The sequence below is a fragment of the Thunnus albacares genome, chromosome 16, assembly GCF_914725855.1.
Source record: "Thunnus albacares chromosome 16, fThuAlb1.1, whole genome shotgun sequence".
In the NCBI taxonomy this organism is placed as follows: Eukaryota; Metazoa; Chordata; class Actinopteri; order Scombriformes; family Scombridae; genus Thunnus; species Thunnus albacares.
The window spans coordinates 26,368,593-26,440,391 of record NC_058121.1 but is presented as its reverse complement, the minus strand read 5'-3'; the positions used below and the strand labels follow the sequence as shown (position 1 = coordinate 26,440,391).

The window sequence follows — 71,799 nt, the reverse complement described above, 5'->3', positions numbered from 1 at the left end:
TATTCTATTCTATTCTATTCTATTCTATTCTGCCTTTTCTGTTTAATGAAGTTAAAATCCAGCTGCTGTGTTCTGAACAGGCTGCAGGTGAGAAAGATTTTGTTGTTGATCAGTGGCGTCTGACTGAGGCTTTTTCATAGTTTACTGCTCCATCATCTTTATTGTTATGCACCTGTGGAATAACAACACAACAGACTTGATAACTTAAGGAAATTAGAGATATTCTGACACTTTACAGATATAATCCCTGACTGTTATAGTGCCCAAACGCTCCAACAAAATCCCCAAATTTTCCTCCCAACTGACTGTTGATGTATAATAACTGAACACTGTGTCATGGAGTTTCTTCTTGAACTCTTTGGTCACTTTGGACGCTGCAGTTTGTGTTGTTGTTGTAATGAACTCTATAATATTTTCAGGATAACCTAATATGTGAATATTTGTTTATGATATTTACTTTAATATACTGTATATATACAGTATCAGTAAAAAGTTTGGACACAACTACTCATTCAATGGTTTTTCTTTGTTTCTATTATTTTCTAGATTGTAGAAAAATACTGAAAAACTATGAAATAACATTAATTATGTGGTAAGCAAATGTATAAACAAAGCAAAATTTGTTTTAAATTTTAGATAATTTGAAATAGCCACTTTTTGCTTTGATGCGGGTTCCCACATATGATTGGGTCATTGGGTCGTTGCTCTGATGAAAAACAAATGTTGGTCCCACTAAGCACAAACCAGATGGGATGGCGTGTCGCTGCAGAATGCTGTGGTAGCCATGTTGGTTAAGTGCACCTTGAATTCTGAATAAATCACCAACAGTGTCACCAGCAAAGCCCCCCCTAACACCATCACACCTCCTCCTCCGTGCTTCAGGGTGGGAACCACACATGGAGATACCATCCGTTCACTTTCTGTGTGTCTCACAATGACACGGAGGTTGGAACCAAGAATTCAGACCAACGTATAGATTTCCACCAGTCTAATTATTCTGTGTGTTTCTTGGCCCAATAGATTCTCTTCTTCTTATCGGTCTCCCTCAGTAGTGGTTTCTTTGCAGTAATTTGACCATAAAGACCTGATTCAGGCAGTCTGTGATTGTTAGATGTGTCTATTACTTCACCTCTGGGAAGCATTGATGTGGGCTCTAATCTGAGGTGCTGTTTATTTCTGAGGCTGGTAATAAACTTCTCTCCAGCAGAGGGAGCTCTCGGTCTTCCTATCCTGGGTCAGTCCTCACGAGAGCCAGTTTCATCACAGTGTTTGATGGGTTTTGTGACTGCACTTGAAGAAACTTTCATTCACTTTTCAGTTTCTTGAAATTTTTGAGATTGACTGACCTTCATATCTTAAAGTAATGGTGGACTGTTGTTTCTACTTACTTAGCTACATTACAGATTACTACAGTAGTGGAATAGGGCTGTTTCCTGTAAACCAACACGACCTCGGCACAACACAACTGATGGTTTCAAACACATTAAAAAGGCAAGAAATTCCAACTTTTGACAAGGCACACCTGTTAATTAAAAAGCATGCCAGGTGATTACCTCATGAGGCTGGTTCGGATATTGCCAATAGTGTGGAAAGCTGTCATCAAGGCAAACAGTGGCTACTTTGAGGAATCTAAAATATTTCTTTATATATAACTTATTGGATAAGAATTAGATTATTTTGTTTTACAAGTCACATGTTGCCATTCATCTGGGTTTTTGTTCCCTGAGCTTAAAGTTTAGTTTAAAACGTAAAAATCTGGGTTTGTCAGCACTTCTTGTTCATTAAAGTTCTGTGAATGTTCTCACCTTTAGTTCTGGTCCATATGTTGACTGACACAACAGTTATTAAGAGCGCTGCTAAACCCACAGACACGATGATGAACCTCAACCAAACTGCAAAGAGAACTAAAACAATAAAATTGTTGTCACGGACAGGAAGCACCTGAACACCGAAATTACAATCTCTGCAAATGACATTAAGAAATGACAGATAAAAAAAGTATGATTTAATCTTCAAACTTCAAATCCATCAAATAAGTAGCTAAAATATGAAAGAAATACAGTATATATAGCATGTGTGCTTTTTACAACCTAAAAATGTTGCATTTATCAGTGCTACATATAATTAGTGGAGTTCTGATGATAAGCTATTGGCTAATATATCCAAAAATACAAATCTACAAATGACATTTAGAAATATTTCTCTTCTATCTTTTTTTGTACTTTTAACATCAAAGACTGAGAGACAGAAAGAGAGAGAACAGCGAGCAACAACAAGGTTTGAGACTCTTTGAGACATGTGTGAACGTCTCAAAGACGTTTATACTGACGTTCATACTTTAGATTTCAAAAGAGAAAGAAAGAGACACAAGTTGTTCAGTCACTACCTTGCTGTTTTGTTGCAGTATCAATGGTTGTAGGTGTTGTTTGGTTCATCGTTGTCTTTGTGTCGTTTCCCATTGTTGCTGTTGTTTTTGTGTCCACATCTGGACATATGGAAAAAAAAGGGAATTCAACAGTCATTGTCTGCAGTATAACAGATAAAAGTATGACTTAATCTTCATACTTCAAATCTATCAAATAAACAAATGTATTTTGTTAATTCTCACGTCAGGATGAAGTCATTTTAAAGAGCTCATCATATTCCCTTCTGATTTCTCACCTGAAGACTGAGGGCTGAAGGTAAACAGCTGCACTTTTCCAGTGTTTTTATCTGTCACATTACACTTGAATAACTCAGAATACTTTGACGTCTCAGCAAGATGGGAAGTTGTAAACATCACAGCGGCAAAGCAAGAAGACTGTGACTCCTTCGTGTGCTGAGTGTTCACATCCCAATAATTACCCTCATACACCCACTTCACTGTCTGTCTACACTGTTCACATGTCGACACAGAGCAGCTTAACGTCATCTCATCAGTGTTCTTATGTTCAGTCACTGGTGAAGATGGAGATATTGTGAGAGAAAGACAACAAGAGTCAGATTAACTTCATCACTGTGATCATAATTATTGTAATGTTTCAGTATATTGTTCTAACAAGACAGTTTGAGCTGAAAACATTATGATGTAAATACTCACTGGTAACAACAGACAGATGAACCTGAGAGTATTGACCTTGTTGTTGTCCTGATTTGAACTGTCTGCAGGTGTAAAGACCAACATCCTCAACTGTGACCTTCTTTATAACCAGAGAACAGTTCGCTGTAACACTCAGTCTGTCTGATTTAGCTTTGACATTTTCATCAATCTGCCCAAGTTTAATCAGCTCTACTGCTGCTGTGCTACTTAAACAACTGAAGAGCCAGGTAGTACTGTCACATTTATCCTGATCAGTCATCACATTTTCACAAGACAAAGTGACTTCATCTTCATCTCTGACAGTGATGTAGAGGGAAGTTTGTCCAGTTACTGCTGTTGAGAGAAAAATGTGAAGATAGAACAGAGGTTTACAAATGTGCCTTAGCCTCTGAAAAGTCATCTAAACTCACAAACAGCATACTTGGCTGTCTGAACTAAATAAAGCTTAGTGAATAAAGTAGTTAGTTATGTATAATGTATGTACTTTACCTGTAAATGGAAGCACCAACATGAGAAATAAAGACATTTTAATCCATCTGAAATCAACCATCGTGCTCCTCTTTCTGTCCTTCTTTGAACTATCAGCTCCACACATGATGTAGAGAAGAATCCGTCGCCCCGACCGGACTGATGAACAAACTCCTCCTTCAGTCACACTGAAGGAGGAGCGAAGTCACACTGAAGTCCAAATTTGAAAGCAGTTGCCACAGAAACTATACTGAAGTAGCTATCTGTAGTGAGCCACGTCACCTGATGCTCTAACCTCACCTCAACTTTGATGACACGACCACCTGGCTGAGTGGAAGTGGTGATTGTGGTTAAAACTGCATCTAAAACCATCTCTCACACAACGATGATGTATGTGTCACTTTACTTATATGGTATCATACAAAACAGGTTGCAGAATGATCTCAGCTGCAGTTTGAAGTTATTTGGATCAAGGTGAGCTGTGACAAAGTGGAGGTGTTAATGCAGTTTGGGTTTATTTTTATCTTTGGCGGTAAGCTATGACCGCCCTCTTTACAATCTTTCTGCACTTCACTTGATCACCTGTTAGACTCAACATTTGTCTTTAGTCTCACAGTGCTTTTGTGACAATAATGTCTTTGAGCTCATGAAAAGAAGAAAAAGACTGAGGAGATTGAATGTGTGAAGATTGTTAATTAATATAAATGATCACCAGAAAGCAACTGGTCTTTTTTTAAGATAGCGTTGAGTAGAAAACAGACATGATTCACGCTGATGTTTGACGGCACACATGAGCAGACAGGTGAGGACAGAATTGGACTCTTGATGCTCATGGTGCATAGTATAGAAGTAGAGGGTGAATGTTTCTAACCACTCACCACCAAAACCACAACACACGTCCTTTCCACTGTTTTTCAAAGTATTTCATGTTTATAATCATGACCTCATCATCTAATGCTTTTAAAAACATGGAAACATTGTTTTCTCACATCCTGTGCACAGGTGTGGTGCAACATGGTGATGCGCAGCAGCTGGGAAAGAACACAGATAAGATGATGTTTTAGTTGTCTGAGTGTGCTTGTTGTGCTACATATCACAACACAACACATGTTATTTACAAGAGGTTGTGATATGCCAGCACATGCTCAGTGGCCTTACACACATTAAATCAAAAAGCTACAGTGTGTGATGAATGTATTTGCTTTAATCTATCTCTCTACAATAATGCACCAAACATGAATGTTTATTCTTAAAAAAGTCTGAAAGAAGTATGATACATAAATTGAATTTTATTTTAAATTGTAAAACTGTACAATAGATCATCAACCCTTCTGGATTTCTTACATTTTCCACTCATTCAGATGTTTAATACTTGACTCTCAAGGGTGACATCATTTATTTAGTCCAAGTAAGGGATGTCACATGATCACATCCTACTTCTGCTCAGTTTGCCTTTTAACGCTTTTGTACCACAACAAGGTAAACTGACCTGAGACATACATTATAACACTCTAAACAATATCAGATACATGCTTAAAGAGAAAAAAATGATCAGAAGAAATAAAACAACAGTGAAAACTAAGATTTGAACTTTGACTCAATGTTAGCACACCCATCGCTGAACTCATAAAGCACCTGATAGTGAGTTCATTAAGGATATCTTAACTTATTAGATCTCTCTCTGGATAAAAAGCTAATTACAGAAATACAACATAGAAGAGAGTAAACTATTAAAAATCATATCAAACAGTGAATCATTATAATACTGAAAAACACCTAAAATGCTTTTTTTTTTATGTCTTTCCCTTCATGTGTCAAGCACAGTCAGTTCTGCACACTGTAAAAAACTGAATATTAGGATAACACTGTTACTTGTTGGGTTTGTTGATGGTAGCGTAGAGGTCGCTGGGGTCAGTGGAGGCTCCAACAGAAGAGGAGGAATATTTCACAGTGCTGTAGGTCACTGCATCATCTTCATCATCACCATCACCACCAACCTGGGAAACAAAAGGGAAACAGCATCACACATAAATTACACATAATGACATGAAAAAGCATAACAACATAACTCGACAGGAGCTGAGAGATCTGAAAGTCATCATTTTGCTTTTATTTAATAACTGAAATATTATTTTCAATAACATTTTCCGTCATTCAGTAACAACCAAACACTCAGCTTACCCGGGCTTTACTGTTGGTCTTCCTGGTGAAGCTGATGGAGGCGTAGGGAACACCATCTTCAGGATCAGCCTACACAGTGAAGACAACATGATGGCTGCTCAGTAACATGTGGATTTATACTGACTCATTCTTCTAATCTTATGTTATTCTCTCTCTCAGAAGGAAATTAGGCTCAAAAGTCACTGTGTCACATTTTAAAGAACAAATATGTACAAAATCAAGTGTAATTTTATACTGGGTGTAGTGTGTAATCTCACCCTGTGCTGACTGGTTCCTGGAGTCACTGCAGGGTTTATGTTCAGTCCCTGGACAAATAACAGTCTAGTTACAGTTTTCTATTGACAGCAATAGATACTTAAAGGAGGCATAACATGCTTTTTTGTGATTTCCTGTCTTATATATACTGTTATTATGTTAGATGTCTATGTTAAACATAATCAAAGTTGACTTAAAGGTGAATGTATGTAAAAATGCTCCCTGACAGTCAAAAGTCAGGGCTTCAGCCTGTCATGAACGCTCCATTTGCAAAGTTACCTCTACTTCCTCATCAAACTGACATCAGATCGTTGGCACATGCCCACAAACAGCCGTCTGTTCCGTAAGACTTTTGAATATTTTGGATCAGATTTTGGCTCTAACATGTACAGATGTATTTGAGAAGTTTTAAGTAAAGAACAAGAAAAAGAGGTGAAATCTGACCACTACTGTTTGTTTATGTATTCTCTGGAGCCTGAGGATGCTTCTGGACCTAACCAATCAGAACAGAGTGGGCTCATCAGGAGGCGGGGCTTAAAGTGACAGGAGCTAAAATGGCCTGTTTCAGACAGAGGCTGAACTGAGGGGCTGCATAAAGGACCAGTACAAGATAAATCATGAAAAGATATTCCATTAGCGCCCCAGAATAAAATTATAGAACTGGAAATGTGCATGACATGTCCCCTTTAAAGCAGAATACCACAAACACTGGTTTTCTCTGAAAAGTCATAACTGTATAAACATTTAATAATTCAGTTTGTGAACTCACAATGTTTTCATCCATCTGTGTTTTCTTCCCTGAAAAGACAAAAGAATCGACTTTAGTTTCCACAGTGAAAATCCAGGTTTATCTAAATGTCTTGTTTATGAAAGTTTCATCTGTCAGTGTTCTCACGTTTAGTTTTCTTCCATCTGATGATCACCAAAACAATTATTAAGAGTGATGCTAAACCCACAGCCACAATGATGAACTTTGCCCAATCTGGAAAATCTGAAAATATTAAAAACATTTTGACTGCATAGTTCAGTTCTGATCAAAATCCTGATCAAAAGAGAGAAAGAGAGATACAAGTTGTTAAATCACTACCTGGTTTTGGTGTTGATGTAGTTGTTGGTAATTTTGTTGTTTTTGTTGATCTTATTGGTGCTGATTTTGTTGTTGCAGCTCTTTTAGTGTCCTCACCTGAACATATGAAAAAAGAAGAAGAGACAGTCAGAGAGATGAACTGGAAGACAAAAGAACGTTGTTTGGATCGACTTATTTGCTTTTTCCACTTATTCATGTTGGTGTTGATGTTGTGGATTTTGCATCCTCACCTGGACAAATGAAATCCCAAAATATCAACAAACTGTGACGAGAAAATACCCCATAATAACCATCTACACACAAAAATGATAAAGTAAATGAGGCAGTTTACTCACCTGAAGACTGAGGGCTGAAGGCAAACTGCTGCACTTTTCCAATGTTTTTATCTGTCACGTTACACTTGAATAACTCAGAGTACTTTGACATCTCAGTAAGATGGGAAGTTGTAAACGTCACAGCAGCAAAGCAAGAAGACTGTGATTCCTTCATGTGCTGCGTGTTCACATCCCAATAATTACCCTCATACACCCACTTCACTGTCTGTCTACACTCTCTATATGTCGACACAGAGCAGTTTAACGTCACCTTATCAGTGTCCTTATGTTCAGTCACTGGTGAAGATGGAGATATTGTGAGAGAAAGACAACAAGAGTCAGATTAACTTCATCACTGTGATCGTAATTATTGTAATGTTTCAGTATATTGTTCTAACGAGACAGTTTGAGCTGAAAACATTATGATGTAAATACTCACTGGTAACAACAGACAGATGAACCTGAGAGTATTGACCTTGTTGTTGTCCTGATTTGAACTGTCTGCAGGTGTAATAACCAACATCCTCAACTGTGATCTTCTTTATAACCAGAGAACAGTCTGCTGTAACACTCAGTCTGTCTGATTTAGCTTTGACATTTTCACCAATCTGCCCAAGTTTAATCAGCTCTACTGCTGCTGTGCTTCTTAAACCAATGAAGAGCCAGGTAGTACTGTCACATTTATCCTGATCAGTCATCACATTTTCACAAGACAAAGTGACTTCATCTCCATCTCTGACAGTGATGTAGAGGGAAGTTTGTCCAGTTACTGCTGTTGAGAGAAAAATGTGAAGATAGAACAGAGGTTTACAAATGTGCCTCAGTCTCTGAAAAGTCATCTAAACTCACAAACAGCATACTTGGCTGTCTGAACTAAATAAAGCTTAGTGAATAAAGTAGTTAGTTATGTATAATGTATGTACTTTACCTGTAAATGGAAGCACCAGCATGAGAAATAAAGACATTTTAATCCATCTGAAATCAACCATCGTGCTTCTCTTTCTGTCCTTCTTTGAACTATCAGCTCCACACATGATGTAGAGAAGAATCCGTCGCCCCGACCGGACTGATGAACAAACTCCTCCTTCAGTCACACTGAAGTCCAAATTTGAAAGCAGTTGCCACAGAAACTATACTGAAGTAGCTATCTGTAGTGAGCCACGTCACCTGATGCTCTAACCTCACCTCAACTTTGATGACACGACCACCTGGCCGAGTGGAAGTGGTGATTGTGGTTAAAACTGCATCTAAAACCATCTCTCACACAACGATGATGTATGTGTCACTTTACTTATATGGTATCATACAAAACAGGTTGCAGAATGATCTCAGCTGCAGTTTGAAGTTATTTGGATCAAGGTGAGCTGTGACAAAGTGGAGGTGTTAATGCAGTTTGGGTTTTTTTTTACGTTTGGTGGTAAGCTATGACCGCCCTCTTTACAATCTTTCTGCACTTCACTTGATCACCTGTTAGACTCAACATTTGTCTTTAGTCTCACAGTGCATTTGTGACAATAATGTCTTTGAGCTCATGAAAAGAAGAAAAAGACTGAGGAGATTGAATGTGTGAAGATTGTTAATTAATATAAATGATCACCAGAAAGCAACTGGTCTTTTTTTAAGATAGCGTTGAGTAGAAAACAGACATGATTCACGCTGATGTTTGACGGCACACATGAGCAGACAGGTGAGGACAGAATTGGACTCTTGATGCTCATGGTGCATAGTATAGAAGTAGAGGGTGAATGTTTCCAACCACTCACCACCAAAACCACAACACACTTCCTTTCCACTGTATTTCAAAGTACTTCATGTTTATAATCATGACCTCATCATCTAATGCTTTTAAAAACATGGAAACATTGTTTTCTCACATCCTGTGCACAGGTGTGGTGCAACATGGTGATGCTGCAGCAGCTGGGAAAGAACACAGATAAGATGATGTTTTAGTTGTCTGAGTGTGCTTGTTGTGCTACATATCACAACACAACACATGTTATTTACAAGAGGTTGTGATATGCCAGCACATGCTCAGTGGCCTTACACACATTAAATCAAAAAGCTACAGTGTGTGATGAATGTATTTGCTTTAATCTGTTTCTCTACAATAATGCACCAAAAATGAATGTTTATTCTTAAAAAAGTCTGAAAGAAATATGATACATAAATTGAATTTTATTTCAAATTGTAAAACTGTACAATAGATCATCAAGCCTTCTGGATTTCTTACATTTTCCACTCATTCAGATGTTTAATACTTGACTCTCAAGGGTGACATCATTTATTTAGTCCAAGTAAGGGATGTCACATGATCACATCCTACTTCTGCTCAGTTTGCCTTTCGACGCTTTTGTACCACAACAAGGTAAACTGACCTGAGACATACATTATAACACTCTAAACAATATCAGATACATGCTTAAAGAGAAAAAATGATCAGAAGAAATAAAACAACAGTGAAAACTAAGATTTGAACTTTGACTCAATGTTAGCACACCCATCGCTGAACTCATAAAGCACCTGATAGTGAGTTCATTAAGGATATCTTAACTTATTACATCTCTCTCTGGATAAAAAGCTAATTACAGAAATACAACATAGAAGAGAATAAACTATTAAAAATCATATCAAACAGTGAATCATTATAATACTGAAAAACACCTAAAATGTTTTTTTTAAAGTACAATAAGGTAAAAATGCAGATTTTTGTATCTTACCTGTAAACTGGAGCCCCAGTATCAGAAATAAAGACATTTTAATCCATCTGAGTTCAACCATTGTGCTTCTCTGCACTAGTACCACTCTACTTCCTATCATGAGTAGAGTCTCCTCCTCATTGTGGCTTCTGTCTTTTGTAGGCGGAGCATATTAGTGTCTCTTCCCTTTAGAATTTTGAATCTTTTATTGTTTTTATTATTTTGAATATTTTTGCATTTTACAAGCAATATTAGGCAAATTTACATGAGGCTTCAGCAGTCTGAGTTAATCATATGAGGTGGATATGTGCCACATTTACAGTCAATCAAATTCCCTCTTTGTGTTTCCTCGGACAGTGTTTCCCTGTTGAGCTGCGGTGGAAGTATAGTAACAAAAAGAGGGACTTTGGCACTAAAAAGACTGTAACATTGAAAGATATCTACTTGATTTGACTCATTTGGACGCTGAAGCTTCTTATTAGCTTCAGATAAACTTTTAAATCCATTTTTTGTACAGAAGGAGGACTGTGGATTTTGTCCCCCATCACTTACGTTGTAAGTGTGTTAGATATTGTGGGAGTTAAATGTGAATGTCTCCCCTCTCACCACCAAAACTACTTCCTTTCCACTGCTGTATTTTAAAGTTCATATTTATAATCATGACCTCATCATGCAACACTTTTAAAGTGTGAAAACATTGTTCTCTCACATCCTGTGCACAGGACCAGTATTTCCATTGTCATTTTTCTTCCCAATATTGATTAATATTGGTTATGTCCACCTCTCTACTCTTTTGACAGTAAAATAAATATTCATATATATTTTCTGGATCCCAGGTTGAGTCGAGTTTGTGGGAGTTACGATAATTAAACAACCATTTGCACAATTTGCTTTCTAACTTTGCTGCAAGAACCAGCCTAAAATTGAGGTTTGCATGACCAGACAGGCCACACTTTATCAAGGTACAAGACAAAGAAACGCTCATTTCAGTTACTCCAAGATAATGAGCAACCTGGAGGTACACAAACTGTACTGCACCAAATAACATCTGCTTGAGCTGCCATATAGTGGTTGTTACTGTAGACACTCTGTCCCTTTGCAGTACAGCGCTTCACATGGTACTTTTGTGCAATTATATATCATGGTTGGTGAAAAAGAGTCTTTCATACTCTAGTGATTTACACTCCGAGAAGGCTGGGAGGTATGCAATTCTGTTCAGTCAATCAACAGGAATCCAGAGGAGATTTTCTTCATATAATATCCTCTTTATTGATGTTTATTGCATAGGTAAAAGTAAAACAGACTAACTCAACCTGATTCCAAACAGGTATACAAAAGGCCCTATATACAGATGGGTGACAAATTAAAGGAAAAAACCAACATAAAGTATCTTAGTAAGGTGTTGGGCCACCATGTGCTGCCAGAACAGCTTCAATGTGCCTTGGCATTGATTCTACAAGTCTCTGAACTCTACTGGAGGGATGAACATCATTCTTCCGAAAGATATTCCCTAATGTGGTGTTTTGATGATGGTGGTGGAGAGCGTATGTATAAGTAATAAGTTCACACATACAGTAATAAATGTTAGAATTATCTTGCAGCTTTAGCTCATATTGTAATCAAACTATTGGAACATGGCAGTTAAGTTAATCAACACTTACTCTGTATCAGTAATAGCAATGATCAGCAATACAACAATTTTCCATGAAAACAATGTAAAAGGTTCCGTTAAGTACAACAACAGAAACATTCATGTATGAAATAATCAGCGAGTGAAGTAATAAAACTGCATCACTACTATTCTTCAGACTAAGATAAAAAAAAAATGCCGACAGCTCACTGCTAGCAAACATCTGCCTCTCCTTATAGCTCAAACAATCAGACTACAACAAGAAAACAACTACAAGGCACAAATATATTGTAACAACATGGAGAACGCACCAGCAGGATTTATTAGCGGCAGAGCTGATGTTTCATGTTCATCATCAAAATGTGACTTCAGGTGTGACCAGAAGTGATTTGAACCTTTAAAATCACAAATGTCAAAGCAGCCATGTTTTTATATTTTACTCCATCCTTCAAATTATGTCAAGGCCACAAAATTTTGCATCACCAATTTTGTTCACTATTGTAAGGCATTAGTATTTATATTATTGAAAAGTAACAACATTGTTTGCATGTTTTGAACTAGTTGGAGCATGTAGAGATCGATCAGAAGAGGCCCCAGAATGGACCCTTGAGGAACACCATGTAATTTTGTGTCTGCTAGGATTTGTAGTTGCCAACTGACAGAACGTATTCTCTATCTAAAAAAAGGGATTTATTTATATTCATGTCTGTACCAGAAGTCTTTTTAGAAACAATTTTTTGGTAACAGAAACAAAAAATTAATACAACTTCAATGTACAGTCTGAAGTGAGTTAGATTAAAGGATAGGTTCACAAATTTTCAAAGCTGTCTTTAAATAATAGTTCCTTAAAATCCTTAAATCTTGACAAATACTTTTTACATCTGTAGTTTAAAAAATCACCCATCTAAACCCAACAAAACACAAAATCATCTTCTTTGTCTAAAGGCTTTAACTTCTACATCTAACTTTGGTGGAAACGACCTCATACATGACCATGTGGCTCCAGAACGACACATAGAAGTGTTTTCTAATCCGGCGCCTCTATCAGCAGTAATCGGCAGGACAACATCATTTGTCTGTGCTTTCCAAAACTGTAACATGTCACTGTTAAAAAATAATGATGTTTTATGATGTGACAATGCTAAGGTTGGGGTCTGGCTAGGTTTAGGCACAAAAACCGCTGTGTTAGATTTAGGAAAAGGTAACTGTTTGGGCTAAAATTATCACTTTGTTAAGTTTAGAGAAACCTTAAGCAATAAACAATATCCTCAACATTACTGAACATAGAAACTCAGGACTCTCCCTGATGATGTAACAATCCTGTAGGTTTATATTTTGACCACCAGTCTCAATTATTTCAACTTTGTTTCTGAAAAATCATGTTTTGTCCGTGACTTTTGCAGAAAACTACAATCCCATGAGCCTATGAATAAGAAGCCAGTCAAAGCTGTGAACCAGAGTGATAATTAATTCAAAATGTTTTGTTGTTGAAGTTGCAAATAAAACACAGCTGAATTCACTCAAAGTGACCCAAAAGTTAAAACCTAACCAATGCTGCAGCCCGCCATTAACGCAACACATGGCTGAATTTTAAGCTGTTTCTTGCTGAAATGCACATTGGGAGCTGTAGTCAACTTCTACCCTAAAATCTTTATGTACACAGTCTTGTGCTTTCGACTTTCTATCAAAGAACCAGATATTTCTAATGCAGTTGTTCATCTTTTTCATGCAGATCCAAATCATAGAAGTGCTCAAAATGTAAAGTCACATAATGTTGTTTATGAGGAAAATGAATGGGATATTTATATCTGTAACCAGGGTTGCCCAAATCAACTCTTCCCACTTCACATCTCTATTCACCCCTACTGCTCCAAATATGGAAATTTTGTGACATATATACCATATATACATCACAACTATAACATTTCTCTGGGTCATAATTACTAAGGCCACTAGGTGGCATCTTTCCCTCAAATGTAACTAAATGTCGTTTTTGTGTGACTAACTTTACGACCTATTCCCTCATTTTTCTTGGGAGTCTGACAGAAGCAGAAGGTTCTCCAACATTTTCATAGTTTACTGAACCTTCATTTCCATCTTCATCGTTATGCACCTGTGAGAAACAACAGAAGACACTTGAGATTGTGAGATAAAACGGAACAAACAAACTAACTTTGTTGCTGCAGCAACACTGTTTATTCCCCTCTTAACAGAATCACAATAAATAGTGAACAACACAAACACAAACATGTGAATATTCAATTTTAAAACTCACAGCATTGTCATTCGTCTGTGTTTTGTTCCCTGCAAAGACAAAAAAAGAGTTGAGTTTAGCTTCCAGGGTAAAAATCCAAATCTATCAAAAGTTTTTCATAGAAATGTAAAGCTCTTACCTTTAATTTTCGTCCATATGTTGACTCCCACAACAATTAATATAAGTGATGTCAGACCCACAGACACGATGATTAACCTCCACAAACCTAGAAATTAGAATAAAAACATTAAACATTTCGGCTGCAGCTTTTTCTATTCAGAATCCTGTAGCTACAACAGGAGAGAGTAAACATGCTTTTCCCAATGAGAATACACAGCGAAGTGACAGTCTGACATTAATACTTTGGACTTCATGAGAGAGAGAAAGAAAGAGAGGGAGATACACAAATTTTGAGTCATTACTGTCTGTTGTTGATGTGTGGTTCCTTAATTTTGTGCTGTTTTCAGTTGTTCTGGTTAATATAGTTGCTGCTGCTGTTGTGGACTCACCTGGACAAATGAAATGACAAAAGCGTGTGCTGAAAAATTCGTCATCATGTCCATCCGTGATAAATAAATGTGCCATCCTAAATTTTAAAATCTTTAAAATAAACAAGTCAGCTTTGGTGTAAATTCAATAAAGAAGATCTGTATCATCAAGCTCTGCCTTTAAATATCATGGGTGAACATTGCTATTTCCTTCTTTTCTCAATTCTGACGTCACCATATCTGACCAATGATCTTTCTACCTGCATAGATAAATATCATTGCAACTCTGCACTCTGTCCCGTCCTATCTCCTATCTTCATAAGAGACTACGCTTATGAAGATATAAAATCTCTGTGTTGCAATTCAAAATAAACTCTATTCATTTCCGTTTGATCTCTCCTTATTGAACTGTAGTTTGTGGTCATTCATATTCTCACCTGAGGACAGAGGGCTGAAGGTAAACAGATGCTCTTTGTTAGTGTAACCATCTCTCACTTTACACTGAAATATCTCATGAGATGTTGACTTGAGGTTGAGATGAGAAGTAGGAAATGTCACAGTAGTTGAGCAGTTATACCGTGATGTATTATTGTCTTTGTGATCTTCATCCACATCATGACTTTCATACAGCCACTTCACTGTGTGTCTACAAGGACCATGTGTCCACACAGAGCAGGACAGCGTCACCTGCTCACCGTCTTCATGTTTAATCACTGGTGAAGAATGTAAAGACAAAAATTGCTTCACCAACTATTGTAATGTTTCAGTATATTGTTCTAACAGACAGTTTGAGCTGAAAACTTAATGGTGTAAATACTCACTGTTAATAACAGACAGAAGAACCTGGGCGTGTTGTTCTGATTTGTGCTGTTCACAGTAATAAACACCAACATCCACAGGTGTGGTCTTCTTCATAACCAGAGAACAGTCCGCTGTAACACTCAGTCTGTCTGGTTTAACTTTGGTATCTTCATGAATCTGTCCACGTTTGACCAGATCCACTACACTTCCCGAACCGCTGAAGATCCAGTTAATATTGTCACATGTATCCTGATTGGCTGTCACATTTTCACAAGGCAAAGTGGCTTCATCTCCGTCTCTGACGATGAAGGAGAAAAATCGTCCAGCCACTGCTGTGATAAGAAATGACAGAAACATGAATAATAACCCAAATTATAAACATGGCTTTTATGCTGAGAGATAGCATGAAGAAAATTTTAGATTCAACAGAAGTTTGCAGGTTGTAGGAGTCTACTAAATCCATCAAGTGAAAAACAAGCAGCTGTTGCCTTTTAAATCAAATAAAATGTTACTGGTATGTTCTATGTATCCTTACTTGTAACCTGAAGCTCCAGTATGAGAAATAAAGATATTTTAATCCATCTGAATTCAGCCATCGTGCCTCTCTGTCTGCTTTTTCTGCTCCTTCTCAGTTATTAACTGTCAGGATATCTGAACGTGTGCGTGTTGAAGAGAAATGTGCCACTTCCTCATAGTGACTTCCCTAATGGGTTTTCTGGAAATGTAATTTGGTAATATTTACATTTTCACATTTCATCATATTTGTTGAATAATACGGTACGGTTGTAATTTATAGCTTCACAGACAGACAAGTTGCACTGATGTAAAGATGGTTACTTTAGAACGATGAGAAGCAATTTAACAATTAAAAAAAAAATGATTAGGAAACCACAGGACCCATAAAGTGAAATGTTACCAAGATGTTCTAAAAATACGGCAGCAGAAGAGGAAGCTGTGATTCAGCTGCTGGTGTGTGGTCAGACCACTTCTCTGACACGAAGAAGAAGCAAGAAGATTGTGTGATGTATTTGCTTTAATCTCTCTCTCAAAAATAATGCACCAAACATGAATATTAATTTCTAAGAAAATCTGAAAGAAGCATGAAACATATAAAAAAAATATATTTTAAGCTGTGAAACTGTACAAAGCATCTACAACCTCTTTGGATTTCTTACAGTTTCCACTTTCCACATTCAGCTGTTTAATATATGACTCTCAAGGATGACACCAAGTGGGGACACACGATCACATCCCACCTCTGCTCAGTTTGCCTTTGGACACTTTTGTACCATAACAAAGCAAAACACTTATTATTACACTCTAAAAAATAACAGATACATGCTTAAAGAGAAAAAAAATTATAAGAAGAAATAAAATAGTAGTGAAAACTAAGATTTTAACTTTCACTTAAGACTAGAACAACCATCCCTGAGCTCAACAAAGAGCCTGATGGCGAGTTGATTAAGGATGTCTTAACTTACTACATTCCTTTCTGGACAAAAAGCTTTTTACAGTAATAAGAGTACTGCATCATAACAATAGTCATAGAAGAGAAGAAACATTGTTAAAAATGATATCCAACAGTGAATCATTATAATACTGAAAAAAGTGCTTATTATGTCTTTCCCTTCATGTGTCAAGCAGAGTCTGTTCTGCACACTGTAAAAAACTGATTATTAGGATAAAATCTCTATGAGGTTTGGACAGTATAGACAAATTCCCCACAGGGATACAGTCTCTATTATGAAGTAAAGGGTAATTGTCTGAGATTCTGGGAATAAAAACTGTTTATTTTCTCATCAGAAAGCTTTAACTAATCAGTTATAAATTAAATGTAATGATATGAACACTGTGATCTCTTATTTGTTGAGTTTGTTGACAGTAGCGTAGAGGTCGCTGGGATCAGTGGAGGCTCCAGTAGAAGAGGAGGAAAATTTTACAGTACTGTAGGTCACTGCATCATCTTCATCATCACCATCACCACAAACCTGGGAAACAAAAGGGAAACAGCAACACACATAAATTACACATAATGACATGAAAAAGCATAACAACATAACTCAACAGGAGCTGAGAGATCTGAAAGTCATCATTTTGCTTTTATTTAATAACTGAAATATTATTTTCAATAACATTTTCCTTCATTCAGCAACAACACCAGTGTATCCAAACACTCAGCTTACCCGGGCTTTACTGTTGGTCTTCCCGGTGAAGCTGATGGAGGCGTAGGGAACACCATCTTCAGGATCAGCCTACACAGTGAAGACAACATGATGGCTGCTCAGTAACATGTGGATTTATACTGACTCACTCTTCTAATCTCTAAAAAGTCACCATGTCACACATTTAAAGAACAAATATGTACAAAATCAAGTGTAATTTTATACTGGGTGTAGTGTGTAATCTCACCGTGTGCTGACTGGTTCCTGGAGTAACTGCAGGGTTTAAGTTCGGTCCCTGGACAAATAACAGTCTAGTTACAGTTTTCTATTGACAGCAATAGATACTTAAAGGAGGCATAACATGCTTTTTTGTGATTTCCTGTCTTATATATACTGTTATTATGTCAGATGTCTATGTTAAACATAATCAAAGTTGACTTGAAGGTGAATGTATGTAAAAATGCTCCCTGACAGTCAAAAGTCAGGGCTTCAGCCTGTCATGAACGCTCCATTTGCAAAGTTACCTCTACTTCCTCATCAAACTGACATCAGATCATTGGCACATGCCCACAAACAGCCGTCTGTTCTGTAAGACTTTTGAATATTTTGGATCAGATTTTGGCTCTAACATGTACAGATGTATTTGAGAAGTTTTAAGTAAAGAACAAGAAAAAGAAGTGAAATCTGACCACTATTGTTTGTTTATGTATTCTCTGGAGCCTGAGGAAGCTTCTGGAAGCAGAGGTCTCCTCCTCTCCAAAACAAACAGATCCAGTGATTAAAAATGGTAAAAACACTGAATAAAGCAGTTTCACGTTAAAAACCAATGTTTCTCTGATGCTGTACGGTGGACACAGTGTGTCTGGTAGAGACCGCTAGCCGAGCTGCTGTTAATGTTTGCTCAGCTTGTTTCTCTGATAGTTTCTCTGATAACACGTCTTTCCCTCTCCGAAACAAACATACATAGGGAATAAATCCATAAAAACAGTGAGAAAAGCAGTTTCATGTCAAAAATTGGTGTTTTTCATACTCTGTTTGGAAAGAGGACGTCCGGGAGGGGCTGCTAGCCGAACTGCTGCGAACATTTGCTCAGCTTGAGCAGATAACTTAAGATCCAAATGTCCAATGAGTAAAAATTCTTCATCTGGTTAAAAGATATAGTTAAAAATGACCGAGATCTAAAAAGTTTATCATAAAAATGTAGCTTAAAACTGAAAAAAAGTCCATTCATGACAGTTTCTGGCAGGCAACCACAACGCCAAGGTATTATCTTGTGTGCGTGTACTCTTAGGTAGAGGGGTATGACACCATTGACAGGCCACCAAATGAAATGAACCATTACCTTGATTAAAATGACTGATTTCTCTGGGTTTGAAAATTGTTAGAAAAATTTGGGATAATGTAATTACACAACTCAACAAAATATATAACATAGGTCTAGTTGTTTTTAGACAATTTAATGCAGAATAGTTTTGAATTCTGAATCATGCAAAGATATTCCAGTAGAGCCCCAGAATAAAAATATAGACCTGGAAATGTGCATGATATGTCCCCTTTAAAGCAGAATACCACAGACACTGGTTTTCTCTGAAAAGTCATAACTGTATAAACATTTAATAATTCAGTTTGTGAACTCACAATGTTTTCATCCATCTGTGTTTTCTTCCCTGAAAAGACAAAAGAATCGACTTTAGTTTCCACAGTGAAAATCCAGGTTCATCAAAATATCTTGTTTATGAAAGTTTCATCTGTCAGTGTTTTAACCTTTAGTTTTCTTCCATCTGATGATCACCAAAACAATTATTAAGAGTGATGCTAAACCCACAGCCACAATGATGAACTTTGCCCAATCTGGAAAATCTGAAAATATTAAAACCATTTTGACTGCATAGTTCAGTTCTGATCAAAATCCTGATCAAAAGAAAGAAAGAGAGATACAAGTTGTTAAATCTCTACCTTGTTGTTTTGTTGGAGTATCAATGGTTGTAGGAGCTGTTTGGTTCATCGTTGTCTTTGTGCTTTTTCCCATTGTTGCTGTTGTTGATGTAGTTGTTGGTAATTTTGTTGTTTTTGTTGATTTTACTGGTGTTGATTTTGTTGTTGCAGCTCTTTTAGTGTCCTCACCTGAACATATGAAAAAAAGAACAAAGAGACAGTCAGAGAGATGAACTGGAAGACAAAAGAACGTTGTTTGGCTCGAATTATTCACTTTTTCCACTTGTTCATGTTGGTGTTGATGTTGTGGATTTTGCATCCTCACCTGGACAAATGAAATCCCAAAATACCAACAAACTGTGTTGAGAAAATACCCCATAATAACCATCTACACATAAAAAATGATAAAGTAAATGAGGCAGTTTACTCACCTGAAGACTGAGGGCTGAAGGTAAACAGCTGCACTTTATCAGTGTTTTTATCTGTCACATTACACTTGAATAACTCAGAATACTTTGACGTCTCAGCAAGATGGGAAGTTGTAAACGTCACAGTGGCAAAGCAAGAAGACTGTGACTGCTTCATGTGCTGAGTGTTCACATCCCAATAATTACCCTCATACACCCACTTCACTGTCTGTTCACACTGTCCATATGTCGACACAGAGCAGTTTAACGTCACCTTATCAGTGTCCTTATATTCAGTCACTGGTGAAGATGGAGATATTGTGAGAGAAAGACAACAAGAGTCAGATTAACTTCATCACTGTAATCATAATTATTGTAATGTTTCAGTATATTGTTCTAACAAGACAGTTTGAGCTGAAAACATTATGATGTAAATACTCACTGGTAACAACAGACAGATCAACCTGAGAGTCTTGACCTTGTTGTTGTCCTGATTTGAACTGTCTGCAGCTGTAAAGACCAACATCCTCAACTGTGACCTTCTTTATAACCAGAGAACAGTTCACTGTAACACTCAGTCTGTCTGATTTAGCTTTGACATTTTCACCAATCTGCCCAAGTTCAATCAGCGCTACTGCTGCTGTGCTTCCTGAACCACTGAAGATCCAGGAAGTACTGTCACATTTATCCTGATCAGTCGTCACATTTTCACAAGACAAAGTGACTTCATCTCCATCTCTGACAGTGACGTCGAGGGAAGTTTGTCCAGTTACTGCTGTTGAGAATTTGAGAGAGAAATGTGATAAATGAACTGAAATAAGAATATGACTGTAGTGTGAATGTTAAAAACAAACAGTATATTTGACTGTCTCAGTAAAATGAAGGATATTTAATAAAGTACAATAAGGTAATAATGCAGATTTTTGTATCTTACCTGAAAACTGAAGCCCCAGTATCAGAAATAAAAACATTGTAATCCATCTGAGTTCAACCATCGTGCTTCTCTGTCTTTCTCTCTGTCTTCTTCTCTCGCTCTGTCTACTTCCTATCATTAGTAAAGTGTCTCCTCCTCATTGTTGCGTCAGTCTATTTTTCTCACTTGTAAGTTAGCAACTTTTTGTAGGTGGAGCACATTAGCTTCCCTCCTCTTTAAATTTGAGTTGTTGTTGTCATTTTTTACAAGCAATATCTTATATAATCTTATAAATCAATAAAATATCTTATTAAATACATAAATGAGTCGATATTGAAGGAGTTAAAGGTGAATGTCTCCACCCACTCACCACCAAAACCACTTCCTTTCCACTGCTGCATTTCGAACTTCACATTTCATCATGACCTCATTATTTAACGCTTTTGAAGTGTGAGAACATTGTTCTCTCACATCCTGTGCACAGGAGCAGTCTTTCCATTTTAAGGCCTTTAAAAAATGACATTTCCTGTTATTTTTCTCCCTAATATTGATTAACCACACAATTAGAAATGTACTGGAGTTCAACAGTGAGAGTTAGGATCATTTGCGTCTTTCTCTTTGGTGCAGAATCTCCTCTGTTCTACCTCCCACTTCATCCCATTCATCCAATTACTGCATGTATTCAGACCTTCTTTTGCACCTCTTCTTATTCATTAATGCTGAACTGCACACAAATTCAGTATAAAGCAATTGTAATGTAAATAAAGCAATAAAAATTTTCCTGCAGCTTTAGCTCACATTGTAATCAAACTATTAGAACATGGCAATTAAGTTTATCAACACCTAAAGTCTGTAAAATAAACAACTGTAGTTTGTGATCATTCATATTCTCACCTGAGGACGGAGGGCTGAAAGTAAGCAGATGTTCTTTGTTAGTGTAACCATCTCTCACTTTACACTGAAATATCTCATGAGATGTTGACTTCAGGTTGAGATGAGAAGTAGGAAATGTCACAGTAACTGAGCAGTTATACTGTGATGTATTATTGTCTTTGTGATCTTCATCCACATCTTTACCCTCATACAGCCACTTCATTATGTGTCGACACAGAGCAGAACAGCGTCACATGGTCACCGTCTTCATATTTATTCACTGGTGAAGAACATAAAGACAAAATTGCTTCATCAATCATTGTAATGTTTCAGTATATTGTTCTAACAAGACAGTTTGAGTTGAACATATTATGATATAAATACTCACTGTTAATAGTAGACAGAACAACATGGGTGACTCGTCCTGATTAGTGCTGCTCACAGTAATAAACACCAACATCCACAGGTGTGACCTTCTTTATAACCAGAGAACAGTTGGCTGTAAAACTCAGTCTGTCTGATTTAACTTTGGTATTTTCATGAATCTGTCCACGTTCCACCAGATCCACTGTGTTTCCTGAACCGCTGAAGATCCAGTTAGTGTTACATTTACATTTACATTTTTCATTTAGCAGACGCTTTTATCCAAAGCGACGTGTATATGAGACGTCTTGTCACATTTATCCTGATTGACTATCACATTTTCACAAGGCAAAGTGGCTTCATCCCCATCTCTGACAATGACGGAAGATGAGATAGAAACATGAAAAACACACTGAAATATGAATATGGCTTTCATGTTTATAGTTATTGTGAAAAAAATTTGAGTTCAACTAAAATTTGCAAAAGTGTCTCATTCTTGGTTTCCGAATTTCAAGAGACTCAACATCTCAGAGAGCAAGTAAGTATTTCCCCAAAATCTCCATTAACTTGTTTAAACCCTGGTGCTTCATAGTTGGTAACTTGATTGGTAATTCAGAACTAAGCTGTTGTACTGTCGATTTGACTCACTGTTTCTCAGGTAACAGTCATCTCATCCATCTATCAGGTCTGTCATACCAACTACACAATAGATCTGTGTTGGGCCTCAACTATGGGGTCACACTAAGAAAGGACGGCTTGCATTCTTGGTGTGACCCCATGTTTGAGGCCCAACACAGATCTATTGTAAAGGGCGCCCTGTTGAGAACAATGAGAGTCCATTTCGGACTCCATATACTTTGTCCCTCCATGAGCCAGCTTCAATAAAAAGAAGGTACCCCTCGCACATGTTTTTCCCCCACTGAAGACTCTCCCCTTGCCGGACGAGACGAGACTTCACTCGTGTTCACCCGAACACCATTTCTGGATCCAAGAGAGACCGCTGCTGCAACCAGCTCTCTCACCACCTGCAGAAGAAAAAACAGATTTTCTTCACAAAGATGCGGACAACTTCTCTGCCTCGCTCTTCTTCAACTGTGTCGACTCTGCTGTTTTCTCCGCCACACAGCTGAGAATCAGCTTACTGTGAAACCCGCCGAGAGCGAGGATGGCACCGTCAGCATCCGAGCCGAGGAACCGAGCCGGACCGAAGGCGGATTTAACACACGCACCCTGCTCGCTTTCTGAGGCGACCAAGTAAGAGGCTTATGTCTGGGCAGAGGCAGTGTTATAGTGTGTTAGTTTCAGCTTAGTTGCTGTTATTAGCTTTTAGCTTTTTAAGCTTTATTGCTATTGTTTTGTTGTGTACATTGATGGACCGCCGAGTCCATTTGTCCTGCTATACGCCGAGGAGTATTTTGAAGTTTGCTGCCTGTTTAGTTGTGTTCACCATGCTAAACTGTTTTGTGTTTGTCCTGCTCGGGGATACTGCTGTGTTTGTGCCACCGTGAGTGAGAAAGTAAGTTTCTTTGTCGATCAGAAACCAGACAACGTGCGTAACAGACTGCCGTCCTTACACATGCTCTTGTCGACAAGGGAACTGCTTCCCTCCCTCTCAAGGTCGCTTCCCTCCTCTTTCTTCCCTCTCTTGCGACTAACCCGCACACACGCACGTATACATACACATCTTCTTACACATGTGATGGTCAGATAACGTCGGATAAAGCACTGCTCTCTCTGTCCTTATCCACCATCAGACACGTGTGTTTAATAAGGAATTGGGTGAGTGCAAGAAGCCGACCACCAGGCGGCGCCATCTTGCTATTATCTAACCAAGTCACCGCCGTCCTTCCGCCATTTGGTTCTCACGTGACGTGACCTCTTTCCATAGTCACATCCACATCCCAAACCCTCAATGTCATTACACCAGATGACGTCACCATCTTGTCACACACACACATACACACACATGCATTCACCTGCATGTGTTCAACCCTGTACATAGCTGTTTGTGTTTGCTTTGGTAGAATTAGATTTTAGAATAGTTGTTTATTGAATGAAGCATTTGTTAACTCTGTTAATTTTGCAAAGTTTAATAAATACTGTTATATCTTTAAAGAGAAGTTCTTTTGTCGTTATTGTGTTTAAAATATTGTGAAAAGTGGCTGATTGAGGGAGTCAGAGCCCGAATTCAACCCTTCTTTGTTCACCTGTGAATGTTGATATCCCTCAAATATTAACATTCTAGGTGAAGTCTTATATGAGACTTTAGGAGACCATGGTCTGGGTGAATACTGTCTTCTGATTGGCTGGCAGCTGTGCGTTAAAAGTAGTTTGGCTCAAGTTTAATCACCGTTCTAAATTCATCTCCTACCCAACCTGTAACCATAGCAACATTAAGGAGCACAGCTGTCAAAGCTTACTCGTCATGAAGTTTTGATGAAGAATGAGACGCAGCAGAGGAAAAAGAGATGAAGAAGAAAAGAAAGAAACCAAGTGTAAAACAGCACAAGGATCTGACACCTGAAGAGCTTAAAATGATGGAGGAGAAGGATGAGATTAATACAAAAAAGGCAACAAAATGGGCAGTTAACATACTGAGAGACTTTCTCTACCAAAAACAAAACAACACTGATTTGGAGACAAACTCTGCCGTTATGCTTAATGACACCTTACATGAATTTTATGTCTCAGTTCAGGCTGGTGGTGAGTACAGTGTGGCAAGTCATCATGACAACGGTACACTCCTGCTTCATAATATTTTGATTTTGAATTCAAAACTTTCACCAAAAATTTGCAAATACTTTTATTTTATATTGCAGGCAAATGATCATGGTATAAGCGGGATAATCAACTTGTAGGTGTGTGTTAAAGTGTTTTATTCCTTACATAACTGTAGTATTAGTAATAAATGAGTGTGTAACTAAAAGTGAATTTGTTGGTGTCTTCTTGTGTTTGCATCTCAGTCACTTAAAGTTCAAAATCACACAAAATCATCATTAAGATTATCAAACCATTTGACTTCACAAATTCCTCAAGTTTAGAAACAGATTTTTATTGCCAGAAACATCAAATTAATACGACAGCGATGTACAGTTTTGAGGTGTGGCAGTTTAAAGGACAGGTTCACATTATTCAGGTGCCCATATGAACATTGAAACAGGTTTTGCTCGTTGTAATCAAAGATCCCTTTCTAACATGCTTCCAGTGTCAGAGATGAGGAACAAAATCCTCATTCTGTACAAAAATATATTCCAAAGTTTAAGTTAATATGAGGCTTCAGCACTCAGAGTTAATCAAATCAAGTGGGAATCTCCTAAAGTCTTTTTATTATTTGTTTTATTATCCGTCCACTGCAGCTCAGCAAGGAAACACAGAGAAATACTGGCTAGTAATATAATATCAGTTATAATAAAAAGAAGACAGTTACTGACTCTATTAGAGCTCCCAGCTCAGTTAAGTCTATTCTACATAATTTAAAACAAACATGTTAAAAACAATCCAAAATGAAAGTTACTTATTTGTTTTTCTGTACAAATAATTATAAAACTGAGACAAAGTTACAGTGTAAAAAATAAAATTAAAAAATTTGGCTTAACTTCTTAAAGAGGGTGAAAAGTTTGACAAAACAGTGCTGCAGTTAAAAAAAGAATCAGCCACCTAAACCCACCAAAACACAAACAAAGGCTTTAACTTCTCATATAAAATCTGATGAAATGTTATTTAACTGCGGTGGACTCTGGTGAGTTGATGTTGGTGTGAAAGTTGTTGATCAGTGGAGTCTGACAGTAGCAGAAGGTTCTCCATCGTTTTCATAGTTCACCGTACCTTCATCTTCATCTTCATCATTATGCACCTGTGAAAAAAACACAACACACCTGAGATTCTGAGATTAAGTAGAACAAATAAACAACCTTTGTTTCAGACTAATACAGTCAACACTGGTTATTCTTATTGTCTTTATAGAATCACAGTAAATAGTGAACTACCACAAACATAAACATTTGAATATTCAGTTTTTAAACTCACAGCATTGTCATCCATCTGTGATTTTTTCACTGGAAACACAAAAAAAGAGTTTAGCTTCATCAGTAAAAATCTGAGTTCATCAAAACTTCTTGTTCATAAACGTTCTGTGAATGTTCTCACCTTTAGTTCTAGTCCATATGTTGACTGACACAACGATTATTATGAGTGCAGTTAAACCCACAGACACGATGATGAGCTGCAACTTAACTGTAAAGAGAATTAAAACATTAAAAATATTTTTCACTGTTTAGACTCCTGTAGTTAAAAGATGAGAGAAATACAGTTTATACAGCATGTGTGCTTTTTATAACCTGAAAAATGTTGCATTTATCACTGCTTCATTACAAAACAGTGTTTCTCTTATAATAGTACAGGCCTGGCAGGCCAAAAAATATCCATACCCCCCGCCCCCTCATATATGTACACATTTAGACATATTTCTCTTTTATCTGTTTTGTACTTTAAATATCAAAGGCTGAGAGACAGAAAGAGAGAGAACAGTGATCAACAACAAGGTTTGAGACTCAGACGTGTGTGTGAACACACTGACTGAGATTAAGTGAATAAGAGAATATCTCCACCCACAGCCAAGACTCAGTCTGACATTCATACTTTAGCCTAAGAGTTGTTAAAGCTAGGATTTAGTGGCATCTAGTGGTGAGGTTGCAGATTGCAGCTATCTTAATATCACTTCCCTAACCCTCCCCTTCCAAGCATGTAGAAGAACCTACTGTGGTGAAACTGGTAAATCTCGTGACACTCGTGAAAATCGCGAAAGGTCGCTGTTGTCTTTGTGCTTTTTTCCTTGGTTGCTGCTGTTGGTTTTGTTGTTGCAGCTCTTTTAATGTCCTCACCTGGACAAATGAAAAAGGAACAACAGACAGAGAGATGAACTGGAACAAAAGAACGTTGTTTGTCAGTTGTATTTTCATGCAGATGCTGTTGCGTTTGGCTCGACTTATTTGCTTTTTTCATTCATTTGTATTGATGTTGATATTTTGTTTTGGTTCTTGCATCCTCACCTGTACAAATAAATCTGAAAAACCCAATAAACTTAAATGAAAAAATACCCCATAATAAACATCTACACACAAAAAATTAGAAACTAAATGAGGCAGATTTCTCACCTGAAGACTGAGGGCTGAAGGCAAACAGATGCACTTTTCCAGTGTTTTTATCTGTCACGTTACACTTGAATAACTCATAATACTTTGACGTCTCAGCAAGATGGGAAGTTGTAAACGTCACAGTGGCAAAGCAAGAACACTGTGACTCCTTCATGTGCTGAGTGTTCACATCCCAATCATTACCCTCATACACCCACTTCACTGTCTGTATACACCGTCCATATGTCGACACAGAGCAGTTTAACGTCACCTTATCATTGTTCTTATATTCAGTCACTGGTGAAGATGGAGATATTGTGAGAGAAAGACAACAAGAGTCAGATTAACTTCATCACTGTGATCATAATTATTGTAATGTTTCAGTATATTGTTCTAACAAGACAGTTTGAGCTGAAAACATTATGATGTAAATACTCACTGGTAACAACAGACAGATAAACCTGAGAGTCTTGACCTTGTTGTTGTCCTGATTTGAACTGTCTGCAGGTGTAACGACCAACATCCTCAACTGTGACCTTCTTTATAACCAGAGAACAGTTCGCTGTAACACTCAGTCTGTCTGATTTAGCTTTGGCTCTTTTACTAATCTGCCCAAGGTTAATCAGCGCTACTACTACTGTGCTTCTTGAACCAGCAAAGAGCCAGGAAGTACTGTCACATTTATCCTGATCAGTCATCACATTTTCACAAGACAAAGTGACTTCATCTCCATTTCTGACAGTGATGTAGAGGGAAGTTCGTGCAGTTACTGCTGTTGAGAATTTGAGAGAGAAATGTGATAAATGAACTGAAATAAGAATATGACTGTAGTGTGAATGTTAAAAGCAAACAGCATATTGGACTGTCTCGGTAAAATGAAAGTTATTCAATAAAGTACAATGAGGTAATAATGCAGATTTTTGTATCTTACCTGTAAACTGAAGCCCCAGTATCAGAAATAAAGACATTTTAATCCATCTGAGTTCAACCATCGTGCTTCTCTGTCTTTCTCTGTCTTCTTCTCTCGCTCTTAGCTCTCAAAATGTCCTTATTAGTGGTTCATAAAGAGAAATACACTGTCTACTTCCTGTCATGAGTAAAGTGTCTCTTCCCCATTGTGGCTTCAGTCTGTTCTTCCTCACTTGTAAATACCCAGCTCCTTGTAGGCAGAGCATATTAGCTTCTCTTCTCTTTGAATTTTAACATTTTTGCATTTTTCGAGTAGGCTGGCGCTCACATCTGCAGTATCTTATATAATCTTATATATCTACATAAAATTTTATATTATAATCAGCCAAGAGTAAATATATAAGGGATTAGATAGTATAGAAGTTAAGGGTGAATGTTTCCAACCACTCACAACTAAAACCACAACACACTTTATTTCCACTGCTGTATTTCAAAGTACTTTATGTTTATAATCATGACCTCATCATGTAATGTAAGGCAGTATTTACATGTAAGGACAAATGATTTCCCTTTAAATAGGACATTTTCTGTGGCGCCCTAATATTGAACATATTAAAAAAGATACAGACCAAATAACTGCAACATCTGATAAGCATAAAGTAGCATGGTGATACTGCAGCAGCTGGGAAAGAACACAGATAAGATGATGTTTTAGTGGTCTGAGACCTGTTAGTTCCTCATTGTATATTTGAGGTCAGTTTCTGAGAACTGAACAGGAAGTGTTTTGGTGAGAATGTGCTTGTTCCACAAGTGTGTGAGTGACTCAGTCATCACTAATAACCTAATTAGTGGTTACTTAGACCTTGTCTCTAGCTTGTTGTGTAGCACAACAAGCTAGTGAAGCTCTGTAATCAAGAATCAAGTTCTTGCATATGCTCAGTGGCGTCTGCCTTACACACAGCAATAAGAAGAATGTGTATTTGTTTTAATATTTCTCTCTAAAAAATACACCAAACACAAATGTTAGTTTATGAAAAAGTCTGAAAGGATCATGAAACATTTTGAAATTTATTTAAAACTCTAAAAGTCAACAATAGATTTACAACTTCTGTTAATTTCTCACAGTTTCCACTCATTAAGCTCTTTAATATATGAGTCTCAAAGGCGACACCATTAATTCAGTCCAAGTAAAAGATGTTGATCACATCACACCTCTGACACTTTTGTACCTCAACAAAGCAAACTGAACAGAGACACACATGTTTAAATTATTACACTCAAAATTTACCAAATACATGCTTAGAGAATTCAGTTCAGTCCAAAAATGATAAGAAATAAAATAACAATGAAAACTACAATTTTAACTTTCACTCAACATTAACACAACTATCACCAAACTCAATAAAGCGTCTGATAGTGAGTTCATTAAGGATATCTTAACTCACTACATGCCTTTCTGGACAGAAAGCTATTTACAGAAATACAACATAGATGAGAAAAAAATTGTTGAAAATCATATCAAACACTGAATCATTATAATACTGAAAAAACTAAAATGTTTTTTTTGTCTCTGTTTCATGTGTCAAGCAGAGTCTGTTCTGCACAATGTAAAAAACTGATTATTAGGATAAAATCTCTATGAGGTTTAGACAGTATAGACAAAGTCCCCACAGAGATACAGTCTCTATTATGAAGTAAAGGCTAATTGGCTGAGATTCTGGGAATAAAAACTGATTTTCTCATCAGAAAGCTTTAACTAATCAGTTATACATTAAATGTAATGATATGAACACTGTGGTCTGTTAGGCTATTTGTTGGGTTTGTTGATGGTAGCGTAGAGGTTACTGGGATCAGTGGAGGCTCCAGCAGAAGAGGAGGAAGCTTTCACAGTGCTGTAGGTCACTGCATCACCTTCATCATCACCATCACCACCAACCTGGGAAACAAAAGGGAAACAGCAACACACATAAATTACACATAATGACATGAAAAAACATAACAACATAACTCGACAGGAGCTGAGAGATCTGAAAGTCATCGTTTTGCTTTTATTTAAGAACTGAAATGAAATAAATTTTTTCTTTTTTTCTCCTATCTGATGAAACTTTTCCCTTCCTTTACACCAGTGTAACCAAACACTCAGCTTACCCGGGCTTTACTGTTGGTCTTCTTGGTGTAGCTGATGGAGGCATAGGAAACACCATCTTCAGGATCAGCCTACACAGTGAAGACAACATGATGGCTGCTCAGTAACATGTGGATTTATACTGACTCACTCTTCTAATCTTATTTTATTCTCTCTCTCAGAGGAAAATTAGGCTCAAAGGTCACTGTGTCACATTTTAAAGAACAAATATGTACAAAATCAAGTGTAATTTTATACTGGGTGTAGTGTGTAATCTCACCGTGTCCTGACTGGTTTCTGGAGTCACTGCAGGGTTTAAGCTCAGTCCCTGGACAAATAACAGTCTAGTTATAGTTTTCTATTGACAGTAATGGATACTTAAAGAGGACATAACATGCTTTGTGATTTTCTTTCATCTATATACTGTTATAATGTTCAATGTCTATGTTAAACATGGTTAAAGTTTCAAAACTTTTCATCTTGAAAATGTATGGATGTATTTGAGATGTTGATATTTTGAGTAAGGAATTAGACAAAGAAGTGAAATCTGACCACTCCTGTCTTTTAGGTAGACTCCAGAGCCGAAGGAGGCTTCTGGCAGCTGACCAATCAGAACAGAGTGGGCTCATCAGGAGGCGGGGCTTAAAGTGACAGGGGCTAAAACAGCCTGTTTCAGACAGGCTGAACTGAGGGGCTGCATAAAGGACCAGTAGAAGATAAATAAGGAGTTTTTTGATCTGTGAATCATGCAAAGATATTCCAGTAGAGCCCAAGAATATAAATATAGACCTGGAAATGTGCATGATATGTCCCCTTTAAAGCAGAATACCACAAACACTGGTTTTCTCTGAAAAGTCATAACTGTATAAACATTTAATAATTCAGTTTGTGAACTCACAATGTTTTCATCCATCTGTGTTTTCTTCCCTGAAAAGACAAAAGAATCGACTTTAGCTTCCACAGTGAAAATCCAGGTTTATCTAAATGTCTTGTTTATGAAAGTTTCATCTGTCAGTGTTCTCACATTTTGTTTTCTTCCATCTGATGATCACCAAAACAATTATTAAGAGTGATGCTAAACCCACAGCCACAATGATGAACTTTGCCCAATCTGGAAAATCTGAAAATATTAAAAACATTTTGACTGCATAGTTCAGTTCTGATCAAAATCCTGATCAAAAGAGAGAAAGAGAGATACAAGTTGTTAAATCACTACCTGGTTTTGGTGTTGATGTAGATGTTGGTAATTTTGTTGTTTTTGTTGATTTTACTGGTGTTGATTTTGTTGTTGCAGCTCTTTTAGTGTCCTCACCTGAACATATGAAAAAAGAACAAAGAGACAGTCAGAGAGATGAACTAGAAGACAAAAGAACGTTGTTTGGATCGACTTATTTGCTTTTTCCACTTATTCCTGTTGGTGTTGATGTTGTGGATTTTGCATCCTCACCTGGACAAATGAAATCCCAAAATACCAACAAACTGTGTTGAGAAAATACCCCATAATAACCATCTACACACAAAAAAATGATAAAGTAAATGAGGCAGTTTACTCACCTGAAGACTGAGGGCTGAAGGCAAACAGCTGCACTTTTCCATTTTTTTTATCTGTCACGTTACACTTGAATAACTCATAATACTTTGATGTCTCAGCAAGAGGGGAAGTTGTAAACATCACAGTGGCAAAGCAAGAAGACTGTGACTCCTTCATGTGCTGAGTGTTCACATCCCAATAATTACCCTCATACACCCACTTCACTGTCTGTTCACACTGTTCATATGTCGACACAGAGCAGTTTAACGTCACCTCATCAGTGTTCTTATGTTCAGTCACTGGTGAAGATGGAGATATTGTGAGAGAAAGACAACAAGAGTCAGATTAACTTCATCACTGTGATCATAATTATTGTAATGTTTCAGTATATTGTTCTAACAAGACAGTTTGAGCTGAAAACATTATGATGTAAATACTCACTGGTAACAACAGACAGATAAACCTGAGAGTCTTGACCTTGTTGTTGTCCTGATTTGAACTGTCTGCAGGTGTAACGACCAACATCCTCAACTGTGACCTTCTTCATAACCAGAGAACAGTTCGCTGTAACACTCAGTCTGTCTGATTTAGCTTCGGCATTTTCACCAATCTGCCCAAGTTTAATCAGCTCTACTGCTGTTGTGCTTCCCGAACCAACAAAGAGCCAGGTAGTACTGTCACATTTATCCTGACCATTCATCACATTTTCACAAGACAAAGTGACTTCATCTCCATCTCTGACAGTGATGTAGAGGGAAGTTTGTCCAGTTACTGCTGTTGAGAATTTGAGAGAGAAATGTGATAAATGAACTGAAATAAGAATATGACTGTAGTGTGAATGTTAAAAACAAACAGCATATTTGACTGTCTCAGTAAAATGAAAGTAATTCAATAAAGTACAATAACGTAATAATGATGATTTTTGTATCTTACCTGTAAACTGAAGCCCCAGTATCAGAAATAAAGACATTTTAATCCATCTGAGTTCAACCATCGTGCTTCTCTGTCTTTCTTTCTGTCTTCTTCTCTCTCTCTGAACTCTCAAAATGCAGAAGTACACTATCTACTTCCTATCATAAGCAAAGTGTCTCCTCCCTATTGTGGTTTCAGTCTGTTTTTCTCACTTCTCAGTTATCAACTTTTTATAAGCATATGCGCTTTAAATTTGAGCATTTTTGCATTTTACAAGCAAGTTCATGCTTCATCTGCATCTTATATAATCTTATATATCTGTATAAGATTTTACATTATAATCAGCCAAGAGTAAATACATGAGGGATTAGATGTTGCAGAAGTTAAGGGTTAATGTTTCCACCCACTCACCACGAAAACCACTTCCTTTCCACTGCTGTCTTTCAAAGTACTTTATCTTTATATATCATGAACTCATCATGCAATGCTTTTAAAACATGGAAACATTGTTTTCTCCCGTCCTGTCCACAGGAGCAGTATTTGTATTTAATGACAAATGATTTCTCTTTAAAAAAGAACATTTTCTGTGGCGCCCCAATATTGGCGAAGACCACATAACTGCAACATCTGATAAGAATAAAGTAGTTTAAAGTATGTTTTAAAACACAATTAGGATTCTTTCGTGACAGAATTCATGTTGATGTTTGACAGCACACATGAACAGACTCTGACTCTTGACACTCATGGTGCAACACGGTGATACTGGAACAGCTGGGAAAGAACACAGATAAGATGATGTTGTAATGGTCTGAGACCTGTTAGTTCCTCATTGTATCTAGCAGCTGTTTTTCCCCTGGAAATTGAGGGGGAAGTGTCTTGGTGAGAATGTGGTACAACAGCAGCAGAGAGGTTTTATCTTCTAACATAATAACTACAAATGGTTAACACACTGATGAGTGTCCTGACTGAATACTACATATGCAGTGTCAGTTTTGTTCATGTTGTGAAATTAAATGAGTTGTCGCATTGTGCTTTTCTTCTCACAAATGAACACACTCGAGATGTTTATTTTGTCATCACCACTCTGTGTTTGAGAGGTTTGTCGCGCTACATACACACTGCAGAGATGATTTTCGTACATATATATCACAGTATGTTCATGCATTCACCATGGTCACCTCTGAACATAGATTGAGCAATTGTATTCTTGTGCATTCTCATGTTATTCTTGATGCATTTTGTGGTCTATAAGCCACTGGTTCCTCATTGCAGCGTTGTCTTAAGAATTCAGAGGGAAGTGTTTTAGAGAAAATGTGGGTACAACAGCAGCAGAACTCTGGAGGTTTCACGCTCTAATGATGAGCAGATAAACACCAGAAACACGCGAAGCTCAGAGGAACAAAAAGTTAATGCTTAATTAAGACATACTGTACGATAAAGAGACTGATAAATAAAGTTTCATATGCTTAATGAAGCCTCTAGTCCAGTTATCTTGTCATGAGACAACAACTCAACCTTGACCTTCTTTATAACCACAGAACAGTTTGCTGTAAGTCTGGCTGATTTCGTGTGACATGTTCTCCATTCTGCCCACGTACAACCAGCTCTAAATATATCTTCCAAATAAACCTGTTGAATGAAGCAACAGCATCAGAAAAATAGAAATTTTACTCATCTGGTACCAGACATTCTGCTCTCTTTTTTTAATTTCTCTAATGAACTCATGATACCAGAAATCTGTATTTTTGTTGTAAGATGCAAATGTCACATGATAATTATTGCTTAATTTGGTTTTGAGGAAGTGTTTTTATGTGAAGCTTCTGGTCAGAAGAAAATAAACCGCAGACATGCAGAAATACATAAATACATAAATACAATTTTAAAGACTATTATAACTAACTTTATAACTATTACTTAACTAGAATTTGCCCATTCAATGTCAAAATAAGAGAAAGTGGTTTTTGGGGTGTTTTTAGTTTCTTTTTTGCAGCGTAACTTTTTGTGGAAAGATTCATCGGAAACATTTTGGTGTCAGCGTGGGAAGAACAGCAGCAGATGTCTGGTGGTTTGTTCTTCAATTTTATTGTAGATTCTTTGAAAATGAAATCTTCTCTCTGTGCTTTTGTTCCTCTGGACTGGAGATAAGTGTTTCTGTCAGAATAGGGCTGTTTTATGACTAAAAGGACGGTCACAATTTTTGAAGTCCATCTTAAAATAATAGTCAAGAACCTAAATGAACATTACAACATAGATTTTTCTTGCTGTAATCATTCCTCCTGTTCATACTGACCATTAGAAGATCCCTTCATAATGCACTTACAATGTAAGTGATGAGGGACAAAATCCACAGTCCTCCTTCTGTGCAAAAATCTATTTAAATGTTTATCTGAAGCTAATATGAAGCTTCAGCGTCCAAATGAGTCAAATCAAGTAGATATCTTTCGACGTTACAGTCTTTTTAGTGACAAAGTCCCTCTTTTTGTTACTATACTTCCACCTGCAGCTCAACAGGGAAACACTGTCCGAGGAAACACAAAGAGGGTATTTGATGCTAAAAAGACTGTAAATATGTCAGATATCCACTTGATATGACTAACTCAGACTGCTGAAGCCTCATATAAGCTTCACATCAACTTTTAAATGACTGTGTGGACACACTGTGGATTTTGTCCTTCATCACTTAAATTGAAAGCACATTTGAGGGGGATCTTTTAATAGTCAGTATAAAGAGGAGGAATGATTAAGGTGAGGAAAACCTCTTTCACTGTTCATATGGACACCTGACTGTTGTTTTAAGACACACTTGAAAAATTGTGAACCTGTCCTTTAAATGTCATCATTTGCATTAAACACTAGAGGGTGACCTTAGTCATGATAAAACTGAAGGCTTATGGATGAAATGAAACATTATTCACAGTGACTCCAGCGTGTGATTGAACTTTTAAAGATACTCTCAGTTTACTACAAGTCAATATTAAGCACCTGTTAATCTACAATAAATTTGTAAAGTAGATTTTTTGATCAATTTAGTTATAAACTACTAAAAGATGCACATTAGATTCTACAGCCTCTCTGGGAAACCTGCCTCCCATCCAGCAGCTCCCACACAGAATAATTAGATCAGGAATTCAGACAAAAACAAAAGCAGTCTCACATTATCAGTTAGCATGTTAGCATGTTAACATTTGCCAATTAGCACTACTAAATAAATCTGATGGGAATACAATTAGTTTTGCAGATTTGGTCAGACAACTTAAATATTTGATCTGATGATGGTGGCAGATGAAAACTCACTGATCACCAAAGTTATAAAGAGGAACATGAATGTCTATACCAATTTTCAGGGCAATAGTTGTTGAGACATCTTAATTAAAATCCACCACAAATGTCAACCTCAAGATAACAATAAAGGGAAGGTCAGGGAATCACTAAAGTCTGGATATATACACCAGTTTCTGTGGAAAATTATCCAATAGTTGTTGAGATAATTCAGATTCAACCAAATTGGTGGACAGACACTTAAGAACATCTTTAAAACATTATAACAATGCAAATAACCTAAAAGCCGGGGTTTGAAAGCAACATTTTCTCTCCTACTTCCTGTGTTATGCAAACAAAATTGGCAATAAGGGACAACCCAATGATAACGTACAAAATTATAAAAAATCTGGTGTTTGGGTCAATATTCTCTGATGTTTTAGACTTAATTTGGTTCAACATTAGCAGATCTTTAAAGCCCTTTTCACTGATATTTTAGCCCCATTTGTACTATTGTTCTGTATCTCTCTGTTCTCTTTCTCTCACTTCATCTGAAACAAAAGTTGTCCCAGGTGATGAAGAAGATGGAGAGCTCCCAAAGCTTGAGGTTGTTTGCCATGATCGACTTCAAAAGTTTTGTATAAATGCTTGTATTAGGTTCGAACTTTTCAACTTTGTTTTGTTACAGCCGAAGCTTCAAGGAAGCTTTCTGGATAAAATGTGAGTCAAAGGCATCATGTCTGATGTAAAACATATATTGTGAAGATCTTTGCCCCCAATTTAATAACTTAGTTTTGTAACAAGTTAAGCTATAAAATTCATTCAGTAAAGTTTATCATTGACAAGGTTTAAAGCATCTAGGTAAAAGATATATCTGAGATTTTGTGTGTATGAAGGTGAACTGTGTGTGTATATGCGTATCATCTTACATAATGTGTGGGCACAGTCTTAATCTTAGTTTAGTTTCAGTTTAGTAGGTTGGCAACTGTTGCGTAAAGCTTGTCATTGTGTCAGAGAGTGTTCACAGCCCCACATTCCTGCAGTTCAATTTCAATTATCATGCAAAAATGTGTAAATATGTATTATTTTATGTAGTCACTGAGCTATGATGGATGGATTAAGGTTTCCATAAGCTAAACTAGTTAGACACAATACCTACTGTCGTTGTTTACAGCCAAATCTGTATTTTTCACCATACATTCTCATATATAATTGAAACTGTACATGAAAAATCAGCCCTTTTGGTTTCTCAAATGACCAGTATTGAATTCTAACATACATGTAGCTAATATAACAGCACTGCAATACGTCCTACTTTCATTAAGATTAAGATTAAGTTAATTTTCATTGAAAATGTTTTATAGAGGTGTTGACTCAACTCACATAGCCTATGACTTTGGTCATAGGCTATGTGATGAGCCCGCCTCTTTTGGCTGGTGGGCTGGCTGCTTGTCTTTGTGGGTCTGCACCATTACCACACCGGCATACGCCTATGGTGCGCCAAATAGGTGGAGTCTGCATTTAAAAGGCGACTCAGTTGGCACAAAGTCTTGATGCCCTGCTCAATTTTTCCCGTACAAGTAAATCTATTTACGGGAGAGACTGCACGGTTTGCAAACAACATCTTGAGGACCTTGAACATCTGTTCTTTCTGTGTCCCATCTGCATCTCCTTTATCCACCAGGTCAAGCTTCTGTTAGAACATCTCACTGGACTGAAAACGTTAATGGACACGGATTGGACATGGACTTAATTGTTTGGATTATCCTAGAGAAGGACTGATATAAACACAACATTGATTAACATCACTCTGGCCCACGTCAGATATGCAGTATACACTGCGACAAATTTTGCCCTCTAAGAGGGCAAAAATGTGGAAAAATGGAAACTGTTCTGCAACCTGTTGCCCATTCAAACATTGTTTTTGGCAGACAAAGGTGAAGATGTTTTTGTGAAAAATGCAAAAATGGTATTTATTTCCAAAGACAAAAAAGATCTGAGTTTTGCATTTTAGTTTTGTTGTGATGGTGTTTGGAGGCATACAATTTGATATGTTCATTTTCTTTTTTTTTCTTTGCAAATAGTTTTATTTTATGTAAATAGATATTCACTGTTGTTTGAACTGTAAAAATTGTCATTTTTGATAATAAAAGAGGAAAAAAATTAAAGTGGCGAAAGCAGCGTGTACGCTTACCTTGAGCACATGGCTGATAGAAACACTACAGGGTAAGTTGAATTAAGCTCCATTGTAGAATATTATTCAAAACACTTTGACTTCTGGAGGGAGCATATTCCCCCAAATATACCTAAATCATTCAATATCATGATTACAGTCTACTTTATGCTATTACAACTGAATGAGTGAATACGATAAAATGTACTTAACATACAGAAGAGCAGCAAGCAGGTGATTGCTGGTATCATTTTTTTCTTTGACATTGTTATCTCATCCACAATTAATGACACAATAAACCTTGATTGTTTAAGGTGACACATCTTCCCACCGGCAAATATTTTCCGCTCCACTTAATACATATGCTCCTCCTTCAGTGCTCGTCATCCCTTCTCGCTGGATTGTGCCCCAGCTGTTGAAAAGGAGCGCTCCCTGTCTCTGTGTTTTGTGTTGCAGACACCCAGCAGGTGTGGTTGGGTCATTGATTATTGGGCTGGGCCCAGTGTTTCCAGTACTATAAGAGCACGCCCCATTTACTCCATGATGAGAGAGAAGGGGGAAACTCTGCTCCCTACTCTCCATGCTCCACATATTTGTCTTTGCTTTTCCTTTCACCATACAACATTCCACTCACTATTTTTTCACTCACGCAACACGTACCGACTGCTACACCCCCCTTTAGTTGTTTCAAATAAATGAATGTGTTTTTGCTTTAACTTTTTCTGAGTCACCCCTCATTATTTGTCATGGTTTTGAGCTGGTCATGACAAATTGGGGGCTCCTCTAAGTCTGGTTCCTAGGTGTTTTGTTTGTGTGCATTTATTCAGTTGTTCTCTTTGTGCTGAAACATGTCCAGGTAACACTGATTATAGGGGTTTCCCAGTCAGTTGAAATGGAGGGACCAATCTGTTACAAGGTTGGTAAGTATGCCACCTGGAGTGCAGGACCTAGTTAGGCATTGCTCCTTTTGAGTTTCGTTGGTTTGCATTGTATTATAGAGGTGTTATATTTTGTCCATCCCATTTACATAAATGAGGGCAGATCACTTATTTCCCTCCATAAAAATGTAATTGTGTTACCTATTGCTAAATAATATAAGTCTTATTATCCCTCAGAATCAGCTGATGAATGTGACAATCAGGAGATGTTACTAAGTTTTGTGTGGATGACTCTGGTGGGCATCCTCTGGGGGGTAGCACATATTCTACTCACATGAGGTTTGTTGGGGTTGTGGATAGTGCAGCACCCTGAAGCGCTCCCTATAAACAATTGGGAAGAACTTTCCCAGAGAAAACAGTAGACAACTAAGAATCAACCTGAAGCACCTCAAAGGTTACAGGTTAAACAATAATCCATGCCACTGTTTTCTTATCATTGTAACGTAAGCCATTCAGGTTCAACCTTTGCTCCATATGTGAATAGTGCCATGAGATCTGCTCTTTATCAGCTGTAAACCACCAAAAGTTTGCATGTTTTTATCAATATCAGATTCTGAAAGTCATATTCATGTCTGTATTAGTCTGCTGTAATGTCCTTGTTTTTGGACTAACCAAAAAGGCCATATGATCCAGAATCACTTCAATATTCTATGTGCATGTTTATAAGCCATTCATGTCATAGGGTTAAAGAGGGCATATCATGCACATTTTCAGGTCTACATTTTAATTCTGGGGCTCTGCTGGAATGTTTTTGCATGATTTACAGTTAAAAAAAACTCCTCATCCATCTTATACTGACCCTTTATGCAGCCCCTCAGTTCAGCCCCTTTCTCAAAGACAGTTTTAGCTCCTGTCTCCTGATGAGACCACCTGTTCTGACTGATTAGCTCCCAGAAACTGCCCCAGACTCCAGATGTGGAGGCTATGTAAACAAACAGTAGTAGTTGGATTTTGCTTCTTTTTCTCCTTCTTTACCTGAAATATAAACTTTTCAAATACATCTGTTCATGTTCGAGCCCAACTCTGATTCAAAAATATGTGAGTGGACAACATGAACAGCCTGTGGAACAACCTTAGCGACAACCTTAGCGACCAAGGCTACAGAATGGATGGCCAAAGAATCTGATACCATCACGAAGAGAAAGTAGAGGTAACTTTGCAAATGGAACGTTGATATGTATCAATGCTCATCTTACTCACTAAGACTGCACACAATCATGTTACAGTCTTTCAGGTAATCTGTGAGATTTACTGCACACAGGAGACTTTTCTCTCTCGCTCTCTGACATTAGCCTGTAAGACAGTGCCTCCTCTCAGGCAACACGAGTTGCCCTGTAAAACAGCACTAATGTTCCTTCTTAATAACAAACTTGGGGAGACAAATGCCCCTTCTCTTACTTTCATCCCATAACCCGTGAACTTCATGGGGAAGGGTGAGTGAAAGCGATGAGTACAGTTAAAACACTGGTAGCTAGCTAATCAGGCACACACTACTAACCTGCAAATATGAAAGAACACCAAGGCATGTTATTAAACTTTGTCAACAAGAAAAAAAACTGTCTGACAATGATGGCGCTGTTAAGAGCTGTGAAAGAAAATTGTAGTAGGTTAAATAGTAGGTTATCATTTTATAAATCTTTTGTATAGGCTATATGTTACAAATGTTTTTAAACTAAGAGGTCAATGTTTGTTATCAACTGAATGTGATGTAATGTCATTGTCATTTTGGGGATACATGTTGGTGAAGAAATCATACTCCTAGGCTAGTTGAACTCTTGAACTTGTTTCTATCTGAGGATTTCTTGCTGACCTCTGGGGTTAGCTAGATATATCTTTGTCTTAAGCCTACTGTTTTAGAGACTGTGTGGATCATGAGGTACCTAGACAAGATAAAGTTAAAGGATTGCCAAGTTTGAAGTTATTGATTGACCATGAGGTCTCTGTTAGATCGTGTGACATACTTTGTCAGAAGGTGTAACGGTTTCTGGAAGTGTCCATTTAGGGACCAGACTGTTTTTAGCTTTGCTTCTGGAGAGGTATAAAGCTGTCTAGTTTGGGTTCACAATCTTTAGAGAAAGGGCTGGCTTTGAAGAAAGGGCCAACTGAACAACATGCTTTCTCTCCAAAAATACAAGATGATTGTATTTTTGTTTGTGTTTGGACATTTGTATAATTGTTACTGATGGTGTGATGGATTGTACAGTGTCTACAACTGCTTCAACAAGTAACAATGTTTAATGCTTTCTTTATGTCTTTATGTGCCTCTTTCTGAAGAAACTTTCCCTAACAGAGCCAGTGAGAAAAGCATTTTTAGAGGGTCAAGTTAGTTTCAGTTAGTATTCAGACTACAATATAAAAATACTCCATTGCAAGTCCACCTTTGAAAACATCCCTGAAGTAAAGGGTGTCACAATGAGATTGGATTGATGAGGATTGATGAGGCTGATAGAGGACAAGTGTGGGGAAATCACAGAGCAAGGCAGGGCTAACGAGGGTAATGCAGGGCAGGTGAGAGGAGGAGCGGATGAGTACAGATGTGAAGATCACACAAGGGAAACAGAGCAAACCAAAACCCAGAAAACACCACTCAACATCCCAGCATAAACCAAACTGTCTCTGAATAAATGAACCCAGAAACACAGAACTACAAGCTAACCAATAATCTAATAGTCTTCCTGAGAAACAACTCAAATAACATGAAAGAGCAAAGTCAACTGACCAAAAGGACTGAACAGAAGTGTAACACAGGAAACCAAAAGAACACAAAGAGTCCCAAAAACCAGGCAGGATGTGACAAAGGGAGGTAAGGGATATCAAAAGTACTCACTGTACATAGGCTTCAAAGAACTTTAAAACAACCAGTTAATGTTCTGGAGCAGCAAAAACAGAGATACTTATTTACACATTTTAAAACTTCACAAAAAACAAGTAAAATGATTTATGACTTTTTCTTAAAACCTCCACTCACAGTTGAAACAAGCATCAGCGAAATATCACTGGGTCAGAGTTGCCTGCCTGGGTAAATCTTTATGTCACTTGTTCCTGTAACCTATAGACTCAATTACTCTCCCTTTTCTGATTACAAGTCAACATTAAGACATGCCATTCAAGATAACAGAAGTGCAAGCTTATCTTTTTAAAATCCAACAACAAATAAAGCACTATGTGCTGAAAGCACCTGATAACGACAGTCATTTACTACTTTTTTCCAGGTGAACCTTTCTATACTTCTATACTTTGGCCCTACCCGTGGGCTGGACCTTTCTCTCACTGGCAGCTACAAAAAGGCTTCTCTCCTTACGAAAACACTCACAGAGCTAAAGGAAACAGGGCAGGGAACATATTGTGTCAGCACACTGGGAAGGATACAGTTTGTTTTAAAGTTATGGGGTTATTAGATGTATTTCTCCAGTCTTCCAGTTCTCTCTCCCTGTTGGCGGCTCTTGTAGTCCTGCTGCTGGTCTACCTCATCTCATCTTCCCAGGCAGATGGGAATGATCCTCCAGGACCAAAACCATTCCCCCTATTTGGTAACCTGCTGCAGCTGGACCTCAAGAGACCCTACAGCACGTTACTGACGGTGAGGAAGTACCATAGGACTTTTTTTTTTTTTTTTTTTTTTAGGGTAGTTAGTTTTTCCTGCAATTCTAACATCCTGTCTGTATTCCTGTGTGTGTGTGTTCTTAGCTTTCCAAGAAATATGGGTCAGTGTTCACTGTCTATCTGGGACCCAAGAAAGTGGTGGTCTTGGCAGGATACAAGACAGTGAAGGAGGCACTTGTCAACAATGCTGACGAGTTTGGAGACAGAGATCCAATGCTGATTGTGCGGGAAATGAATAGAGGACATGGTAAGGAATAAAAAAAAAACTGAGCTTTTGCCAAATTACGTTCCTGTTTTTATTCACTTGCATGTTTCATATGTTTATAGTCTTTGCCCACAATCAGCTTATCTGTTTACACATATTTTGTTCAAATACTTCATCTCAGGGGTTTTATGGTCCAATGGGGATTCATGGAAAGAGATGAGGCGCTTTGCCTTGACTAACCTGAGAGACTTTGGGATGGGCAAGAAAGCATGTGAGGATAAAATCATTGAGGAATGTCAATATCTTATGGAAGTGTTTAAGAAATTCAAAGGTAAGCATTTTCATTTTAACAACTGCAATGAAAACCAACATTTTGGACTTTAAAAACAATGATTCTTTCTCTGTTTCTGTTGTTTCAGGAGAAGCTTTTGATACGACCCAACCAATGAACTATGCAGTCTCTAATATTATCTGCTCCATGGTCTATGGCAGCAGATTTGAATATGATGATCCAGAGTTCACATCCCTGGTAGATCGAACAAACAGAAACATTCTAATTGGGGGTTCCCCATCCATACAGGTATCATTTTATACTTTTGTTAAGCTTATACTTTCAGCATTGTGGTTTCACAATACATAAAATGTGTCAACTGAATAATTTCATTATTTATTTTTGTGATAATGATATTTTATTTTACATACTGATGTGTTGTGTTTTTTTTGTTGTTGTTGTTTTGTTTTTTTCAACAGTTGTACAACCTGTTCCCGTGGATCGGCAAATTATTCTCTGACAGGAAGGAAATCCTGCAGTTGTCTCAATTCAACAAGGAACAGAACCTAAAGCTTTTCAGTCGTTTGAAAGAGACCCTCAATCCCCAGATGTGCAGAGGTTTTGTGGATGCCTTTCTGGTCCGAAAACAAAATCTGGAGGTTGGAAAACATATCATCACCTATCAAAATATGTTCATAGCCATTATTTTAATTCTGTGTCACTTTTGTGCCCCACATTAGATAGTCATGTCCCTTATCTTTCCACAAATGAGGTCCATGTTGATTCTGGTTGTTTTATTTTTCCATTAAAACTTAGAATTGATGGCGTGCAGATATTTAAACCGGGTAGGATGGGGTTGTGTTGGGATCATTGTGGAAAAGAAAGTTCAGTGTTGAAAGTATTGTCATCTTTCTTCCCATAATTGAGAGAGGCAGGTTCATCCAGCATAGTAAATCATTTACTGGACTGAGCAGTGGGGTGACAGCTTTGGGTAAATGTTTAAACCAAGATATGTGATGTTGGGACAACTGGTGGACTGTCATATTCTGTCCATATAGAGGAGGGAGGTTTCATCCAGTTAATTGAATAATTTGAAAATGTTTTAATGGTTCTAATGCTCTCTTACAATGAGGAAAGGTTTTTTTTCCATAAAGAGTGATACATAATCTGCATAAAGACAGATTTTGAGGTCTATGGTTGATGTTTGAATACCTTTTTGATATTGATGTTTTGATGTACTGTAGCTTGTACCCAGTTGAGTTTTGTTGCCATGAATTCTTTTATCATGATTGTAGATCTAGAATTGCCTCTGTCATGTCTTTCTTTTTCTTTTGTAACTGATGATAGTTGACTGGTGAGAGTACTGGTGGTGTTTTGCAGTGTTTTGTTTTCTTTGGTTAGCATTTGTTCTTGGCTGAATTCCAACCTCTTGCATAGTGTCTGGAATTCCATACATAAAACCTCAACCAGTGCGATTCTTGGGCACAGTTTGTTTTCAATGGATATCAAGAGCAGGAAGATGTTTCTGGTGAGCTGTCAGTGCCTGAGATCCTAGTTGGTGTTGAGTTAAGCAAGAAATCAATGTTGTCCAGGAGAAATCTAGCTGGAAAAATCAGGTTTCCATAATCCTATACCCCAACTATGGTAGCCAGGATTCTTGTTGACATGACATTTAAGAAATCAGTTTATTGGAGAAAGTTGACTGTAAATTGGTCATTTAGTGACAAGAATGGAGTTTATATCCTCCACCATCATTATCAAAACAAAAAGTCTGTGACTCTCAGTTAGTCATTCAAAGTAATGTTACATATCAAAGATTTAGATTAGATTTGTTTCAGTAACTGCTCTGTTTCATCTGAACATGCAGGAATCTGGGATTACCAACAGCCACTTCCACAATGAAAACCTTTTGTATACCGTCCTTAATCTCTTTGCTGCTGGAACTGATACAACAGCAACTACACTGAGATGGGCACTTCTGCTTATGGCCAAGTATCCAAAAATACAGGGTAAGGAGCCGTATGTATAAACAGCGTTCATCACTAAACAGATTTTCCAGCTTTACTGACACAAAAATCATCATAAAAACGAACAAAAACAGCAAAAGAAACAAATAAACAACATGCACATAAACATAATTTGTCCTCACCCGCTTTCATCTTCTAGACCAGGTCCAGGAGGAGCTGAGCAGGGTGATAGGAAGTCGTCAGGTTCAGGTCGAGGACAGGAAAAACCTGCCCTTCACCGACGCCGTCATCCATGAGACACAGAGACTGGCTAACATCGTCCCCATGGCTCTTCCTCACAAGACCAGCCGAGACATCACCTTCCAGGGCTACTTTATTAAAAAGGTAAAATTGGGGCGTCCTTGTGGATAGGATGTTAAGATGCTGAATGTGAAATGCAAACCCAAAAACCTGTGGTTGAAATCCAGCTGTGGACTTTTGTTGCATCTCCTTCTCCCTTGTTTCCTGTCTTCTGTCTACTGTAATAAAGATGTCAAAATACTTTAAAAATTACTTTAAAATCTTCTCACTGATTCCAAGTTTAACAGTAAAATAATTTGAAGTAACGCGGCTGTTGTCGGGATGCGTCCTGAGCTCCATCAAACTTCCATCAAAAGGTTCAAACTCAGGTTAGAGAAAATATTTTTTTTCTGTCATGTCACGAGGATCATCACAGTGAGTTTTCAGTTATGCAATTTACTTTATTTTTTAAATGTAACTTTAATTGATTAATTAATTTCTTTATCTTCTAAGGAGTCTTGTTGGTCATCCATACCCATCTTCATGTTCAGAATAAAAACTGTGAAATTAAAATCCAAATGTGGCAAAACTGGGCCACATGAAATATTCTCTGTAGTTGATGTATTGCTCAGCATATTAAAAGCTTTTTCAAATTCTGTGTTGTCTACAGGGGACCACAGTGTATCCTCTCCTGACATCTGTCCTCTATGATGAGAGCGAGTGGGAGCATCCTCACACCTTTCATCCTGCCCACTTCCTGAACAAAGACGGAAAGTTTGTCAAGCGAGATGCATTCATGCCTTTTTCTGCAGGTTGGTGAATTTAATCGTCACTTCTTGATGATGTTAATGTTCTTGCAGATGAGCTGAAACATTTCTTCTGTTCTCTCTTGCAGGTCGCAGGATTTGTCTCGGAGAGAGTCTGGCCAGGATGGAGCTCTTCATCTTCTTCACCACCCTCCTGCAGCACTTTCGTTTCACTACTCCACCTGGAGTTTCAGAGGATGAGCTGGATCTGACACCACGAGTTGGCATTACCCTTAACCCTTCACCTCATAAACTGTGTGCTGTCCCCTGTATGTGAGGAGGAGGGCTTGAAAATGCTGCTTGGCCAAGTGTCATGATTTGAACTCAGTTATTTTTAAGAGAGTGGATTCTAATTTCTACAATGTTATACTCCATGTAGTGCAACAACCATGAATACACTCAACATCAATGATGTAATGAACACAATCTATGTTGAATTGCTGTTTCAGAACAACTCATGTCTCAGCAATAGATTTTGTTCTTTCTGTGCTACAAGATGTAATGATTTGATGTATATATCCATCATCACAACCACCTGTTGACTTAAATCCTTCATTTGGGGAACTTATTCCCAACATTGGCCTCAGACTTGGAGCAACTGAACCTCACACTTACTGTACTCGGGCACCAGGGGGAGACTGAGCAGTTTGACAGCAATCTCTGGCAGAGATGTGCACACATGGTGGCTAAAATGGCTCGAGCTGCTGCACCTTCTGGACCAAACTAATAAATGTAATGTATATAATTGTAATTAATAATAATAAAATTATTTTTATTGCCACTGCTGCCAGTCTGATTATTATTACACCAAGTACAATACAATTACAACAACAGGTGACTGGGCTTCCAAGCTGTGTTAATGCCTGCATTATACTTATAATATACAAATATGCAGCTCAAAGTGTTTCACATTAAAGAGATAAAAAAAAAAAGAGAGACATTAAGAATTAAACAGGAATACATGCTTAGTATAAAAGAAGGCAAACAAGAAAAATGGAAAACAGCACATTGCATTAAAGGAGAGGACAAGAATAGCTTATCAAGGAAACACAGCTAAAACTCTTAAGTTAAAGACATAATCAATCATGAAAAAAGAATAAAAATTCCTTAAAATGGAATAAAGTGTCTTAAAGATGGTGGGATATGGCACAAAAGAAATGATGCAAAAATCATGCTATAGAAAGGCTAGATTAAAAAGATATGTTTATAAGTGTCGTTTAAAGCTTTCAACCGAGCCTGCTTCTCTAACGTCTTCAGGTAAGGCCTTCCACAGTTATGCTCCCAAACATAATTGAAGAAAGCTGCATCTCCAGTTTTCTTTTGGGAAGGCTCATGGGTCTAAAGCAAACCTGCAGTAGAAGATCTAAGGGCTCGTGAAGGAATATGAAACAAAAAAGAGTCTGTGATGTGGTTCAGCCATAACTCATTGAGAGCTTTATAAACAATCGACCTTTTAGGAAGACCCGTAAAAAGTGCATTGCAGTAGTCCAACTTACTCAAGACAAAAGTATGACTTAGTTTTTCAGCATCTTGCTGAGTTAGGAATAGGTGAACCTTTACAATATTTCTGAGATGAAAAAATGCTTTTTAGTCACTTTCAAAGGAGTCAGGTTACCAAATCTTTTAAAGAGCTCATCCCTCTTTGCTGTGGGGCCAATTAATAAGATTTCTGTTTTCTCCTCATTTAATTTAAAATTTTTAAAATAGTATGCTTTTGCATATACTTGCACGGCTTGTATTATTGCCATAACAGTCACACAAACTGTAGCCTTATAATAATGTTTATCTATAAAATTCATGAGTTTTCAGTTATGCAATTTACTTTATTTTTTAAATGTAACTTTAATTGATTAATTAATTTCTTTATCTTCTAAGGAGTCTTGTTGGTCATCCATACCCATCTTCATGTTCAGAATAAAAACTGTGAAATTAAAATCCAAATGTGGCAAAACTGGGCCACATGAAATATTCTCTGTAGTTGATGTATTGCTCAGCATATTAAGGAATATGAAACAAAAAAGAGTCTGTGATGTGGTTCAGCCATAACTCATTGAGAGCTTTATAAACAATCGACCTTTTAGGAAGACCCGTAAAAAGTGCATTGCAGTAGTCCAACTTACTCAAGACAAAAGTATGACTTAGTTTTTCAGCATCTTGCTGAGTTAGGAATAGGTGAACCTTTACAATATTTCTGAGATGAAAAAATGCTTTTTAGTCACTTTCAAAGGAGTCAGGTTACCAAATCTTTTAAAGAGCTCATCCCTCTTTGCTGTGGGGCCAATTAATAAGATTTCTGTTTTCTCCTCATTTAATTTAAAATTTTTAAAATAGTATGCTTTTGCATATACTTGCACGGCTTGTATTATTGCCATAACAGTCACACAAACTGTAGCCTTATAATAATGTTTATCTATAAAATTCATGAGTTTTCAGTTATGCAATTTACTTTATTTTTTAAATGTAACTTTAATTGATTAATTAATTTCTTTATCTTCTAAGGAGTCTTGTTGGTCATCCATACCCATCTTCATGTTCAGAATAAAAACTGTGAAATTAAAATCCAAATGTGGCAAAACTGGGCCACATGAAATATTCTCTGTAGTTGATGTATTGCTCAGCATATTAAAAGCTTTTTCAAATTCTGTGTTGTCTACAGGGGACCACAGTGTATCCTCTCCTGACATCTGTCCTCTATGATGAGAGCGAGTGGGAGCATCCTCACACCTTTCATCCTGCCCACTTCCTGAACAAAGACGGAAAGTTTGTCAAGCGAGATGCATTCATGCCTTTTTCTGCAGGTTGGTGAATTTAATCGTCACTTCTTGATGATGTTAATGTTCTTGCAGATGAGCTGAAACATTTCTTCTGTTCTCTCTTGCAGGTCGCAGGATTTGTCTCGGAGAGAGTCTGGCCAGGATGGAGCTCTTCATCTTCTTCACCACCCTCCTGCAGCACTTTTGTTTCACTACTCCACCTGGAGTTTCAGAGGATGAGCTGGATCTGACACCACGAGTTGGCATTACCCTTAACCCTTCACCTCATAAATTGTGTGCTGTCCCCTGTATGTGAGGAGGAGGCACCAGAGGGGGACTGAGCAGTTTGACAGTAATCTCTGGCAGAGATGTGCAGACATAGTGGCTAAAATGGCTCGAACTGCTGCACCTATGCCCTTCTGGACCAAACTAATAAATATACTGTATATGATTGTAATTATTAATTATAAAATTATTTTTATTGCTGCTGCTGCCACTTTGATTATTATTACACCAAGTACAATACAATAACAACAGGTGACTGGGCTTCCAAGCTGTGTTGCTGCCTGCATTATACTCAATAATAACAATAATCAAAGCTGCAAGCAGCGATGAACGGGCCCTCACACCTCTGCGCACGTTGGGCCGCGGCGCAGTCGAAGGACTTCTGTCACGGGCATTTAGATGTCTTCAGACCCGGGCTGTTTTCAGACAGCGCAAGAAGGAGTTAAACATCACTTCCTTTGTCCACTATTTTGCCTGCTGGTGGGGCTGCTTTGCTGCAATTTCGTAGGGGGCGCTATTCAGCCAGTTTGCATCACTGATGGAATATTGTCTTGTAGACGTGTTCAGGCCGGGCTCTTATCAAACATGTAAAGTTTGGTGCAGACTGGAGTATGTACAATAAAGTTATAGCAACTTCCTCTGTCATGGCAAAACATCAAATCTCAACGGTGTGAGGATGAGAATTTTCTGCAGGGTGAGAAATTTCTGTCTTGCTCACACCTGTGTCATCAAAATCATTCAAGTTTTGGGCCCATTCACTTGAATTTCAATTAATAAATTTAAAACTTTTGATGAGTTTGTGTGTAAAACAAATTAATTTCCTAATTTTCATCATCTATTTTTAGAAAAGTAACGACTTTTAACCCACATGACCTGGTCAAAGTTTGGTTGAAATGTGTTCTGTCGGGTGTGTAGAGACAATAAGTAACTGCAGCTAGACACAGAAAAATACACATATATTTGAATGGAGAGCGAACCACTAGGTGCTCGGGCCCTAATAAAGGAAAAACTGCATTACAGAGCCACAAATTTTAGTTTTGATGGTATTTTTCTACAGCACTTTATTACTAAACTGTCACCCTTGCCCTCATAGATCATCCCCACTACTGAATTATAAATATAAGATCTATAATTATTGTAAAATAAATTATAATAACACCAAACTTCATACAAAGTTTGTATGTAATGTACTGTATGTATATAGATCTTTCTGCTGTATCCTACAAAAATGAGCTGCATTCAACCCTCACACCAGTGACGGCTGGTGACTCAAAAAATTGGGGAGGACAGGAGGAAAACCAACATACTGCATCAAACTATATCATTGTCCCCCACCAGATGAAATTGGAGGGGCGGAGGGCAATTTTATATGCCAATATGCTTTTAAAAACAAAAACCCCTGAGTGATCTCATCAACAGACAAGCTATCACATGATATACACGTGTTTCCTATGTATTTTTTCTTAGTATACAGAAATATATAAAGTACCACAAAGCTTATAATGTGATACAGGAACAGACCAGTGCTGAATACTAGAAAGACTGAACACTAAAAACATTCACAGATCTAAAAGTGTAGGTTCAAATCAGAAAGTATTAATGCATGTATCAAACACATGACTTACACACTCTTATCTTTGTGCATGACATACAAAATATAACAAAATATCTGACTCTGATGTCTTCTTCTTTCTATCATGGAGATGAAGTATTCATGTCATAACATCCATTTGTGACTATTGGTCATCTGTTAGTTAACAGAACTTTATGGCTGCTGCTTAACCAGTCTGATATCATTAGCAACAATGACAAACAAGCTAACTCTCCTGGTTGTTTCTCCGGTACTTCTCTCTCCAGCCGCTCCATGGTGTCCTGCTGCTGCTGCGCTGCATAGTCCAGATCATCTCTCCCATTAGCTTAACAACAGTCCTTAACAGTCCCTCCATGGATGTATAAAGAGTCCTTCAGGCTGCTACAACAAGCCAGCTGTTGCATTGGCTAACGTAAGGAGCTATCTACTGCTGCTACTCCGCCTTACAGTGGAGAGAATTGAAGATGAATTCTGGAAACTATCACTGGACCAACTCAATGTCAATATTGCATTCTGGTTTTTGATTGGTTAGGGAGGCTGTCCTCCCTTGGAGCATCATTTGACATGTCTCTTCCGAAGAAGAGAGAGAAAATATGTTGTATAAATATTTTTTTTATTTGCTAATGGTTTATATCAACCAAATATAATTCTTTATATTTTGATCTCCCTCTTGCCTCTTAAAAGATAGAGGGGGATCAACCTCTCCACTATGTGGAGGCTGGTCCATAACTGCTTCCACAGTTTTAGATACAGACTTCATTTGAACTTTTAGATACAGACTTCATTTGAACTTTAAATAAGTCATGAGACTTTGACCTACAAATCTTGAATTTACATGTTTTTTCTATCTTTTACTGTTTTTGAGATATTAGAGTTTGACTTATAAAGTCTTTTCTTGCTCCTCCTGCGATTTTATAATGAGTGTGTATTGCGGAATGTTTCACAGCACTGAGGGAGTGACATCACCAGGAGCAGCTGGAGAGCAGGATTTTAGAGAACACTTCTTGTGAAATATCCTCATAAATCCCATTACTTTGGCCAAATCTTACATTAAAAATCATGTATTAGTAGGAAATTTCATGGTGAATCCATTGATACGGGTTTGAAAGTGGTCAGACTTATTGTTAGGAGTTCATGCCTCCCCATTGTTTTACATTGTAAGAGTGGTGTGGCACTGTAACATTGAGGGCTTATAAAATTCAAACTGTTCCAGTTATTACAAAGTTTTTAACAATTTTTTTTCAGCATAGTGTCATAAGTCATCTAAGAAGTTTGAAGCTGATACCATTAACGCCTTTGGGGGAGATAGCGTTTGTTTGGCAGCCAAAATTGGGGCAAAGTCTTATTGTGAAAGGCTAATTGCGGACTTCCTGTTGGATTTGTGTCAGTGTATGATTTGTAGGTCAAATTAAGGGTTTAAATGGCGTAATAATAAATAAATAAAGAAAGAAAGAAAGAAAGAAACAAACAAACAAACATACGAAAAACAATAGGGTCCTCTTCCTTTTGGGCTCGGTCCCTAATAACTTTATTTGTATAGTACCTTTCATACAAAATGCAGCTCAAAGTGTTTCACATTAAAAGAAAAATGGAAAACAGTGCATTGCATTAAAAGAGAGGACAAGAATAGCTTAAAAAGGAAACACAGCTAAAATTCCTAAGTAAAAGACATAATCAATCATGAAAAAAGAATAAAAATGCCTTAAAATGGAATAAAGTGTCTTAAAGATGATGGGATATGGTGCAAAAGAAATGGTGCAAAAATCATGCTATAGAAAGGCTAGGTTAAAAAGATATGTTTTTAAGTGTCGTTTAAAGCTTTCAACCGAGCCTGCTTCTCTAACGTCTTCAGGTAAGGCGTTCCATAATTTGGGAGCATAATTGAAGAAAGCTGCATCTCCAGTTTTCTTTTGGGTAGGCTCATGGGTCTAAAGCAAACCTGCAGTAGAGGATCTAAGGGCTCGTGAAGGAACATAAAGCAACAGAGAGTCTGTGATGTAGCTCAGCAATAACCCATTGAGAGCTTTATAAACAACTAAGAGGACCATAAAAAGTGCATTGCAGTAGTCCAACCTACTCAAGACAAAAGTATGACTTAGTTTTTCATCATCTTGCTGAGTTAGGAATAGGTGAACCTTTACAATATTTCTGAGATGAAAGAATGCTTTTTAGTCACTTTCAAAGGAGTCAGGTTACCAAATCTTTTAAATAGCTTTTCACTCTTTGCTGTGGGGCCAATTAATAAGATTTGTGTTTTCTCCTTATTTAATATTACATTTTTAAAATAGTATGCTTTTGCGTATACTTGCACGGCTTGTATTATTGCCTTATATAACAGTCACACATGCTGTAGCCTCACAGTAATGTTTATCTATAAAATTCATAATAATGCTAGTCACTTATTTTCCACTGCTTTCCTTCCAGTGTTGAGCTAATGATCTCACCAGCTGTGTGCTTGCTTTGTTATTTGATATCTACCTGAAAGCAAGTTGGTACTTTTGTTAATTATATAATATTGCAGCAGCCAGCTAAAAGGTGAATCATTACTGAAATATTAAACATCCAGTTATTGTGTACTTTATCTCATCTAACTGTGTTTGTCTCCATATCATCTGTTAAAGTTGGATGAATTTGTGGACAAGGGACACATTTTAACATAAGAATTGCATTAGATATTGTTATTCCATGTGTATTTTATGTGCATCATCAAATCAGTGTTTAATCCTCATGCACACAAGTATGCACGTGTGTGTTTGTGTGTTTGAGCGTACAATTTTATATGTGCACATCGTAGGTGCGATACAGTGGGTGTGCTCTGACCTGACCTGTTTTGAAATCAGGTTTCCAAACAACTATTCCCCTCCCTGCCTCCCCTTGAATGTTGTTTCTTTGAAGAGAGATTTGTCCTTGTAATGTTTAACACTTGGCTGTGGCAACTTTTTACTGGCAACCATAAAAGATCCCTCCTCTGCACCAAAACACTAATAGAGTTAAATACACCAGGAGGAGACTCATTTTGTCAGTGTACTTGCAACTTCAGGACACTTTTTTCATGGAGACGTTAAATCTTTTTCTCCAGTCCTCCAGTTCTGTCTCCCTGTTGGGGGCTCTGGTGGTCCTGCTGCTCATCTACCTCATCTTTTCCTCCAGCTTCAGCTCCCAGGAGGACAGGAAGGAACCACCTGGACCAAAACCACTTCCCCTGCTGGGTAACCTGCTGCAGCTGGACCTTAAGAAACCCTTCCACTCATTACTGAAGGTGAGGAAGTGCCATAGTAGTTTTTTTTTTTTTAGTTTGTTGTGTCTGCTAATAATTATGTCACTTTTTTCCTTTTTCCCGTGTTTCTGTTAAGCATAAAAAATGTCATGACAGTATGCCTCTGTTCTTAGCTTTCCAAGAAATATGGCTCAGTGTTCACTGTCTATTTGGGACCCAAGAAAGTGGTGGTCTTAGCAGGATACAAGACAGTGAAGGAGGCACTTGTCAACCATGCTGATGAGTTTGGAGAAAGAGATCCAATGCTGATTGTTGATGAATTCAATCAAGGACATGGTAAGGAATAAAAAAAACCTGAGCTTTTACCAAATTATGTTCCTGTTTTTATTCACTTGCATGTTTATATTCATAGTCTTTGCCCACAATCAGCTTATTAGTTTACATATATTTTGTTCAAATACTTCATCTCAGGGGTTGCATGGTCCAATGGGGATTCATGGAAAGAGATGAGGCGCTTTGCCTTGACTAACCTGAGAGACTTTGGGATGGGCAAGAAAGCATGTGAGGATAAAATTGTTGAGGAATGTCAATATCTTATAGGAGTGTTTAAGAAATTCAAAGGTAAGCATTTTCATTTTAACAACTGCAATGAAAACCAACATTTAGGACTTTAAAAACAATGATTCTTTCTCTGTTTCTGTTGTTTCAGGAGAAGCTTTTGATACGACCCGACCAATGAACTATGCAGTCTCTAATATTATCTGCTCCATGGTCTATGGCAGCAGATTTGAATATGATGATCCAGAGTTCACATCCCTGGTAGATCGAACAAACAGAATCATTCTAATTATCGGTTCCCCATCCATACAGGTATCATTTTATTCTTTTGTTAAGCTTATACTTTCAGCATTGTGGTTTCAAAATATATAATACATAAAAATATTTCAACTGAATACATAATTTCATTTTTTACTTTCCTGGTAATTTTTTTTTTCAACAGTTGTACAACCTGTTCCCGTGGATCGGCAAATTATTCTCTGACAGGAAGGAATTCCAGCAGTTGTCTCAGTTCAACAAGGAACAGAACCTAAAGCTTTTCAGTCATTTGAAAGAGACCCTCAATCCCCAGATGTGCAGAGGTTTTGTGGATGCCTTTCTGGTCCGAAAACAAAATCTGGAGGTTGGGAAACATATCATCACCTATCAAAATATGTTCATAGCCATTATTTTAATTCTGTGTCATTTCTGTGTCCCACATTAGATAGTCATGTCCCGTATCTTTCCACAAATGAGGTCCATGTTGATCCTAGTTTGACTCTGGTTGTTTTATTTTTCCACTAAAACTTAGAATTGATGGCGTGCAGATATTCAAACCGGGTAGGATGGGGTTGTGTTGGGATCATTGTGGAAAAGAAAGTTCAGTGTTGAAAGTATTGTCATCTTTCTTCCCATAATTGAGAGAGGCAGGTTCATCCAGCGTAGTAAATCATTTACTGGACTGAGCAGTGGGGTGACAGCTTGGGGTAAATGAAAAACTGGTCATTTAATGACAAGAATGGAATCCTCCACCATCATTATCAAAACAAAAAGTCTGTGATTCTCAGTTAGTCATTCAAAGTAATGTTACATATCAAAGATTTAGATTAGATTTGTTTCAGTAACTGCTCTGTTTCATCTGAACATGCAGGAATCTGGGATTACCAACAGCCACTTCCACAATGAAAACCTTTTGTATACCGTCCTTAATCTCTTTGCTGCTGGAACTGATACAACAGCAACTACACTGAGATGGGCACTTCTGCTTATGGCCAAGTATCCAAAAATACAGGGTAAGGAGCCGTATGTATAAACAGCGTTCATCACTAAACAGATTTTCCAGCTTTACTGACACAAAAATCATCATAAAAACGAACAAAAACAGCAAAAGAAACAAATAAACAACATGCATTTAAACATAATTTGTCCTCACCCGCTTTCATCCTCTAGACCAGGTCCAGGAGGAGCTTAGCAGGGTGATAGGAAGTCGTCAGGTTCAGGTCGAGGACAGGAAGAACCTGCCCTTCACCAACGCCGTCATCCATGAGACACAGAGACTGGCTAACATCTCCCCCATGGCTATTCCTCACAAGACCAGCCGAGACATCACCTTCCAGGGCTACTTTATTAAAAAGGTAAAATTGGGGCGTCCTTGTGGATAGGATGTTAAGATGCTGAATGTGAAATGCAAACCCAAAAACCTGTGGTTGAAATCCAGCTGGGGACTTGTGTTGCATCTCCTTCTCCCTTGTTTCCTGTCTTCTGTCTACTGTAATAAAGACATCAAAATACTTTAAAAATTACTTTAAAATCTTCTCACTGATTCCAAGTTTAACAGTAAAATAATTTGAAGTAACGCGGCTGTCGTCAGGATGCGTCCTGAGCTCCATCAAACTTCCATCAAAAGGTTCAAACTCAGGTTAGAGAAAATATTTTTTTTCTGTCATGTCACGAGGATCATCACAGTGAGTTTTCAGTTATGCAATTTACTTTATTTTTTAAATGTAACTTTAATTGATTAATTAATTTCTATATCTTCTAAGGAGTCTTGTTGGTCATCCATACCCATCTTCATGTTCAGAATAAAAAATGTGAAATTAAAATCCAAATGTGGCAAAACTGGGCCACATGAAATATTCTCTGTAGTTGATGTATTGCTCAGCATATTAAAAGCTTTTTCAAATTCTGTGTTGTCTACAGGGGACCACAGTGTATCCTCTCCTGACATCTGTCCTCTATGATGAGAGCGAGTGGGAGCATCCTCACACCTTTCATCCTGCCCACTTCCTGAACAAAGACGGAAAGTTTGTCAAGCGAGATGCATTCATGCCTTTTTCTGCAGGTTGGTGAATTTAATCGTCACTTCTTGATGATGTTAATGTTCTTGCAGATGAGCTGAAACATTTCTTCTGTTCTCTCTTGCAGGTCGCAGGATTTGTCTCGGAGAGAGTCTGGCCAGGATGGAGCTCTTCATCTTCTTCACCACCCTCCTGCAGCACTTTCGTTTCACTACTCCACCTGGAGTTTCAGAGGATGAGCTGGATCTGACACCACGAGTTGGCATTACCCTTAACCCTTCACCTCATAAACTGTGTGCTGTCCCCTGTATGTGAGGAGGAGGGCTTGAAAATGCTGCTTGGCCAAGTGTCATGATTTGAACTCAGTTATTTTTAAGAGAGTGGATTCTAATTTCTACAATGTTATACTCCATGTAGTGCAACAACCATGAATACACTCAACATCAATGATGTAATGAACACAATCTATGTTGAATTGCTGTTTCAGAACAACTCATGTCTCAGCAATAGATTTTCTTCTTTCTGTGCTACAAGATGTAATGATTTGATGTATATATCCATCATCACAACCACCTGTTGACTTAAATCCTTCATTTGGGGAACTTATTCCCAACATTGGCCTCAGACTTGGAGCAACTGAACCTCACACTTACTGTACTCGGGCACCAGGGGGAGACTGAGCAGTTTGACAGCAATCTCTGGCAGAGATGTGCACACATGGTGGCTAAAATGGCTCGAGCTGCTGCACCTTCTGGACCAAACTAATAAATATAATGTATATAATTGTAATTAATAATAATAAAATTATTTTTATTGCCACTGCTGCCAGTCTGATTATTATTACACCAAGTACAATACAATTACAACAACAGGTGACTGGGCTTCCAAGCTGTGTTAATGCCTGCATTATACTTATAATATACAAATATGCAGCTCAAAGTGTTTCACATTAAAGAGATAAAAAAAAAAAAAGAGAGACATTAAGAATTAAACAGGAATACATGCTTAGTATAAAAGAAGGCAAACAAGAAAAATGGAAAACAGCACATTGCATTAAAGGAGAGGACAAGAATAGCTTATCAAGGAAACACAGCTAAAACTCTTAAGTTAAAGACATAATCAATCATGAAAAAAGAATAAAAATTCCTTAAAATGGAATAAAGTGTCTTAAAGATGGTGGGATATGGCACAAAAGAAATGGTGCAACAATCATGCTATAGAAAGGCTAGATTAAAAAGATATGTTTATAAGTGTCGTTTAAAGCTTTCAACCGAGCCTGCTTCTCTAACGTCTTCAGGTAAGGCGTTCCACAGTTATGCTCCCAAACATAACTGAAGAAAGCTGCATCTCCAGTTTTCTTTTGGGTAGGCTCATGGGTCTAAAGCAAACCTGCAGTAGGAGATCTAAGGGCTCGTGAAGGAACATAAAACAAAAAAGAGTCTGTGATGTGGCTCAGCCATAACTCATTGAGAGCTTTATAAACAACTAAGAGGACTTTAAAATTGATTCTGGATGACACAGGGAGCCAGTGTAGTTCAGCCAAGACAGGTGTGATGTGTTCTCTCTTTTTGTTTTTGTTAACAGTCTAGTCACAGAGTGCACTCTCTCAATCGACCTTTTAGGAAGACCCGTAAAAAGTGCATTGCAGTAGTCCAACTTACTCAAGACAAAAGTATGACTTAGTTTTTCAGCATCTTGCTGAGTTAGGAATAGGTGAACCTTTACAATATTTCTGAGATGAAAGAATGCTTTTTAGTCACTTTCAAAGGAGTCAGGTTACCAAATCTTTTAAAGAGCTCATCCCTCTTTGCTGTGGGGCCAATTAATAAGATTTCTGTTTTCTCCTCATTTAATTTTAAATTTTTAAAATAGTATGCTTTTGCATATACTTGCACGGCTTGTATTATTGCCATAACAGTCACACATGCTGTAGCCTTATAATAATGTTTATCTATAAAATTCATAATAATGCTAGTCACTTATTTTCTACTGCTTTCCTTCCAATGTTGAGCTAATGATCTCACCAGCTGTGTGCTTGCTTGGTTATTTTATATCTACCTGAAAGCAAGTTGGTACTTTTGTTAATTATATAATATTGCAGGAGCCAGCTAAAAGGTGAATCATTACTGAAATATTAAACGTCCATTTATTGTGTCTCATTTAACTATGTTTGTCTCCATATCATCTGTTAAAGTTGGATGAATTTGTGGACAAGGGACACATTTTAACATAAGAATTGCATTAGATATTGTTATTCCATGTGTATTTTATGTGCATCATCAAATCAGTGTTTAATCCTCATGCACACAAGTATGCACGTGTGTGTTTGTGTGTTTGAGCGTACAATTTTATATGTGCACATCGTAGGTGCGATACAGTGGGTGTGCTCTGACCTGACCTGTTTTGAAATCAGGTTTCCAAACAACTATTCCCCTCCCTGCCTCCCCTTGAATGTTGTTTCTTTGAAGAGAGATTTGTCCTTGTAATGTTTAACACTTGGCTGTGGCAACTTTTTACTGGCAACCATAAAAGATCCCTCCTCTGCACCAAAACACTAATAGAGTTAAATACACCAGAAAGAGACTCATTTTGTCAGTGTACTTGCAACTTCAGGACACTTTTTTCATGGAGACGTTAAATCTTTTTCTCCAGTCCTCCAGTTCTGTCTCCCTGTTGGGGGCTCTGGTGGTCCTGCTGCTCATCTACCTCATCTTTTCCTCCAGCTTCAGCTCCCAGGATGACAGGAAGGAACCACCTGGACCAAAACCACTTCCCCTGCTGGGTAACCTGCTGCAGCTGGACCTTAAGAAACCCTTCCACACATTACTGAAGGTGAGGAAGTGCCATAGTAGTTGTTTTTTTTTTAGTTTGTTGTGTCTGCTAATAATTATGTCACTTTTTTCCTTTTTCCCGTGTTTCTGTTAAGCATAAAAAATGTCATGACAGTATGCCTCTGTTCTTAGCTTTCCAAGAAATATGGCTCAGTGTTCACTGTCTATTTGGGACCCAAGAAAGTGGTGGTCTTAGCAGGATACAAGACAGTGAAGGAGGCACTTGTCAACCATGCTGATGAGTTTGGAGAAAGAGATCCAATGCTGATTGTTGATGAATTTAATCAAGGACATGGTAAGGAATAAAAAAAAAACCTGAGCTTTTACCAAATTATGTTCCTGTTTTTATTCACTTGCATGTTTATATTCATAGTCTTTGCCCACAATCAGCTTATTAGTTTACATATATTTTGTTCAAATACTTCATCTCAGGGGTTGCATGGTCCAATGGGGATTCATGGAAAGAGATGAGGCGCTTTGCCTTGACTAACCTGAGAGACTTTGGGATGGGCAAGAAAGCATGTGAGGATAAAATTGTTGAGGAATGTCAATATCTTATGGGAGTGTTTAAGAAATTCAAAGGTAAGCATTTTTATTTTAAACAACTGCAATGAAAACCAACATTTAGGACTTTAAAAACAATGATTCTTTCTCTGTTTCTGTTGTTTCAGGAGAAGCTTTTGATACGACCCAACCAATGAACTATGCAGTCTCTAATATTATCTGCTCCATGGTCTATGGCAGCAGATTTGAATATGATGATCCAGAGTTCACATCCCTGGTAGATCGAACAAACAGAAACATTCTAATTGTCGGTTCCCCATCCATACAGGTATCATTTTATTCTTTTGTTAAGCTTATACTTTCAGCATTGTGGTTTCACAATACATAAAATGTGTCAACTGAATAAATAATTTCATTATTTATTTTTGTGATAATGATATTTTATTTTACATACTGATGTGTTGTGGGTTTTTTTTTTGTTGTTGTTGTTGTTTTGTTTTTTTCAACAGTTGTACAACCTGTTCCCGTGGATCGGCAAATTATTCTCTGACAGGAAGGAATTCCTGCAGTTGTCTCAATTCAACAAGGAACAGAACCTAAAGCTTTTCAGTCATTTGAAAGAGACCCTCAATCCCCAGATGTGCAGAGGTTTTGTGGATGCCTTTCTGGTCCGAAAACAAAATCTGGAGGTTGGAAAACATATCATCACCTATCAAAATATGTTCATAGCCATTATTTTAACTCTGTGTCACTTTTGTGTCCCACATTAGATAGTCATGTCCCGTATCTTTCCACAAATGAGGTCCATGTTGATCCTAGTTTGATTCTGGTTGTTTTATTTTTCCATTAAAACTTAGAATTGATGGTGTGCAGATATTCAAACCGGGTAGGATGGGGTTGTGTTGGGATCACTGTGGAAAAGAAAGTTCAGTGTTGAAAGTATTATCATCTTTCTTCCCATAATTGAGAGAGGCAGGTTCATCCAGCGTAGTAAATCATTTAATGGACTGAGCAGTGGGGTGACAGCTTGGGGGAAATGTTTAAACCTAGATATGTGGTGTTGGGACAACTGGTGGACTGTCATATTCTGTCCATATAGAGGAGGGAGGTTTCATCCAGTTAATTGAATAATTTTAGAATGTTTTAATGGTTCTAATGCTCTCTTACAATGAGGAAAGGCTTTTTTTTTCCAAAAAGAGTGATACATAATCTGCATAAAGAGAGATTTAGAGGTCTATGATTGATGTTTGAATACCTTTTTGATATTGATGTTTTGATGTACTGTAGCTTGTACCCAATTGAGTTTTGTTGCCATGAATTCTTTTATCAGGATTGTAGATCTAGAATTGTCTTTGTCATGTCTTTCTTTTTCTTTTGTAACTGATGATAGTTGACTGGTGAGAGTACTGGTGGTGTTTTGCAGTGTTTTGTTTTCTTTGGTTAGCATTTGTTCTTGGCTGAATTCCAACCTCTTGCATAGTGTCTGGAATTCCATACATAAAACCTCAACCAGTGCCATTCTGGTGCACAATTTGTTTTCAATGGATATCAAGAGCAGGAAGATGTTTCTGGTGAGCTGTCAGTGCCCCTGAGTCCTGAGATCCTAGTTGGTGTTGAGTTAAGCAAGAAATCAATGTTGTCCAGGAGAAATCTAGCTGGAGAAATCAGGTTTCCATAATCCTATACCCCAACTATGGTAGCCAGGATTCTCGTTGAAATGACATTTAAGAAATCAGTTTATTGGAGAAAGTTGACTGTAAATTGGTCATTTAGTGACAAGAATGGAGTTTATATCCTCCACCATCATTATCAAAACAAAAACTCTGTGATTCTCAGTTAGTCATTCAAAGTAATGTTACATATCAAAGATTTAGATTAGATTTGTTTCAGTAACTGCTCTGTTTCATCTGAACATGCAGGAATCTGGGATTACCAACAGCCACTTCCACAATGAAAACCTTTTGTATACCGTCCTTAATCTCTTTGCTGCTGGAACTGATACAACAGCAACTACACTGAGATGGGCACTTCTGCTTATGGCCAAGTATCCAAAAATACAGGGTAAGGAGCCGTATGTATAAACAGCGTTCATCACTAAACAGATTTTCCAGCTTTACTGACACAAAAATCATCATAAAAACGAACAAAAACAGCAAAAGAAACAAATAAACAACATGCACTTAAACATAATTTGTCCTCACCCACTTTCATCTTCTAGACCAGGTCCAGGAGGAGCTGAGCAGGGTGATAGGAAGTCGTCAGGTTCAGGTCGAGGACAGGAAGAACCTGCCCTTCACCAACGCCGTCATCCATGAGACACAGAGACTGGCTAACATCTCCCCCATGGCTCTTCCTCACAAGACCAGCCGAGACATCACCTTCCAGGGCTACTTTATTAAAAAGGTAAAATTGGGGCGTCCTTGTGGATTGGATGTTAAGATGCTGAATGTGAAATGCAAACCCAAAAACCTGTGGTTGAAATCCAGCTGGGGACTTGTGTTGCATCTCCTTCTCCCTTGTTTCCTGTCTTCTGTCTACTGTAATAAAGACATCAAAATACTTTAAAAATTACTTTAAAATCTTCTCACTGATTCCAAGTTTAACAGTAAAATAATTTGAAGTAACGCGGCTGTCGTCAGGATGCGTCCTGAGCTCCATCAAACTTCCATCAAAAGGTTCAAACTCAGGTTAGAGAAAATATTTTTTTTCTGTCATGTCACGAGGATCATCACAGTGAGTTTTCAGTTATGCAATTTACTTTATTTTTTAAATGTAACTTTAATTGATTAATTAATTTCTATATCTTCTAAGGAGTCTTGTTGGTCATCCATACCCATCTTCATGTTCAGAATAAAAAATGTGAAATTAAAATCCAAATGTGGCAAAACTGGGCCACATGAAATATTCTCTGTAGTTGATGTATTGCTCAGCATATTAAAAGCTTTTTCAAATTCTGTGTTGTCTACAGGGGACCACAGTGTATCCTCTCCTGACATCTGTCCTCTATGATGAGAGCGAGTGGGAGCATCCTCACACCTTTCATCCTGCCCACTTCCTGAACAAAGACGGAAAGTTTGTCAAGCGAGATGCATTCATGCCTTTTTCTGCAGGTTGATGAATTTAACCGTCACTTCTTGATGATGTTAATGTTCTTGCAGATGAGCTGAAACATTTCTTCTGTTCTCTCTTGCAGGTCGCAGGATTTGTCTCGGAGAGAGTCTGGCCAGGATGGAGCTCTTCATCTTCTTCACCACCCTCCTGCAGCACTTTCGTTTCACTACTCCACCTGGAGTTTCAGAGGATGAGCTGGATCTGACACCACGAGTTGGCATTACCCTTAACCCTTCACCTCATAAACTGTGTGCTGTCCCCTGTATGTGAGGAGGAGGGCTTGAAAATGCTGCTTGGCCAAGTGTCATGATTTGAACTCAGTTATTTTTAAGAGATTAGATTCTAATTTCTACAATGTTATACTCCATGTAGTGCAACAACCATGAATACACTCAACATCAATGATGTAATGAACACAATCTATGTTGAATTGCTGTTTCAGAACAACTCATGTCTCAGCAATGGATTTTGTTCTTTCTGTGCTACAAGATGTAATGATTTGATGTATATATCCATCATCACAACCACCTGTTGACTTAAATCCTTCATTTGGGGAACTTATTCCCAACATTGGCCTCAGACTTGGAGCAACTGAACCTCACACTTACTGTACTTGGGCACCAGGGGGAGACTGAGCAGTTTGACAGCAATCTCTGGCAGAGATGTGCACACATGGTGGCTAAAATGGCTCGAGCTGCTGCACCTTCTGGACCAAACTAATAAATATAATGTATATAATTGTAATTAATAATAATAAAATTATTTTTATTGCCACTGCTGCCAGTCTGATTATTATTACACCAAGTACAATACAATAACAACAGGTGACTGGGCTTCCAAGCTGTGTTAATGCCTGCATTATACTTATAATATACAAATATGCAGCTCAAAGTGTTTCACATTAAAGAGATAAAAAAAAAAAAGAGAGACATTAAGAATTAAACAGGAATACATACTTAGAATAAAAAGAGGCAAACAAGAAAAATGGAAAACAGCACATTGCATTAAAAGAGAGGACAAGAATAGCTTAAAAAGGAAACACAGCTAAAATTCTTAAGTTAAAGACATAATCAATCATGAAAAAAGAATAAAAATTCCTTAAAATGGAATAAAGTGTCTTAAAGATGGTGGGATATGGCACAAAAGAAATGGTGCAAAAATCATGCTATAGAAAGGCTAGATTAAAAAGATATGTTTATAAGTGTCGTTTAAAGCTTTCAACCGAGCCTGCTTCTCTAACGTCTTCAGGTAAGGCGTTCCACAGTTATGCTCCCAAACATAATTGAAGAAAGCTGCATCTCCAGTTTTCTTTTGGGTAGGCTCATGGGTCTAAAGCAAACCTGCAGTAGAAGATCTAAGGGCTCGTGAAGGAATAGGTGAACCTTTACAATATTTCTGAGATGAAAGAATGCTTTTTAGTCACTTTCAAAGGAGTCAGGTTACCAAATCTTTTAAAGAGCTCACCCCTCTTTGCTGTGGGGCCAATTAATAAGATTTCTGTTTTCTCCGTATTTAATTTAAAATTTTTAAAATAGTATGCTTTGGCATATACTTGCACAGCTTGTATTATTGCCATAACAGTCACACATGCTGTAGCCTTATAATAATGTTTATCTATAAAATTCATGATAGTGCTAGTCACTTATTTTCTACTGCTTTCCTTCCAATGTTGAGCTAATGATCTCACCAGCTGTGTGCTTGCTTGGTTATTTTATATCTACCTGAAAGCAAGTTGGTACTTTTGTTAATTATATAATATTGCAGCAGCCAGCTAAAAGGTGAATCATTACTGAAATATTAAACGTCCATTTATTGTGTCTCATTTAACTATGTTTGTCTCCATATCATCTGTTAAAGTTGGATGAATTTGTGGACAAGGGACACATTTTAACATAAGAATTGCATTAGATATTGTTATTCCATGTGTATTTTATGTGCATCATCAAATCAGTGTTTAATCCTCATGCACACAAGTATGCACGTGTGTGTTTGTGTGTTTGAGCGTACAATTTTATATGTGCACATCGTAGGTGCGATACAGTGGGTGTGCTCTGACCTGACCTGTTTTGAAATCAGGTTTCCAAACAACTATTCCCCTCCCTGCCTCCCCTTGAATGTTGTTTCTTTGAAGAGAGATTTGTCCTTGTAATGTTTAACACTTGGCTGTGGCAACTTTTTACTGGCAACCATAAAAGATCCCTCCTCTGCACCAAAACACTAATAGAGTTAAATACACCAGAAGGAGACTCATTTTGTCAGTGTACTTGCAACTTCAGGACACTTTTTTCATGGAGATGTTAAATCTTTTTCTCCAGTCCTCCAGTTCTGTCTCCCTGTTGGGGGCTCTGGTGGTCCTGCTGCTCATCTACCTCATCTTTTCCTCCAGCTTCAGCTCCCAGGAGGACAGGAAGGAACCACCTGGACCAAAACCACTTCCCCTGCTGGGTAACCTGCTGCAGCTGGACCTTAAGAAACCCTTCCACTCATTACTGAAGGTGAGGAAGTGCCATAGTAGTTTTTTTTTTTTTAGTTTGTTGTGTCTGCTAATAATTATGTCACTTTTTTCCTTTTTCCCGTGTTTCTGTTAAGCATAAAACATGTCATGACAGTATGCCTCTGTTCTTAGCTTTCCAAGAAATATGGCTCAGTGTTCACTGTCTATTTGGGACCCAAGAAAGTGGTGGTCTTGGCAGGATACAAGACAGTGAAGGAGGCACTTGTCAACCATGCTGATGAGTTTGGAGAAAGAGATCCAATGCTGATTCTTGATGAATTTAATCAAGGACATGGTAAGAAATAAAAAAAAAAACCTGAGCTTTTACCAAATTATGTTCCTGTTTTTATTCACTTGCATGTTTATATTCATAGTCTTTGCCCACAATCAGCTTATTAGTTTACATATATTTTGTTCAAATACTTCATCTCAGGGGTTGTATGGTCCAATGGGGATTCATGGAAAGAGATGAGGCGCTTTGCCTTGACTAACCTGAGAGACTTTGGGATGGGCAAGAAAGCATGTGAGGATAAAATCATTGAGGAATGTCAATATCTTATAGGAGTGTTTAAGAAATTCAAAGGTAAGCATTTTCATTTTAACAACTGCAATGAAAACCAACATTTAGGACTTTAAAAACAATGATTCTTTCTCTGTTTCTGTTGTTTCAGGAGAGGCTTTTGATACGACCCGACCAATGAACTATGCAGTCTCTAATATTATCTGCTCCATGGTCTATGGCAGCAGATTTGAATATGATGATCCAGAGTTCACATCCCTGGTAGATCGAACAAACAGAATCATTCTAATTATCGGTTCCCCATCCATACAGGTATCATTTTATACTTTTGTTAAGCTTATACTTTCAGCATTGTGGTTTCAAAATATATAATACATAAAAATATTTCAACTGAATACATAATTTCATTTTTTACTTTCCTGGTAATTTTTTTTTTTCAACAGTTGTACAACCTGTTCCCGTGGATCGGCAAATTATTCTCTGACAGGAAGGAATTCCAGCAGTTGTCTCAGTTCAACAAGGAACAGAACCTAAAGCTTTTCAGTCATTTGAAAGAGACCCTCAATCCCCAGATGTGCAGAGGTTTTGTGGATGCCTTTCTGGTCCGAAAACAAAATCTGGAGGTTGGGAAACATATCATCACCTATCAAAATATGTTCATAGCCATTATTTTAATTCTGTGTCATTTCTGTGTCCCACATTAGATAGTCATGTCCCGTATCTTTCCACAAATGAGGTCCATGTTGATCCTAGTTTGACTCTGGTTGTTTTATTTTTCCACTAAAACTTAGAATTGATGGCGTGCAGATATTCAAACCGGGTAGGATGGGGTTGTGTTGGGATCATTGTGGAAAAGAAAGTTCAGTGTTGATCTTTCTTCCCATAATTGAGAGAGGCAGGTTCATCCAGCATAGTAAATCATTTACTGGACTGAGCAGTGGGGTGACAGCTTGGGGTAAATGTTTAAACCAAGATATGTGATGTTGGGACAACTGGTGGACTGTCATATTCTGTCCATATAAAGGAGGGAGGTTTCATCCAGTTAATTGAATAATTTGAAAATGTTTTAATGGTTCTAATGCTCTCTTACAATGAGGAAAGGTTTTTTTCCATAAAGAGTGATACATAATCTGCATAAAGACAGATTTTGAGGTCTATGGTTGATGTTTGAATACCTTTTTGATATTGATGTTTTGATGTACTGTAGCTTGTACCCAATTGAGTTTTGTTGCCATGAATTCTTTTATCAGGATTGTACATCTAGAATTGCCTCTGTCATGTCTTTCTTTTTCTTTTGTAACTGATGATAGTTGACTGGTGAGAGTACTGATGGTGTTTTGCAGTGTTTTGTTTTCTTTGGTTAGCATTTGTTCTTGGCTGAATTCCAACTTCTTGCATAGTGTCTGGAATTCCATGCATTAAAACCTCAACCAGTGCGATTCTGGTGCACAATTTGTTTTCAATGGATATCAAGAGCAGGAAGATGTTTCTGCTGAGCTGTCAGTGCCCCTGAGCCCTGAGATCCTAGTTGGTGTTGAGTTAAGCAAGAAATCAATGTTGTCCAGGAGAAATCTAGCTGGAGAAATCAGGTTTCCATAATCCTATACCCCAACTATGGTAGCCAGGATTCTTGTTGACATGACATTTAAGAAATCAGTTTATTGGTCATTTAATGACAAGAATGGAATCCTCCACCATCATTATCAAAACAAAAACTCTGTGATTCTCAGTTAGTCATTCAAAGTAATGTTACATATCAAAGATTTAGATTAGATTTGTTTCAGTAACTGCTCTGTTTCATCTGAACATGCAGGAATCTGGGATAACCAACAGCCACTTCCACAATGAAAACCTTTTGTATACCGTCCTTAATCTCTTTGTTGCTGGAACTGATACAACAGCAACTACACTGAGATGGGCACTTCTGCTTATGGCCAAGTATCCAAAAATACAGGGTAAGGAGCCGTATGTATAAACAGCGTTCATCACTAAACAGATTTTCCAGCTTTACTGACACAAAAATCATCATAAAAACAAACAAAAACAGCATAAGAAACAAATAAACAACATGCATTTAAACATAATTTGTCCTCACCCGCTTTCATCTTCTAGACCAGGTCCAGGAGGAGCTGAGCAGGGTGATAGGAAGTCGTCAGGTTCAGGTCGAGGACAGGAAGAACCTGCCCTTCACCAACGCCATCATCCATGAGACACAGAGACTGGCTAACATCTCCCCCATGGCTATTCCTCACAAGACCAGCCAAGACATCACCTTCCAGGGCTACTTTATTAAAAAGGTAAAATTGGGGCGTCCTTGTGGATTGGATGTTAAGATGCTGAATGTGAAATGCAAACCCAAAAACCTGTGGTTGAAATCCAGCTGTGGACTTTTGTTGCATCTCCTTCTCCCTTGTTTCCTATCTTCTGTCTACTGTAATAAAGATGTCAAAATACTTTAAAAATTACTTTAAAATCTTCTCACTGATTCCAAGTTTGACAGTAAAATAATTTGAAGTAACGCGGCTGTTGTCAGGATGCGTCCTGAGCTCCATCAAACTTCCATCAAAAAGTTCAAACTCAGGTTAGAGAAAATATTTTTTTTCTGTCATGTCACGAGGATCATCACAGTGAGTTTTCAGTTATGCAATTTACTTCATTTTTTAAATGTAACTTTAATTGATTAATTAATTTCTTTATCTTCTAAGAAGTCTTGTTGGTCATCCATACCCATCTTCATGTTCAGAATAAAAACTGTGAAATTAAAATCCAAATGTGGCAAAACTGGGCCACATGAAATATTCTCTGTAGTTGATGTATTGCTCAGCATATTAAAAGCTTTTTCAAATTCTGTGTTGTCTACAGGGGACCACAGTGTATCCTCTCCTGACATCTGTCCTCTATGATGAGAGCGAGTGGGAGCATCCTCACACCTTTCATCCTGCCCACTTCCTGAACAAAGACGGAAAGTTTGTCAAGCGAGATGCATTCATGCCTTTTTCTGCAGGTTGGTGAATTTAACCGTCACTTCTTGATGATGTTAATGTTCTTGCAGATGAGCTGAAACATTTCTTCTGTTCTCTCTTGCAGGTCGCAGGATTTGTCTCGGAGAGAGTCTGGCCAGGATGGAGCTCTTCATCTTCTTCACCACCCTCCTGCAGCACTTTCGTTTCACTACTCCACCTGGAGTTTCAGAGGATGAGCTGGATCTGACACCACGAGTTGGCATTACCCTTAACCCTTCACCTCATAAATTGTGTGCTGTCCCCTGTATGTGAGGAGGAGGCACCAGAGGGGGACTGAGCAGTTTGACAGAAATCTCTGGCAGAGATGTGCAGACATAGTGGCTAAAATGGCTCGAACTGCTGCACCTATGCCCTTCTGGACCAAACTAATAAATATACTGTATATGATTGTAATTATTAATTATAAAATTATTTTTATTGCTGCTGCTGCCACTTTGATTATTATTACACCAAGTACAATACAATAACAACAGGTGACTGGGCTTCCAAGCTGTGTTGCTGCCTGCATTATACTCAATAATAACAGTAATCAAAGCTGCAAGCAGCGATGAACGGGCCCTCACACCTCTGCGCACGTTGGGCCGCGGCGCAGTCGAAGGACTTCTGTCACGGGCATTTAGATGTCTTCAGACCCGGGCTGTTTTCAGACAGCGCAAGAAGGAGTTAAACATCACTTCCTTTGTCCACTATTTTGCCTGCTGGTGGGGCTGCTTTGCTGCAATTTCGTAGGGGGCGCTATTCAGCCAGTTTGCATCACTGATGGAATATTGTCTTGTAGACGTGTTCAGGCCGGGCTCTTATCAAACATGTAAAGTTTGGTGCAGACTGGAGTATGTACAATAAAGTTATAGCAACTTCCTCTGTCATGGCAAAACATCAAATCTCAACACTGTGAGGATGAGAATTTTCTGCAGGGTGAGAAATTTCTGTCTTGCTCACACCTGTGTCATCAAAATCATTCAAGTTTTGGGCCCATTCACTTGAATTTCAATTAATAAATTTAAAACTTTTGATGAGTTTGTGTGTAAAACAAATTAATTTCCTAATTTTCATCGTCTATTTTTAGAAAAGTAACGACTTTTAACCCACATGACCTGGTCAAAGTTTGGTTGAAATGTGTTCTGTCGGGTGTGTAGAGACAATAAGTAACTGCAGCTAGACACAGAAAAATACACATATATTTGAATGGAGAGCGAACCACTAGGTGCTCGGGCCCTAATAAAGGAAAAACTGCAGTACAGAGCCACAAATTTTAGTTTTGATGTTATTTTTCTACAGCACTTTATTACTAAACTGTCACCCTTGCCCTCATAGGTCATCCCCACTACTGAATTATAAATATAAGATCTATAATTATTGTAAAATAAATTATAATAACACCAAACTTCATACAAAGTTTGTATGTAATGTACTGTATGTATATAGATCTTTCTGCTGTATCCTACAAAAATGAGCTGCATTCAACCCTCACACCAGTGACGGCTGGTGACTCAAAAAATTGGGGAAGACAGGAGGAAAACCAACATACTGCATCAAACTATATCATTGTCCCCCACCAGATGAAATTGGAGGGGCGGAGGGCAATTTTATATGCCAATATGCTTTTAAAAACAAAAACCCCTGAGTGATCTCATCAACAGACAAGCTATCACATGATATACACGTGTTTCCTATGTATTTTTTCTTAGTATACAGAAATATATAAAGTACCACAAAGCTTATAATGTGATACAGGAACAGACCAGTGCTGAATACTAGAAAGACTGAACACTAAAAACATTCACAGATCTAAAAGTGTAGGTTCAAATCAGAAAGTATTAATGCATGTATCAAACACATGACTTACACACTCTTATCTTTGTGCATGACATACAAAATATAACAAAATATCTGACTCTGATGTCTTCTTCTTTCTATCATGGAGATGAAGTATTCATGTCATAACATCCATTTGTGACTATTGGTCATCTGTTAGTTAACAGAACTTTATGGCTGCTGCTTAACCAGTCTGATATCATTAGCAACAATGACAAACAAGCTAACTCTCCTGGTTGTTTCTCCGGTACTTCTCTCTCCAGCCGCTCCCTTGTGGTGTCCTGCTGCTGCTGCGCTGCATAGTCCAGATCATCTCTCCCATTAGCTTAACAACAGTCCTTAACAGTCCTTCCATGGATGTATAAAGAGTCCTTCAGGCTGCTACAACAAGCCAGCTGTTGCATTGGCTAACGTAAGGAGCTATCTACTGCTGCTACTCCGCCTTACAGTGGAGAGAATTGAAGATGAATTCTGGAAACTATCACTGGACCAACTCAATGTCAATATTGCATTCTGGTTTTTGATTGGTTAGGGAGGCTGTCCTCCCTTGGAGCATCATTTGACATGTCTCTTCCGAAGAAGAGAGAGAAAATATGTTGTATAAATATTTTTTTTATTTGCTAATGGTTTATATCAACCAAATATAATTCTTTATATTTTGATCTCCCTCTTGCCTCTTAAAAGATAGAGGGGGATCAACCTCTCCACTATGTGGAGGCTGGTCCATAACTGCTTCCACAGTTTTAGATACAGACTTCATTTGAACTTTTAGATACAGACTTCATTTGAACTTTAAATAAGTCATG

The 71,799-nt window shown here is 37.7% G+C and overlaps 3 protein-coding genes and 3 long non-coding RNA genes across 8 annotated transcripts; 2 read left to right on the top strand and 4 right to left on the bottom strand.

Moving 5' to 3' along the window:
• Positions 1-19,022: 19,022 nt before the first annotated feature.
• On the bottom strand, positions 19,023-19,503 carry LOC122965570. Its single transcript, XR_006398249.1, has 3 exons — positions 19,372-19,503; positions 19,180-19,275; positions 19,023-19,082 (listed from the first exon to the last, which is right to left on the bottom strand). It is a non-coding gene; the product is annotated as an uncharacterized LOC122965570 (long non-coding RNA).
• LOC122965577 lies at positions 19,498-27,718 on the bottom strand. Its single transcript, XR_006398256.1, has 3 exons — positions 27,478-27,718; positions 27,060-27,335; positions 19,498-19,539 (listed from the first exon to the last, which is right to left on the bottom strand). It is a non-coding gene; the product is annotated as an uncharacterized LOC122965577 (long non-coding RNA).
• LOC122965576 lies at positions 25,460-26,139 on the bottom strand. Its single transcript, XR_006398255.1, has 3 exons — positions 26,053-26,139; positions 25,933-25,961; positions 25,460-25,759 (listed from the first exon to the last, which is right to left on the bottom strand). It is a non-coding gene; the product is annotated as an uncharacterized LOC122965576 (long non-coding RNA).
• Positions 27,719-31,618: 3,900 nt separating the features above from the next.
• Positions 31,619-32,706, bottom strand: LOC122965666. The gene is made up of 3 exons (XM_044329825.1): positions 32,537-32,706; positions 32,045-32,377; positions 31,619-31,902 (listed from the first exon to the last, which is right to left on the bottom strand). Exons 1-3 carry the CDS (start codon positions 32,595-32,597, stop codon positions 31,619-31,621), a joined length of 678 nt encoding a protein of 225 aa, XP_044185760.1. The 5' UTR covers positions 32,598-32,706.
• Positions 32,707-41,530: 8,824 nt separating this feature from the next.
• LOC122965552 (cytochrome P450 2K1-like) lies at positions 41,531-57,218 on the top strand. Of its 2 annotated transcripts, XM_044329694.1 has the most exons (14): positions 41,531-42,464; positions 42,572-42,734; positions 42,874-43,023; positions 43,112-43,272; positions 43,443-43,622; positions 53,724-53,903; positions 54,035-54,197; positions 54,333-54,482; positions 54,571-54,731; positions 54,862-55,041; positions 55,549-55,690; positions 55,848-56,032; positions 56,598-56,739; positions 56,823-57,218. In XM_044329694.1, the coding sequence occupies exons 1-14, from the start codon at positions 42,270-42,272 to the stop codon at positions 57,008-57,010; spliced, it is 2,340 nt and encodes a 779-aa protein (XP_044185629.1). In that variant the 5' UTR covers positions 41,531-42,269; the 3' UTR covers positions 57,011-57,218. The 2 variants fall into 2 exon arrangements, with proteins under 2 accessions (XP_044185629.1, XP_044185628.1); XM_044329693.1 differs by lacking the exons at positions 53,724-53,903; positions 54,035-54,197; positions 54,333-54,482; ... (4 more) ...; positions 56,598-56,739; positions 56,823-57,218 and adding exons at positions 44,831-44,972; positions 45,130-45,314; positions 45,880-46,021; positions 46,105-46,509 and having other exon boundaries at positions 41,865-42,464.
• A 2,027-nt stretch (positions 57,219-59,245) lies between these two features.
• LOC122965569 (cytochrome P450 2K1-like) lies at positions 59,246-69,697 on the top strand. Of its 2 annotated transcripts, XM_044329724.1 has the most exons (14): positions 59,246-59,527; positions 59,659-59,821; positions 59,959-60,108; positions 60,198-60,358; positions 60,540-60,719; positions 65,457-65,636; positions 65,768-65,930; positions 66,069-66,218; positions 66,307-66,467; positions 66,599-66,778; positions 67,969-68,110; positions 68,268-68,452; positions 69,018-69,159; positions 69,243-69,697. In XM_044329724.1, exons 1-14 carry the CDS (start codon positions 59,321-59,323, stop codon positions 69,428-69,430), a joined length of 2,352 nt encoding a protein of 783 aa, XP_044185659.1. In that variant the 5' UTR covers positions 59,246-59,320; the 3' UTR covers positions 69,431-69,697. The 2 variants fall into 2 exon arrangements, with proteins under 2 accessions (XP_044185659.1, XP_044185660.1); XM_044329725.1 differs by lacking the exons at positions 65,457-65,636; positions 65,768-65,930; positions 66,069-66,218; ... (4 more) ...; positions 69,018-69,159; positions 69,243-69,697 and adding exons at positions 61,950-62,091; positions 62,249-62,433; positions 62,999-63,140; positions 63,224-63,919 and having other exon boundaries at positions 59,250-59,527.
• The last annotated feature ends 2,102 nt before the right edge of the window (positions 69,698-71,799 follow it).

Bases quoted from the DNA above. Each gene is read 5' to 3' on its own strand.
- LOC122965569 (XM_044329724.1), top strand. From the start codon at position 59,321: ATGGAGACGTTAAATCTTTTTCTCCAGTCCTCCAGTTCTGTCTCCCTG. The intron at 65,931-66,068 runs GTAAGAAATAAA...ACTTCATCTCAG, and splicing joins TGAATTTAATCAAGGACATG to GGGTTGTATGGTCCAATGGG. The intron at 66,219-66,306 runs GTAAGCATTTTC...CTGTTGTTTCAG, and splicing joins AGTGTTTAAGAAATTCAAAG to GAGAGGCTTTTGATACGACC.
- LOC122965552 (XM_044329694.1), top strand. From the start codon at position 42,270: ATGGGGTTATTAGATGTATTTCTCCAGTCTTCCAGTTCTCTCTCCCTG. The intron at 55,042-55,548 runs GTTGGGAAACAT...CTGAACATGCAG, and splicing joins TCCGAAAACAAAATCTGGAG to GAATCTGGGATTACCAACAG. The intron at 55,691-55,847 runs GTAAGGAGCCGT...TTCATCCTCTAG, and splicing joins CAAGTATCCAAAAATACAGG to ACCAGGTCCAGGAGGAGCTT.
- LOC122965666 (XM_044329825.1), bottom strand. From the start codon at position 32,597: ATGGTTGAACTCAGATGGATTAAAATGTCTTTATTTCTGATACTGGGG. The intron at 32,378-32,536 runs GTAAGATACAAA...AATTCTCAACAG, and splicing joins ACTGGGGCTTCAGTTTACAG to CAGTAACTGGACAAACTTCC. The intron at 31,903-32,044 runs GTGAGTATTTAC...CATCTTCACCAG, and splicing joins TTATCTGTCTGTTGTTACCA to TGACTGAACATAAGAACACT.